Genomic DNA, 72,089 nt, shown 5'->3' on the forward strand with positions numbered 1-72,089 from the left:
CAACCTTGAGATTGTTTTACAAATTTTGGAAAACTGGTTTAAAAAACTAATTATGGAAATATTCAATTGATTTAGATGCAGTATATATCTGGAGTTATTTTGGGAAGTAAAACCATTCTCAGTATTTCAATATAAATAATTTATTACTTCCATAGGTAGCTGCGTGGTCATAAAAACTGTCATTTCATGTTATGCTATAATTTTCAAATTATCCAAGTTTTTAACTCAGCATATACAAACTATAGCCACATAATTTATGTTAGGAAGTCCCACATTGCCTGCCTCATTCTCGAGATACAGCTTATATATTTATTGAACTTCACTTAGTGTCAATTGGTTTTAAGCTGAAATCTAACATGGTATCCGAGCCTATAATTCATCTTGGTTCTCGCCTATTCTAGTAGACTCGCCTGTTCTAGCATCTGTGGAGGGGGGGGGGGGGGGGGGGGTGTTAGGAAGTCCCACATTGCTTACCTCAACTCTCAGGGTGCAGTTTATATATCTGTTGGGCAACTTCACTTAGTACCAATTGGTTTTAAGCTGAAATCTAATAATTTAAACTTGTCCTTTGCTCTCAAAATTGCATAACCAATGGAAGAATGGAAAGAGGGGTGGCGAAGATCCGGAAAGCCCTAAGGTTCCTAAATAACTTATATGAATATATTAGAAAACTTAAATCATTTACTCATCTCCTGCCTTTATAGGCCAAGGGATTAGAGTCCAACAATGTCTGGCCTTTCACCAAGTCCATATCAAAACCTCTTAAAGTCTGCCAGTCCTCCTTTAATTCCATAAGATAAATTCGATAATCAAGATGTCTGACAGGTTTTAGACCTGATAAAATTACTTGTGTGAGTGTGATTGATCAGCTCATGTATGGGGTTAGCAATCTTTTGTCAAGGGAAGCAAACCCATGCTGAAGCAATTAAAGTAGGAGCTTAAGTTTCTCTGTTTCTGTAGTTAGTTCATTGGTTAGTATGTACTCTAGATGTAGACTTTTATCAAAGCTTTTCTGGAATGTAAAGAGCAAGATGTTGAGTTGTGGAACTCAACGATTGCTTCTGCTTATGGATTTCATGGTCAAGGACAAGAAGCAATCAAGCTTTTCAATGAGATGGAACAAGAAAATCTGCCGGAAAGTGAAGTAATATTCTTAAGGTATTTAGCTGGGCATATATGTATTTCTATGGTTTTGTGCAAGGTTGATTGCTATCTGTCTATCTACGTGTTATCAGCTAATACTATAGTGTATATCGTTGTTTATGGTTCAGATGGCTAACCAAAGAGGAAATGGGTTTTGATGACATGTCTTGTGGAGGGACATTTGCTGTATGTGAATTTTGGAAGTCTGTATAGCTGTTGATTCTGGTATTGGGTCTATTGAGTGGGAATTTAGTGTAAAAGGTGTTTTTGGGAAAGTATGCATGACAGCAACACCTTAAGGGGAATGGCATACAACTGGTTTTGGTAGTTGTTAAAGCCTGTTAGCTTCATAAGTGGGGAGTGCGGGTTGTCTTTTAGCAGATTTTTTGGATTTTTCTTATGCTGCCTTGGTTACCCAGTATTTATGCTTCTTTTGAGTCTAAATACAGTGTAACCTCTGGTGGGTTGTGTAAGGAGTTCTTGGAATCTTTCCTTTATTTTGTGTATGGGTTTGGGTACCCCTTGTACCCCTCATTAATCAATTTTGTCTTCTTTGCTGATTAAAAAAAAAAAAAAATATATATATATATAAGGAAAATCATGCATGTAATGTTTAGCTACAATCGGATTATGTGGTACCTTTTGTTTATGCCCCCCCTCCCCCCAGTTAGTGGATGCTTGTTGAACAAATCTCAATATAGAATCCAATTAGTCAATAATGCAGAAGGCACAGGTTCCATAGGAACCTCCATATTTAGAGATATACCTACATATCATTCCACATTATATATCCTTGGCTTGAGATCCATTTCCTTCCACATTTATGACAGCCCATCACTTAACCTTCACACCTCCTACTCAGTTGTATTTCTCACTTCATGCTAGACCTTTGTCCTTGCATACTCTCAAATATTCACTTTTTGATGGTTCTATCCTAAAGAAAACTCAAATTTTCTCATAACATAGTTGTCATGCAAAGAACTACAAGTTAGTGACAGTGTGACATTTAATTTATTTATTTTTGGTTAATATATTGATCATATGCTTCTGTAAATTTAATTGAACAGACATTAGGTTACTCAAGTAAGATCATCAAGGCTGCCAGTTACATTGTCCCTCCTTTATCAGGGCTCTCAAAGGGTAATTCATTTCAGTGGCCTTTTTAATCAATGGGTAGAATATAAAACTGTAATCTCTATTCAGTGAAAGAAAGATGGAAGCAATTGCCTTGTTAATTTGGGTGTAGTTTGGGTGAAGTGGCATGATATGGACAAGAAAGAATTATATTGCTTTCTTTTGGTGAAAAAATTATATTGCTGTGAACGATGTTGAAGTAATTTTTGGATTTGGGTGATGAGGGAGCATTGATGAAATCTAATTTTTTATGCAGTGAGTACTAAATGATTCATATTTTAAGACTGAACTTTTATATCTAATCACAAATAAAGTTAAATAAAATAAATACTCTTAAGGTCCTTAGCTTCAGCTTGCTATTAAATCACCTTGTCTTGTTAGCTACTAATTGCATTTCATATTTTATTAGGCCCATTTTTTATAGCATAGAGACCAATGAAGAAGAATCTATCTTACCACTTGAGCTATTATGTTAAAATTTAAGGTTGTCTTTGTTGATGAAATGCAAAACCTAAATGCTAGTTTTGGGCTGAGCAGATGCATCTCACTTTCTGTCTGTCAATGATTTGAAACCACATTACTTAAAGTTTTATTTCATACTTATTTTGCCTTTTTCAGTCTTACTTTCCATTCAGAGGCGTCAGTTTGAGCAAGTAAAAGTAGCCGTTCCTATAATTCTTAATATATTGAAGGCTGTGTCTTTGGAGTCAGAAGAAGCAGAACTTGAGGATGTATTTGACACAGCTGTTGAGATTGCAAATTCTATATATGAAGTTTGCAATAAGTTGGTCCGTCAATTTTAAAACAATTATCTTTTTCTTTGTTAGAAAAGCTTAAATTACAGATTTGTTTTCAATTATTTTGCTGATGTTTTTTTTCCCTCTTTTACAATAGGAGAGGGACACAAAGGAGAAGCTCCGAGCTCTTCTTGGTCTATATGTCATGCAATGCATGGTAGATGTCTCTGTACTGCATTAAAACTTTATCATTATTCTTGTATTTCTTTGCTAACAATTTTTAGTAAAAATGGATTACTTTGGATATAGTTTTATTTATCCATTTTAATATGATTTAACATGTTACCATGCACTGTCCAGGCTCTTGTTTCAGCTAGCATAAGCTATAAAGCTTCCAGTTGTCCTTCTTCGGTATTACAACTGTCACAAATTTCTTCATATTGTGGTTTATCATATCTCAGTCTAGTAACAACTTATGATGTAGAGATTGTGGCTGAATCTGTGTTTGGAGGAGGTAGTACTCTCAAGTTACTGAGTGTCTTCTGTTAATTTATATCAATGGTAATGTAAGCACTATTTACACTGCTTTATGTTTTTCTTTTACCCCCCCTTCAATTTTCCAGAAGATAAAGATCACTGTACCGGTTGTTTTTCTCATGTCAAACATGGTGCTGCTCTTTCAGGTTTGTCTAACTGGATAATTAAATTACTATTTATTGTAATTGAATCCTTGCCATTTCTTTTATGCATTTCCCTTTCACTGAGCCGTCAAGTTCCATTTTTTTCCAGTGGTTTGGGGGCATGTCTCAAAGGAGGTTGCTCAAACTGCTAAAGAGGATTTGATTGCCATCAGGGATGAACTTCGTAATAACCAAACAAAAAGGTGGCAAGCAATAGGAACATTAAAGCATGTACTTTACTTTGTAAATCTACCATGGGAATTAAAGAAACATGCTATCGACTTCTTGCTTAGCATCACAGATGAAGGTGTCTCCAGAAACTACAACGAGGAACGTTCTGAATGGTCATCTTATGTGCCAAGCCTTTTCTCGGCTTTGCAGGTTGTATTCCCTGCAATTTGTGTCTTCTCTTTGTTTATCATTGCTCAATCTCTCTTTTTCAATGAAGAAGGAAAATGTTGATATATATATATTTCTCTTATGGGTTACACATTAACCTTTCAGGCTGTAAAAATGGTTATCATGTATGCCCCAGAGCCAGAACTTAGAAAAAAATCCTTTACTGTGCTGAAAGGAGTGAGTTTCGAATATTAGCAGCACCTCTTTTATAGTTATATATGCAAATATGTGATGAGCATTTTCTGAAATTGAGATATATGATGTTTGTTAAACAACTTAATATCTTGGTAGTATTTTTCTTAGAGATTTTTGTTGGTACTATGCTGCGTTACTCAAACTAGGTACTTGCTGATATTCCAAATTCTCAAAGATTTGACATTATGAAAGCATTGATTACAAATACCGACTCTTCCTCGATGGTAATACCCTAAGTTACAATTTTTTTAGCTTTGTTCTTTATTTTTCTGTCAAAAATTAAATCGTCTAATGGGTGGTCTTGCATCTTTTTGAAGATCGCCATTTTCATCGATCTTGTCAGGAAGGAAATGCATACAGCAATCTGCAGTAGTAGATCAATAGTAAAAGATGCCCCACAGATAGATAACAAAGCATTTCCGGATACCTCCTTTTGGAATCCCGGGATCCTTGAGTTGGTGGAGTTGGTTCTAAGACCTCCACAGGGCGGACCTCCTTCCCTTCCTGAGCAGAGTGATGCGGTATTTTTCCTATTTCATGTCTTCTTTATAAATTTATGTAATCCTGGTTTCTTGAAATGCATCTATTTGATGAAGCATTTGGCAATATTGTCATTTCCTTTTGGGTTATGAACTAATATGAAAAAAGTAACAGTATTATGTATTATGATCCATAGGTGTTGTCAGCCCTCAACCTATACAGATTTGTATTGATGACAGAATCTGCAGGTATGTAGCATCAACACCTAAACCGATAAAAAAAAGGGGGGGGGTGGGAATTACACAAAAGTTTTTGATTTCCAATTTCAACAGTGGCTAATGAGTTACAAGTTTTTGAGTTAATGGACCACTTGAATGGTTAAGGGTGTGTTTGTTTTCCCGTTTGGATGGACAGAAACACATTCCAATGCATGTTTTGTGAGAAGCCTCAATTTATTACTTTTGGTTCAACGTCCATTTGGGAATCTCCCAAAGGAAAAACAAACATGTACTAATTATTCCTTAACAGAATTGTTTTTACTTGTAATTTCCATTTTCCAATTTTCCCTGAAATTTTTTAGATTATTTTACATCTTTGTTTGTGGTTGCCAAATATGATCTAAATTGAAGTCTAATTCGGAAGATTTCACAATTTCATTGGTAACAGAAAAGACAAACATCACTGGAGTGCTGTCAAGGAACAATTTACTGAAGGCCTACAATGAATGGTTGCTTCCTTTGCGTACCTTGGTGACAGGTATAATGGCAGAGAGCCATAGTGATTATGATGAGTTTGCAGTTGACACTGTATGCACCCTAAATCCACTTGAGTTGGTGTTGTATCGGTGCATTGAACTCGTAGACGAGAAGCTTAAGCAATCCACATAAGCTGCCCCATTAGCAAAAGGTTTTTTTTAATAAAAGATGGCAAATGTTGTTTTTGAAATATTGATCATCTAAAGCAAGGTTATTGAATTGCAATGCAAATAGTGAGTGAATTGTCCAGCCAGTTTTTGAATGGTGATTTATAAACTGTATTGAATAGTATGATTAGAGATACGATGAAAATAGCTTTTCAGATATAAATAACGTAGTGTTTAATATAATAATTTTTAAACTAGAGAATAACCATGAGTATCATGAAACAAGTTCATAAGGGGCAATGAAATTTGAACTTGATTTTATGCAAACTATTTAGAGGGTGTTTGCTTTCACATTCTAAACGTGCATTAACATTAAAACCCATGTCAAAGAGGATGAAACTACGCGCGGAAGCAACTTTCAGACGTGGATCAAGTTGGACGCGATCAGTTAACAAACACTTAAATTTCTCTCCACTAGGGATGAATTCTATAAAATATTTTTGTAAACCGGTCCGAGCAAGAATATTTTAACCTATAGTCTATAAAAAGTAGATTGCCCACTTCATTCTTATGCATATTTTGACATTATGATTGTGTATTACATCACTTCTAATTTTATGCATTCCTTTTAGTGTTTCTCAATGGTTGAATCATCTTGATCGTTTAACTTTTTGTAATTTTACTGATTCTAATATTTTTTTCGGACATTTTAATTTGTTGATCAATTTAAGTTGTAGAATCTGTGTTCTTTTCATTACTCCCTAATATACCAGTTTTATTCTAATAGTATTATTATTTATCGAGGTGATGTGGATTTCTACAATGATATTGATCGATTTTGAAAATTGTTCCCCTTTTATTGACTCGAGAAGTATAGAGATGGGAATGGATACTTGTAAAAGCTGCCTACTATTACCTAATACTTAAGGTGGTATCCCTACAGATAATAATGTATTAAATATGGGAACTCAGAATATTCAACAAGGTATGACTCAACATCTTTTTGTCGGATCTTGGCTATAGAACTAATCAACTTAACCTATTAAGGGTGTTGAAACCTATAAACACTTTGGAACAATCATTCATGTTGAATTTATTTCTTCAATGTAATCCGTAGTAAATTTAGTCTAATCTTTTGCTTCTAAGCTAATTTGTAATACTAAACAAATTTTGTTTACCAAATAAATTTAAAGTCTTAAAGGATGAGATTCTTTTATTAAAATAATAACTTTTTTTTTGTGAGTTATTAAAATAATAACTTGATTCACATTTTATCCATTTTAGTGACAGATTTTTGCAATAAACAAAATGCTATGTGTGTTACTTGTCCAATCTTTAAGTGTCAACTATAAGCATGCCCCGCGTTGGACATCTTTCACAAAATGGCATTCTTATAAAAAAAAATATCTAAAATTATATTTTTCCCACACTAACTTTTGTCTCTGCCTTTCATTATTTATCTTATCCCACACTTTATTTTTCCCAGGAATTTTAATGCTACTAGGCCCGTTCATAGATTTGTTTAACACCTAACAAAAAAGTTAATTCATTAATTCAAATGCAACTTTTTTTCTAGCTTTTTAAATGCTTAGATGAATAATAAAAAAAATATCTCGATTAACTTGTTAGAGTCCTTAAACTTTTAAAATGTCCTTTTTTATATTTATTTTGATATCTTTTAAAATGTCCTTTAACTTTCCGTATTTGAGGAGTATTTTACAAGAAATATGAATAGATTTTTTTTTTGACAGTAAATATGTATAGAATGTTAAAAACAAATTGCAATACAAACATTTTTTCTGTAACAAATTATCAACTGTTATTGGTGCGAAGCAGTTACATTAAATGATTTTTTATAACAAATTATTCAATGATTCATTATTCAAAAAATTTAAGATTATGATGCTCATTAAATGCTTTTAGGCAATGTTGAAAGCATGATAATATGGGTGAACGTTGCATCCCCAAATTTATGTCCTACATGTCTAACTGGAATGCATATTTCTTGTTAAAATTTCAATATTTTTGTCCTTGCTTTAATTACTTTGCCTTTCTTATCATTTGTCTTTTTCTGTTATAAAGATGACAAGCTGATCCATCTTAAAGATTTATTAAGTGATATGAAAACATGAGTAAAAAGATACATTAAATATATACAACCCGGATATGAAAACATGAGTAAAAAGATCCATCTTTTTATATATTTCTTTTCATCATATCTTATTATATTATACTTATACTTTTTTTTCCTTTTTTGTCTAGTTGTTGTCTGTTAGGTGTTCATAAATTATTTTCTTAACTAATAATTAATAAAGTTATTTTTTATGCGAGGGTAGGAAGAGTAAATCTAAATCAAACATAAATGTTTAAAATTAAAATTTTCTTAAAATCATATAATTACTTTAAAAATCACGTGATAAAAAAATATTTTTTAAAATGTATGATAATTAAGCAATAAGTAGCATTCCATTGAAAAAAGTTTGCAATACCTTCATATAAGAGTCTGGAATCGATGAATTCTTTTTGTTGACTAGAATAGCTAGGACAAACCGATCAATGGGCGAACTAAATAATTTTTTTTTAGTGGCTACTAAATAAATTTTAAATGTTAGTAATTTAAACGAAATTCTATTAATAAATAATGTGCTAAAAGTAAAAACATGTTAGAGTCGAATGTTATCAGCCATTAATATTCGTCATTTTCGTAAATGATATATATTCTTCGAAAGAATCTTTTGCTTTTTTGAGTGATTCTTTCCTTTTTATATTTAGCTGTTCCTTGGTTGGTCGTTGAGGCTTGGTTTGTTCTTCAAGTACTTATTTGGAGTTTGGTTTATTTGAGCTTTTTAGCAACAAAGTAATGAGTGAGTGCTTGTTTCTCCCTTCCTTTATTCTTATGCTATTGGATCCTTACAAACATTAGAGACAATTTTTCTGATTAGCTTAGTATCCGAGTCTCTTGTCACTAAGAATTAATTTGCTTATATACGCTACCTATTGGACCATAACATAACATTCATAAATCATTTTGTTTTATTAACAAAAAGAGAAACGGACACACATATGATATATATGATCTTATATAATAGTATGAGTAACGTGCATCTTCCCCAAAATTCAAACCCATAATCGACCTAACACGTGACGAGTATTATTTTTCTACTAATATATATTCAAAGCTCAAAGCTGTTGTCCCTTATTTATGTGGATCCGTTAACCTTCCAAGTCAGATAATTCTTAATGTCTTGTTTACTACCATTGCCCTTACATGAAATAAACCTATTGACCTTTTCCTATTCATAGCAATATTTTAAACACAAACAAATAAAAATATAAATAAATATACAAAAGGGGAATGAAAGCACAAGTTTATAGAACACTTTGATGAATACATTTTTTTCTTGTTTAATTTCTAACATGAGATGTTTTAATTTAACCAATAGTCTTAAATTTAAGTTTTGAATATGTTATTACACTAAATATTTATAGAAAAAGTTATCACTCTTAATGGTTTTACTCGATTCAATCATCATTATATCCTATTCAAGAATTATCTTTTTTTAAGATATGTAGTTTCACACCAATAAAATTAATAAGTTCTTAGGTGGGACAATATGCTTTAATTTGGGTTAGCAATTATTTTTCACCAATTATCTTCCTATTAGCTAACAATGATTCGATGTAGCATGTTGCCTTTAAGACTGTTTGGTGGCTTTGCTTATCCATGAGCTGTGACAATGACGTTTGCGATTGAGTATTAACAGTTAGAGCTTCAATTCCTACCAAATGAAAAAAAGGAAAATATAAACCACAAATTAAATAGAAAGATTAACACGCAATTGACTTAATTGTATTGGAGATATCATTGTTATATTTTTATTCTTTGATTATGGTCACTACGTTTTCAAACGGCCCCGTGAAGAAAGATTTTCGCAATAAACCCTCTAAAAACAATTCGTGTATACACAGAGAAAGGATACGAATCAAATATAATTCACACATGTTTCAAAATTCATAAGCGTCATAAACTTCAAAAGATATATAACATATAGTTGAGATAAGTAGGAGTCTTGGAGAGTGTTTCATAAAATTTATTTAGTGAGTTTGATGTTTGCATAGTATAATACATTATATATGGGCTCCACCTTTCTACGTGGCTTGATTAGCGTTCGCCATAGTGGGGTTGGATTAAAAAGTAAAATTCAAATTGATTGATTTAGATTTGTCTTTCTAATTTTGTCAAAAATAAAGTTCATCTTCCTAAACCTATTTTAGATAGTTTTTAATTTTTTTTATTAGTTAAAATTTTATTTGATTATTTGATAAATAAGTTTTTTTTAGTAACTTTTTAATAGTTTCTAATATTTTTTGAAATGTTAGTTTGATTATATTGGACGATACGAGTTAAAAAGTTAGTTAATTGGTAGCTAATAGCTCGAAATTGACAAACTAATTTATAACTTATTAAATTATAAGTGTTTGATAAGATTAGTTGTTGAAGTAACTGAAAGATATACCATGACATAAAAGTAATAAAACATGATTGATTTAAAAAGGTAATTAAAAAATTTGATAAATATATTATGAAAATGGAAGAAAATATAAAAAGTTAGAAGTTAGCATTTTAAAAAACACTAAAAATTATTAAAAAAAGATTTTTTTTATCAAATAGTCGAACAAGCTTTTCAGCTAGTAAAAAAAACTAGAAGCTAGTTTAAATGAGGCGAACATAACCGTGAAGTATCGTTTTTCAAAACACTAATTTTTATTTTTTATATTTTCTTCCTTTTTTATCATTAATATATTTATCAAATTTCTTGATTATCATTTTTTGAAACACGGTTTGAAGTGACATTTTTTAAAATGCTGGCTTCTAACTTTTAACTTTTTATATTTTCTTCCATTTTATCTTTAATATATTTATCAAATTTTCTGATTACCATTTTTAAATAAATCATAATTTTATTATTTTTCTATCATTTTACAGTTTTCAATTACTTTAACAACTAATTTTATTAAACACTTGTAATTTATTAAGCTAGTTTTTTAGCTACCAGCTAGTTTTGTCGAATATAGACTATGTTCAACAAGTCATTTCAACTAGTTCCTAGCTTTTTTTACTAGTTGAAAAGTTTGTTTGGTAGTTGGTAAACAATTTTTTTTAAGAAGCTTATAATATTTTTTTAGTAGCTTCTTAAGTAGAGTTTTTAAAAATGTTAGTTTCTAGCTTCTAACTTTTTATATTTTATTCCCTTTTTATCCTTAAAATATTTATTCAATTTTCTCATTACCATTTTTAAAATGTCATTTTACATTTTCCAGTTACTTTAACAACTAGTTTTACTAAACACTTATGATTAATAAGCTAGCTTAAAAATTTCTAGCTACCAACTTTCAGCTTTCCAAGCTAGTTTTTTCAAACATAGCCCAACTAGCGTTTCAAAAAATACTATAAATTATTTTAAAAAATTTGTTTACCAAATAGTCAAAACAAGTTTTTCACGTAGTAAAAAAAGTTAGAAGCTAGATTAAATGACTTGTCGAACATAGTCTTAATAGCGTCTATTGTTTTTTGAGACGCTACTTGAAATAACGTTTTTCAAAACGCTAGCTTTTATCTTTTTATATTTATTCCCCTTTTGTCGAACATCCTCTTTGTAGTTTTACATTCTCGAGCTACTTCAGTAGATAATGTTAACAAACAATTATGATTCAATAAGGTAGCTTTCAGCTTCCAACTAGTTTTGTCAAACACAACCTTAATAAGTTAGTTTTCAAGTAACTTTTAAGCTTTCAACTAGATTTTTAACTAGTTTTGTCGAACATAACCAAATATTCAACTTAAGTTATGTTATGTCAAATTAGTCAAGATCATCTAATATGTGAAATGACTTAAGCAAAGTTATTTTAACTAGTTTAATTAGTGATCTTGAATTCGATTTTGATATGCAATTACATTAAATGTGCAAGATTATGACCAATAAAAAATATATGTAATCTTTAAACATAAAATGGCCCAAATTAGTAAGGTTTATAAACTCCTATCTAAAAGTTGAAAAATTATTAGTTTACTGAATTAATTAGAAATATTTGACAAAATTACTTATTAAAGTATTTTTGTAGACAAAAATATATTTAAACTAATTATAGTTTTATATTTTTCTATTAATTTTATTAAAAATAAAATATTTATTAAAAATAAAAAATATTATTGTATGAAACAATAGCCCCGACATAACAAATAGCAAAAATAGAATCAAATTGAAAAAAAAAATAGTTGAAGTCAAAGGTAGAACCTAAGAGACCAAAAGAGAAGAAATGATAATGAGAAAATTATTTTGAAAGAGATCACTAAAAAGTGTAAGAAAATAGTAAAAAAAACACTATAAAAATATAAGTTATCAAACTCATATATAACTCACATATACTACTCAACTAAATCTGTTAGACCCCTTAATAAACTAGCTAGTAGTTTATAAGATGTAAGCATAATATATAAAATCTTTTTATTAAACATCTTAATTTGATCAAATATGTTTAAGGGTGTGTTTGATATACATCAAGGAACAAACCAAGTAGAACAACACATGAGAAATTATTGAATTACAATAATTTTTTGTTTTGTATATTGTTTGGTGGATAATGGACAATACAAGCAAAAGAAGGTATACTTTACTATATATAGTATTGTTTTGAATATTAATAAAATTTATATTGATTATTTAACACAAAGGCAATTTCTAGCTACTGAGTTAGTGACAGATCTAGAAATTTTAGATAATGGAGACAATACTCATACATAAATTTTCAAGCTAGACTGTTTTCTAATCTTCACAAGCTTAACTAGAAGATCACTAATCCCTCTTAATTTTGAAAATGTACTCATAGAACATACATCTATGAAATAATTTTCAACCTAATTAGATCTAAAAGTTCAATAAGAGAAAATTCTAAAGGATCCTAACTTGATTGACTATCGTTTGAAAATAATATAATTGGGGTACTTTAATATGTAATAATGTTATATATATTTGATATTTTATTGAATTCCATTTTAAAACAATATTATAGAGGAACACTTTAATATATTGTATGATATACTATATAAAGGAACTTAGAAAGTTAGTGGGGGCATTTGCCCCCTCACTCTTGAACCTACATTTGTCCCTAGTGTGAGTTTTGAACTAAGGAGAAAGGACTAATTAATGATAAAAGAACTAGAAGCACAACATATTCTTTCTCTTAAGTAAGCTTATTCAGCTACATATTATTTAGTGTTGTGCTTGCTTTTACCTTCTTTATGATAAGTTCATTCAAGAAACTTGATTCACCTTTAGAAGTCTAAGAAGAGCTTTGAGGATTAACAAAAACTTTATAAGGCGAGGAAGACCCTAAATGACACATAACACAAAACTAATGTTAGCTTCAGAAGAGTCCAAGATCAATTTCAACCTTTCATGCTTAACATGTTTGTTATGTGTCATTTAATCATCATGAGTTGACCTTGCTCTAAATGTTAAGGAGGGTGAGAATGAATTCAAGATCGATAATTCATTAAGAAATAGATGAGTGACATGAAATATATATGCAAATGCTAGCATGCATTTTTTTTATTACACAATGTTGTTAATTTTGTTAGAATGTTATTGGAAAGGATTTGAACCCACAATCTTTTTCCCTAGTTCTCCCTTCAGAGTACATATCTTCTCCATTTCTTCCATTACTAAGCTTTTGAGAAAATATATATCACTTTCCATGAAGTCTGTATCATCTCCATTTCATTTATTTTCTTAAAAATTTGTGAAATGGAGGAGATTGAGGAAAAAAGAAATATAAAGGATCCATTCTCCTCCCTTCAACCGTTAAGCAAACTCTCATTCTCAACCACCAAGCTAACTTTATAACCCATGCATGTTTACACTTTGATCAAGTACCAACATTTTTCCTATACTTAGTTGTTATTTGTTACTAACACCAATTTGTGTACTCTAATAAGTTTTTCACTAGTAAAAAAAAAGTTAGCTAAAAATGCTTGTCAAACATATTTCATTTTTATTTATTTATTAACTTATACTAGTAATATTTATTGTTTATTGACTAAAAAATATAAAAACAATAACAAAAATTATAAAAAAAATTAATACAAGAAATAATTTGAAAATAGTGTTATGAAAAGAAACAAAAGATATTTTATAATAATAATAATAATAATAATAATAATAATAATAATAATAATAATAATAATAATAATAATAATAGGAGAATGACCAATATTATGTTAGTCTAAGTGAAATTGAATTGATATTTTATAAGTAAAATTTTGAGTTCAAGTTCTATAAATAAAAAATATGATAAGGAGAGAAGATTTCAGATAGTTTTTGCTAAAAATTAATTATTAATAAAATTATAAATTTTTTGTATTAATAACTGGATAAATAAAAGATAGTCATAGTAATACATTTATTTATTTATTTATTCCTTTTCTATCTCCTGATGCCTCACATGTTTTTCTTTGCTTCTTTAAATTGTTTTCCCCCTTTTGATTTTGGGTGAAATTGTGACACCTCTACCCCACACATATATGTACTTGTAATAAAATGAATAAGAAATTAAAATAAAAGTTTTTAAAACACATTAAAATAAAAGCATTTCAAAAAGCTAAAAGACTCACATTCACTTTTCTAACATCATAATAAAAATTGTTCAAATAAATAATAAAATCATCTCAGCTCAAAACAAGGTTGTCCAAGACTTCATGCAATTAATATAGAAACCTATACTCCAATGTTGCATCCTACCAGAGCATTGTGTTCCCGTGTCCTCTAGCATGAGGTTCTTCATAGCCATCCACCTACCATCTGCTCTCACGAACACAAAGTTCAAAATTATCACAAGATCTAAACACAAATAGCACACGGGGTGTGAGTTACCACATTCCTAGCTAATAGAGAGAAACAGGACAACATAGATATACATATCATATAAATGAGATACAACTTACTTAAACATAGCTCACGTTATTCCACTACTTTGTCGCGTAACATCACATCACTACACAACACGTCTCATTCATTTTCACCTCATTCATATACTCAAGGATCAAAACACAATATCACTAAATCAATCAATATCGACAAATACACAAGCATTATGCAACAGATACACTAAGACTCAATCCTATATGTAATGTGGTACCATATCAGTGAAAAATCTCGTCGGACGCTTAGAAGTACATGACAAGACAAACCACACACTAGTAAGTCAGGTCACTCTCACTAGGTAAAATTATAGGGAGACCAGTCAAGATCACACTGTTTTGCGAGAATGCTCCAACCATGTGGGCTCGACACAGGCTTAAAGGAGCACTCAAACCGAGTGCATTTACCCCTAAGGCCTATACTCCGAAGAGTCCGTCAAGGCCTCTCCCTCCTGATTCAGGTCCAACCTAAAAAACATTTTAGCACACAGATTTTATCTATGAACTGTACAAAATACACAACTCCTTAACTGTTCTCAAAATAATTTTATCTCGTCGCGCTTATGATTAAACTCGTCGGGTTGCCACAGTGGTTCCCATCCCAATACTCATCGCGCATTAACTCATCGCCCTTAAATGGTCTTATAGTCGTATGATTGTATGATTCATAGCTCACTACTCAATGCATACAACGTTTCAATGCACACATATATATTGCAAGTCAATGCATACTCAATTTATCACATACACTCGGTCTCAATCACAATGGTATAATCTCAAAGTAGCATGTTATCACACCTCATGAATCATATACATTTTACCTATGAACTATGCAATACACACAACTACTCAATTATTTTTAAAATCGTTTTAAGTTGTCACGCCTCAAAGTGATTCAACTCGTCGAGTTCCCACAGTGGATCCATCACAATACTCGTTGTGCAAAAACTCGTCACCCTTAAAGGGTCTTATACTTGTGTGATTGCACAGTTCATAACTCACAACTCAATACATGCAACATCTCAATACACATGTATCTCACCATTCATCACAGGTTCAATTTGTCACTTAATCACAATTTGAATTACCATCTCATAATCTCAATATAACAATTTATACAAAATGATTCTCACAACATGGGGAGTAAAACCCTCAAACAATTCCACACAATCATATTAAAATCAATGAATCAAAATCATAAGTCAAACATACGAAAACACCAAGAGCACTCATGTTTATCTACCAATTCACATCAGAACATCAATTGGTCCGTCAAACACAATAATATTGTATTTATAATCATAAAGGAAAATTATAATTCAATAAACATATCAAAATAAACCCCAATTTATTCCTTTAAGGATCCCTACACATATTCATTTTAACCTTAATTGCGATAAACTCATCCCTTACCTCTAAGCGAGCTCACGTGTGTAGTCCAGCAGTGATAGAGGTGTCTCTAACAGTTCCCTAAGACTCCTCAGCTTTTTCCCTATTTTCTCTGTTAGGGTTTCCAAGCGTTAGAGAGAAGGGGAAGAGATTGTAGCCTCCATATCACTATCAACGTGCGAGACTAATTTCTCTTTGCAAGAACATTACTTTCACAAATCCCAATGGTAAGACTGTGCGAAAATAAGTTATGAATGTGGTGTTCAATTTTCACAACAATTCATCGGTTAACGAGTCCGAGATCGTAGTTTTACTTGGACATGTTTGGGTGTATGCGGGAAAAGAGAAAACTCAGTGCGATGGACATTTCTTCCACCACAGACATTATCTCAAAAATCCCAACGGTGGGAGTGTGTGGAAATAAGTTCCGAAACTCTTGTTCAAATTTCACGATGATCCAACAGTTAACGAGTCTGAAATTATCGTTTTACTGAGATGGTTTGAGTGTATGCGAAAAAAGAGAGGGTGTTGGGAGGGGAGAAGAGAAAACGAATTTGAGAGGTAGAAAAAAAATAGAGATTATTATAAAACGACTTAATATGTCTCTATTTATAACTAGGATAATCAGTCTATTATTTACTTTATTTATTTATTTGTTTGTTTTATAAAAAAAGAACTCTATTTTATTTATTATCAAATGAATTAATAAAGTATTTTTTTCTTTCAAATTATTATTTTAATTGATAAATTTATTTCTTCTTATTTATTTAATTATAAAAAAATTATTATTTTTTTAAAACTTTATTTTATTTATAAAAAATCTTTTTAATTTATTTTACCAAAGATAAGAGGTTACATAAATGCTTAAACTGAAACAATGCACGAGTGCACATGATTGTCGTGCAGTGCCCCCACTCCAAAATTAAGTATCATCGGTCCATTGTTGTCTCCTCCCTTTTCCTTCTGCTGAGAAAGCTGAGAGAAAGAGAAAAACAGGGAAAACAGTTAAAACAGAGAAGAAAAAAGAAATAAAAAAAGAAGAAAAAACAGAAAAGGAAAATGAGACAGAGAATGCTCAAATAAAAGGTTCTGAAAAAGAAAACAAAAGCAAATAGTGTTTTTTCGAAGTTTAAAAAAAGGAGGTCAAGCCTCAAAGAAGATCCAAAAAAACACACATTTCACTTTCTCTCTCACTCAGTGGCTAACAAAACCTCAGTGAGAGAGTGTGTGTGTGTGTGTTTGTAGTGAGTGTGTGCTCCTTCTCAGGCACAAGTCTTTCCTTCACACATCTACTATTTTTATATCTTTATCTTCATGTTTTCTTAGAAAGAAACAATGAAAACGAAGCTTCTTCTTCTTATGCTTCTCATGCTCCTCCTTATTCTCCACAAACCAACTTGGTTTCTTGCCTCTGCATACCCTCTTGCTCCCTCTCCTCAAGTTCCTCCCTTTTCTCCATTTCCCACTTCAATGTCTGCTTCCTCTCCAGGTTCTAGGAAAATTCTTACTTTTTTTCTTTTTTTTTTGGTTTTTCACTTTTTTTTTCCCGAGACAATCATGTTCGAGATACTGTGAGATACTAAATGTAGATACTTTTCTCAACAAGAATGTGTGTGTCTGTTTCATTTCCTATGTGTTCCTGTTCCATTTGCTGTCTATGTCACACTATTTGTTTCTTTCTTTTCTTATGATGAAGTTGGTATTCAACAGTTTCAAATTTAAATTTGAAAATTCAATAAAAGCACTTAATGCAGATAATATATAGTAACCGATATTTTTTTAATTCATTTCTGGTATTGGTCTAATGTGTTTTATTGTGTGGATTTGGATCCTACCCTTTTGCTTAAACTCTATTAACTTGTCATAAATGGTTTGAAATTTGAATGAATAATACATATTTTGATGCTCACTGCCATATACTGCATATTGATCAGGAATTGTGATGGGGGCTGAACAGCAACACATGGATTCGCACAAGAAAATGGTAATTGCTGTTGCTGTTGCCAGCACTTCACTTGGTGCAGTCATTTTGTGTGTGTTGTGCATCTGGATTTACTACACCAAATACCCTTCAAAATCCAAAGGGAAAAACGTTCAAAGATCAGGTTTTTATTTTCTCCCTTTTGTCACAATTCCATTTCTTAGAATCTTCTGAAATTTGATTTGAGAAAACATTTTTTATTTTACATGTTCTTTTTTCACTTTGTTTCCCATTTTCCTGAAGTTTGTATAGGAAAAAATGAAAACAGAAAACCATAAAGTTGTTTTTTGTTTTCATTGTTTCCAATACAGACTTTTTAAAATCAGGAAACAAAGTATATAGAAAAGAGATATTTCAAGACAATCAATCATTAGATTCCTGTTTTTTGCTTCACAGATCACAATTTTGGGATGTCAAGAAAGTTTGACATTTAATTTGCTTCCTTAGTATTGTCTGAGATTTGTATTTTTTTTCTTCTTCTTTGCCTTCTTTTGTAATTTGAATCCCAAGATGCTGAGAAAGGGCTAGCTTCATCACCATTTTTGAGTAAATTCAGCTCTATAAAGCTGGTTGGTAAGAAAGGGTGTGTTCCAATAATTGACTATAAGCAAATAGAAAAAGCCACCGGAAATTTCAAGGAAATTAACATCTTGGGCAAGGGAGGTTTTGGATGCGTTTACAAGGCTCATTTGGATGATAATTTGGATGTTGCGGTTAAAAAATTGCACTGTGAAAATCAGTATGCTGAGCAAGAATTTGAGGTAATCCTTGCAAATAGTTTATTCATTTTTTTTGTTTTTTTTTAAATATTATATTGAATAGTTGGACTTCTATGAATTTGCAGAACGAGGTGGATTTGTTAAGTAAAATTCAACATCCAAATGTGATTTCTCTGCTGGGTTGTAGCAGTAATGAGGATACAAGGATTATTGTCTATGAGTTGATGCATAATGGATCATTGGAAACTCAATTACATGGTAAAACATTGTTTTATATGCTTTATTACCTTGGATAAGACCAAGATTAAGAGTTAATAAAGTGAATTATAAAATTATTATTTGAAGGACCTTCTCATGGCTCAGCATTGACTTGGCATTTGAGGATCAAAATTGCTCTTGACACAGCAAGGTGACCTTCCCTAATCAGTTCTCTATCTATCTTTATATTTTCCTAGAAGAAATTCTAGCAATACTCTTTTCAACATATTCTTTATTATTAATTGAAACTTATTCAGAATCACAAAATAATATGTTGTACTTCTTATTTAACGAGTCTTACTTATAATTCAGCGTCATTTAATAATTTTCCATCAATAATAGTGTGTTAAAGAGTACGTATTATTAGCATTTTTTATTTGGTTTATTGTCTATTTGCTAACATGGTATTTGATTAATGTCAACCAGGGGATTAAAATATCTACATGAGCACTGTTACCCTCCGGTGATCCATAGAGATCTGAAATCTTCTAATATTCTTTTAGATACAAAGTTCAATGCCAAGGTAAAACAGAAAGGCCAAGCTCAATTTGCTGCATATAGTATAGGGTCTTGCTAACCAGTGCCTTGGGGCATTGGTTGAAGAACTAAAAGAGGAAATTATTTATTATGAAAAACATAGGAGAACACAAAAATATCATGGACAATGCTATTTTTTGCCTTTCAATAAAAATATTTCTACTTTAAATTTCTTAGTTAATATCCTAAGAACACTTGCCTATAATATATTATTTCCTTTTTGTACCATACATTTATTTATTGTGTTCTTACCAAAGCTTCTTTTCTGTGTGCTGCTGGATTCAGCTTTCTGATTTTGGTCTTGCCATAACCAATGGGTCCCAGAACAAGAACAACCTCAAGCTTTCAGGAACGTTGGGTTACGTTGCCCCGGAGTATCTTTTAGATGGTATGTATGCCAACTGAACTTCACACATAATTTCATGGCATATGCAATGGTCTGACAAGTTGCTATATGTTTAATGTGTCCTTAAGCTTTCAACAAACCAGATCCAAGATAATGGTCTTTTTGAACCCTTGATGCATTAATTATGAAAAGGGTGGGTTTGAAATTGTGATCTATGCGAGAAATTATTACATTGTCGTAAGTAATTTCCATTTGACACAATTGAGTTTTTTTTTATTCATAAGAATCGAACTTAAGTACTAGAGAATTTACAACCACTCACGCACACTACTCAACTAATTGAAGTATACTCCTTAGTGCACATAATTGAGTTTTATTAATTCTTTTTCCTAAATTGAAAATTTTGATTACATTGTCATGCAAAGATTAATCAGAACCATGAATATGTGGTAGTCCTGATCATGAACCATGTAATAATTTTTTTGATCTGTGCACCTTGTGCTCCTATTAGGAATGTACCTGCCCAAATGACCTGGCAAGTTACATAGATTATTTATTAAATTAATGTGTTGTCAGTTACACGTTACAATCTCATATGCCTAGTTTGCTCCAGTTGCTTCTTGTCAGTGATAAAAAAAAAATAATGATAATAATAAATGTCCTGAGGGTGAGAACTGAAATTTGTTCTCAGCTAGTTGAATTGATTCTTGTCTGAAAGATGGGAAACATTGGAAGCATAGTTTTGTATTATTCAGTTGAAAACTTTGATCATTTGGTAAGGATTGCTATTTTATTATTATTATTATTATTATTATTATTATTATTAAGGTACCGTGAATCGAAGTACTAGTAGTAGATATTAATAATGAGATATAAATTAAATGGATCACTTCTCCAAGGATTTTCTTGGAACATGGAGAAAACAGCTGTAGCAAAACTTGAATTATTAGCTGAGGAAATTACTTGCATTTTTAATTTATTAATTTTTTGCAGGTAAATTGACTGATAAAAGTGATGTATATGCTTTTGGAGTTGTGCTTCTGGAGCTTCTATTGGGAAAGAAGCCTGTGGAAAAACTAGCACAAGCTCAATGCCAATCTATTGTCACATTGGTACTGTTTTTGCTTTGCTTGATGATAGAATTTGATTGGGTTGGTGTTGGAAATGACGTGTAAACTATTTATGATGTTTGCAGGCCATGCCACAGCTCACAGACAGATCTAAGCTTCCAAACATTGTGGATCCTGTAATTAAGAATACAATGGACCCCAAGCACTTATACCAGGTTTTAGTGCCTCAGAGTCAGAAAAAACTCAGACTTTTTTTCCTGTTTATTACTACTTACCCTTTTTGGCAATGATAATAGTCATAAGAGTTAACTATATTTTTTTTATTAATCCTCCTGATAATTTTTGAAGAATATATTAAGTGAAAACTAAATATGTTTAATATCTTGAAAACATAAAAAAATTGATATTTTTATTTTCTTAATTTTAAAAATAAGAAGATTAATAGAAAGAAATGATAGTAACACAGTCTCTTTTAGAGCACATTCTTTTCAACAATATTTAGTATTAGTTGAAATTAGTATAACTCCTACTAAATGAGGGTGGTTTGGAACCCGAATCCTCTCTAGCATCTACATTTACAAGGAGGAGAGAAAAAACACAGGGTTCACATGGAACTCACTTGACAGATGAATTCCACGTGAATTTTCTATTTTTTGCTCTCCTCATTACATGATGCAATTTGAATCTTGGGTTTTTCTCTCTCCTCGCTAGACGATAAGGCAGGCTAGAAATGAGTTCTATAGTCTATACTTATTTTCCAATTAGTATGATCCACGTGAATTTTAAAGAAACAACAGTCTGTGAGTTAAGTTATTAGTAGCATTTTTCTCTTTTGTATTATCATAATCTACTTAAATTTAACCTTGACTTTGTACTTTGTAGGTTGCTGCTGTGGCTGTGCTATGTGTGCAACCAGAGCCAAGTTACCGTCCACTGATTGCAGATGTTCTTCACTCACTGATCCCTCTTGTGCCAGTAGAGCTTGGAGGAACACTCAAAGTTTCACAACTGCCAAAACAAGTCTTACCTGCTGACCCACCTGAGGATTCTAGTCAATGATCAGTTTGAGACAACATAAATGACATGTTTTGTGATGCTCTACCCAACTAGTGAGGCTTGAAATTACAGAAAGATCCTTAACAACTACACTGATTCTGTAATAAATGCTTGCAGCCCGGGAGTGTTAAGTTAGAAACAGAGAAATTGAGAAAAAAGTAGGCCTAAATGGTGTAGAAGAGCATTGGGATGTTAATGATAAATGGGAGGAAATTGATTTCACTTGTGTGAAAATGTGTGTATAGAGTGGTGATATTGCGGAACATTGAAACTGTTCAGAGAGGATCTCATTGTCTTTCATTCCCACTTTTGGCATATGAAATTCAGCAAACCAGACAACAAATAATTCGTACATATATTTCAGAGGAATTCTTGCAACACGTTCCAATACACTCTACCTTGGTGATTGAAATTTACTGAAACTCACAAAAATAATGTGACTTTCACCGATTATATATTAGTCTCACTTATTTTGAATTTCCTAATAAACCTCAGTTAATGATATTGAGTAAATTTAAAAGAATATGTTAGAAAATGCATTATTTGCATTCTAAATTTGATACTGCCAAATCAAGAGAAATATAAATGTAGTTCCCTAACTTTCCTCCTTCCATTTCCTTCCAACTAAACTTTGTATAAAGGAATTTCAACATGGTGACTCATTCAGATTCCATGCAGATGACGAGCCATGCTTGCCTTTATTTATTTGGTTCGAGTTGGCAAACAGTATATATGTGTATATTATAGTCAAATATTTTACTTTTTTGGTTCTTAAGTTCCTCATTACCAATTACAATAAATGACATGGGTGAACTGAAACTCTGAAAGTTGATATCAACATAAATATTGAAAGCAGGATTTAACATAAGAAAAAGATACGTACTAACCACTGAAGCACATACGACTAACGAAACTATTGTTACCATGATTTATCCAATCTCACCCATATGAAATGATAAACATCCTCACTATGCATCAGTACTTCGATTCAACTAGCTTTAAGTCTGAGAACCTGACTCATTACGCATCAATACTTTGAGTCAACTTGTTTCAAAGTTAAAAAATTTCCTAGGGTACTTTGAGGTACATATGTACACACATAATGCATACATAAATTATTCTAAATTATTTTCATGTATGCCAATCGCTCCGATTGGGTATAACACTCACCAAAAATATCTAATTGAGTTTCAGCTGACATTATGATATGAATCAATAATAGCATCCGCAAGGTATTCGCATTTAGCCAACGACAATCCTGCCAGGGAAATCCTTCCATCCTTTGTCATGTATACGTGCCACTTGTTTGTCATGTTGTCACTCTGATGAGATATCATTTAAGAACAACATAGTCAATATGTTGATATAGTCAATGAAATAGGACTCAACATAGTGTATAAAAGCCACAAGTTGATAACATGCAAGAAGTCATAATAACATGAATCAATTACCTGGTTCTTGTTCAAGCCAGTGAATGAGAACATGCCTATCTGCTTAAGTATGAATGACCAATCCTTTCCACTTTTGTCTTTTGAAGTAATACTATCATATAGCTGCTGTCTAACATTCTTTATCCTTCCAGCCATCATTTCCATCTCTGCTTTCCATTCATTAAAGAGAACTGGGTTTCCAACAACATCGGCAACTATCCTAGCCCCGTGTACCGGTGGATTAGAGTACATTGGTCGGGCAATCCTTTTCAGTTGGCTCTTTACCCTGAAACGCATCGTTACCACATTGTTGATCAACACAGAACTTCTACTGAGGCATACATTGCCACAATCAAGTTGAATCTAAGATGTCATCTTTCTAGTTAAAACAGAAATAGTCAACTACAGCTTTTTGTCATGATGTGTTGGTTAAGACAATATTAGTGCATTGTAAACAACCTAATTAAGCACTTGCTGAATGAACACTTACCATGTAAACGCTTATGAATAAGCTGTTTCTATAATTGAAAGAAATAAAAAAGAGTTTGTTGAATGTTGAATATTTCTTCTGTATTTTAGCTTTGTTTGGTAGCTTAATCTGTAAGCCTTATTCAGAAGGCAGCAGTGAGATGTCACTGTCATCTCTCCTCTCTCTTTTTTGTATCCTATATATATGTAACATTTTGAATCTAATAAAGAAGTGAGAGAAAGTGAGGTTTTGATTCCTCCTCACCTTCATTTCAAGTTGGCATCAGAACAGGTGTCATCCGCCGTCGCCGCCGCCACTTTCCGGCGGCCATTTCTCTGGCGAAGCCAGGGTTAGGCTCGCCTTGGGAAGCGCGAGCCAGCCGGCCAACTCGCGTCGGCAACGGAGCAGCGACGCGCCGCCACGCGCTGCCACCGTCCCGCGCGTCCTCCGGCGCGTGCAGTCCACGCGTCGCCGTCCCGGCGCCGAAATCGCGCCGCGTCTCCGCCGTTCCCTTCGTCGGCTTCTCCTGAATCCGTTCCAGCCCTCAGTTTCCAGTTTCGTTACCTGGAATGCTACAGCCCTATTCTCTCCACCTTTTTGCTCCCTTAGGGTTTCACCTTGTGGGTCAAAATGGCTTCCCCTGGACCTGTTTTCTCCTTCTCCGAGACTCCAACCATCACAGCTGCTAAACTCAACTGAAAAAATTACCCCTCATGGTCTGCTTCCGTAGAACTTTGGTTTCTCGGTCAAGGACATGACCACTTGGAGAAAGCTTCCGATTCTGTTTCAAGTGACAAAAGAGCCGAATGGGAGAAGTTTGATTATCAACTGTGTGTTGTGTTATGGCAATCAGTTGAGCCGGATATTTTGGATATCCTTAGATCATTTAAAACGTGTCGTTCTTTTTGGAAGAAGGCTCAAGAAATTTTTGCCAATGATATTCAAAGCTTATTTGATGCAACCATGAAGGTTACAGCCCTCAAGCAAACCAGCCATGACATGATTGCTCATGTGGGTAAGGCTCGAGCTGTCGTGGAAGAGCTGAGAAAGTTTCTTGTGGCTGATTCATTAGAAGAAGTGAACAGGAAACTGGACAAGTTTTACATGGTCCTTATCCTGAGAAGCTTACACTCAGACTTTGATCATGTTCGTGATCAAGTACTCGCTGGGGATCAGGTTCCATCCATGGATTCTCTCATCACTAGGCTTCTCCGTGTGCCTCACTTATCGAAGGATGAAAATCCTACTGATAGTGTGGAGACGTCAACAATGGTTGCATCACATGGTAGAGGAGGCGATCGCAACAGCAGAGGAGGCCGCAATGGAAGGGGTGGACGTCCTCATTGCACCTACTGCAAGAGGATGGGTCACACTCAAGAGAATTGTTATTTGTTGCATGGGTTTCCTGACAAGGTTGCACAGGTTTCTAAATCAGAGAAAGCAGAGTCTAAGTTCTCTGATGAGGAGTATCAGGAGTATTTGAAGCTCAAATCCGAGAGACCCAGCAACCAAGCTCAATCCTCATCTGTACCATGTTTTTCAACAGCTTGTATCTCTCAATTAATTGAAGGTCCTAGTCCTTGGATACTCGACTCAGGTGCCTCTGACCATATTTCCGGTAATAAGTCTTCCTTTTCATCCTTTTCCTTACCAAAAATTCCTCACCTCGTCACTGTAGCTAATGGCTCCAAGGTTGCATCTCAAGGAAGTGGTCAAGTTTCATTGTCTCCTTCCTTGAAATTAAACTTTGTTTTATTCCTTCCTCAGTGTCCCTATAATTTAATCTCACTAAGTCAGTTAACTCGTTCATTAAATTGTTCAGTAACCTTTACTGCTAATTCTATTGTTATTCAGGAACATGGGACGGGGCGACTGATTGGAGAAGGACACGAATCACGAGGACTTTACTATTTGGAATCCAGTCCACCTGGGTCTTGTTTGGCAATCTCAAAACCCAAACTTTTGCATGATCGTCTAGAACACCCAAGTTTATCAAAATTGAAGATGATGGTCCCTAGTCTTAAGAATCTTCGAGTCTTAGATTGTGAGTCTTGTCAACTAGGAAAACATGTCAGGTCGTCATTTCCTCAAACTGTACAAAGATGTAACTCGACTTTCTCTACCATTCATTTTGATATTTGGGGACCAAGTCGTGTTACATCTTTTGGTTTTCGATATTTTGTAACCTTCATTGATGAATTCTCCAGATGTACTTGAGTTTATTTAATGAAAGGCAGATCTGAACTTTTGCATATATTTGTGAGTCTTGTCAACTAGGAAAACATGTCAGGTCGTCATTTCCTCAAACTGTACAAAGATGTAACTCGACTTTCTCTACCATTCATTCTGATATTTGGGGACCAAGTCGTGTTACATCTTTTGGTTTTCGATATTTTGTAACCTTCATTGATGAATTCTCCAGATGTACTTGAGTTTATTTAATGAAAGGCAGATCTGAACTTTTGCCTATATTTGTGTCATTCTACAATGAAATTGAGAATCAATTTGGAAAAACAATTAAAATTTTCAGAAGTGATAATGTTAAAGAGTATTTCTCTCATGATCTTTCTTATTTTTTGTCTTCCAAAGGTATTCTACATCAACCCACATGTCCTCACACACCACAACAAAATGGTATTGCAGAAAGAAAGAATCGTCATCTTCTTGAAAATGCACGCTCCCTAATGCTAAATTCGAATGTTCTGATACATCATTGGGGAGATGCGGTGCTTACTGCTTATTTCCTAATCAATCGGACGCCTTTTTCTTCTCTTGAAAACCAAATTCCTCACTCACTTGTCTTTCCTCATGATCCTCTATTTCATGTCTCTCCTAAAGTGTTTGGTTGTACCTGTTTTGTTCATGATTTGTCTCCTAGTTTAGATAAACTCTCTGCTAGGTCAGTCAAATGTGTCTTCCTGGGTTATTCTCGTCTTCAAAAGGGTTACAAATGTTACTCTCCAACCATGAGACGATACTACATGTCTGCAGATGTAACCTTCTTTGAAGACACACCCTTCTTTTCACCCTCCGTGGACCATTCTTCGTCTCTTCAGGAAGTTCTCCCTATTCCTTCTCCTTATCCCCTAGATAACTCAGGCCAAAGTGTCAGTATTATTCCATCTTCCTCACCAAATTCACCTGAAGTCGTCTTACCACCTCTGACTACAGATCAACACAGGACAAGGCAGATTGGATCTCCAGTACCTGAAGCCTCTCCTCGTGATTCTCGTCCTTCTTCGACCAGTCCTCCACTCATGGATCCGGCCTCTCCTTCCACTTCTTCTCCTCCTTCTGATTCACATTGGCCCATTGCCATCAGAAAAGGTACTCGTTCTACCCGTAATCCTCATCCTATTTATAATTTCTTAAGCTATCACCGTTTGTCTCCTTCATACAGTTCCTTTGTTTGTTCATTGTCTTCCCTTGCCATTCCTTCCACTGTCCATGAGGCACTTGATCATCCTGGCTGGAGACAGGCTATGATTGATGAAATGCAGGCCTTTGAAAATAATGGTACTTGGGAGCTTGTTCCTCTTCCCCCTGGTAAGACCCCTGTTGGTTGTAGGTGGGTCTACACTGTTAAAGTTGGGCCCACTGGTAAGGTTGATCGGCTTAAGGCTCGTTTGGTAGCTAAAGGCTACACACAGGTATATGGCATTGATTACTGTGATACTTTCTCTCCTGTCGCCAAACTCACCACTGTTCGTCTGTTTCTTGCTATGGCTGTTATTCGTCACTGGTCCCTCCATCAGCTTGATATTAAGAATGCCTTCCTCCACGGTGATCTTGAGGAGGATATTTATATGGAGCAACCACCTGGGTTTGTTGCTTAAGGGGAGTATGGCCTTGTGTGTAAGCTTCACCGATCTCTCTATGGGTTGAAGCAATCTCCTCGTGCTTGGTTTGGTAAATTTAGTCATGTTGTTCAAATGTTTGGACTGAAACGAAGTGAAGCTGATCACTCTGTATTTTATTGTCATACATCTCATGGAAAATGTGTTTATCTAATGGTCTATGTTGATGATATAGTGATTACAGGGAATGATGCTACTAAGATCAGACAGCTAAAAGAGCATTTATTCAGTCATTTTCAGACCAAAGATTTGGGATCTTTGAAGTATTTCCTTGATATTGAAGTGGCTCAATCAGGAGATGGTGTTGTGATCTCTCAGAGGAAGTATGCTCTTGATATTTTAGAAGAAACAGGTATGCAAAATTGTAGACCTGTTGAAAGTCCTATGGATCCTAATTTGAAGCTCATGGCAGATCAAAGTGAAGTTTATCTTGATCCCGAGAGATATAGGAGGCTTGTGGGAAAACTCATTTACCTTACCATTACTAGACCTGATATCTCCTTTGCTGTGGGAGTGGTTAGCCAATTTATGCAGAATCCTCATTTGGACCATTGGAATGCTGTCATGCGTATTTTGAGGTATATTAAGAGAGCTCTTGGACAAGGGTTGTTGTATGAAGACAAGGGTAATACACAATTATCAGGATATTGTGATGCTGATTGAGCTGGCTGTCCCATGGATAGGAGGTCTACATCAGGCTATTGTGTCTTCATTGGAGGAAATCTTATTTCTTGGAAAAGCAAGAAACAGACGGTTGTAGCTCGGTCCAGTGCAGAAGCTGAATATCGATCAATGGCTATGGTTACTTGTGAACTCATGTGGATTAAACAATTTCTGCAAGAATTGAGGTTTTGTGAAGAGTTGCAAATGAAGTTGTATTGTGATAATCAGGCTGCTCTTCATATTGCCTCAAACCCAGTCTTTCATGAAAGGACTAAGCATATAGAGATTGATTGTCATTTCATTCGAGAGAAGCTTCTGTCCAAGGAGATTGTCACTGAGTTCATTGGTTCTAATGACCAGCCAGCGGATATTTTGACTAAGTCCCTAAGAGGACCCAGAATTCAGACTATATGTTCGAAGCTTGGTGCATATGATTTATATGCTCCAGCTTGAGGGGGAGTGTTGAATGTTGAATATTTCTTTTGTATTTTAGCTTTGTTTGGTAGCTTAATCTGTAAGCCTTATTCAGAAGGCAGCAGTGAGATGTCACTGTCATCTCTCCTCTCTCTCTTTTTTGTATCCTATATATATGTAACATTTTGAATCTAATAAAGAAGTGAGAGAAAGTGAGGTTTTGATTCCTCCTCACCTTCATTTCAAGTGGGTTAAACTGTTTTCATACGAGTTGTAAGCTATTTTTATAAGCTACCTTGAAAAGTTTATTGAAATAAACTAAAAGCCACTTATGGACATATCATGAACTAGTTTCGTAAGCTCTCCCAAACACTTACAGTGGTTGTATCATATGTGCAAATAAAATGTAAATAAGCTCTTCCAAACACAGAATTAGATTGCAACTGCTTCATTTTCTTTTTTTTTTTATCAAAACACAAATGTTATGTGTGTACATATAGAGAGAGGGAGGAGGATCAACTTACACCAACAGTAAAGAGTTACTCTTCATCCTCACCATTCAATTTTTTAAAATCTAATGGTTGTAATAAGTCACTAATCTTATACGTTAGATTTCAAGAAAATGAATGGTAAGGATGGAGAATAACTCTAAAAGAGTTACTCTTGGTATAAGTTGATCCCTCCTCACATATATAGGGATTTGTTAATGTACACCCCCTTGTTTTTTATTATGAGTGTGTTAGCAAGCTACACCTTAGTGTATTTTAAGATATTCTCTCATTATAGCTTGCTAACACACTCATTCATACTAAAAAACTAGAGTGTGTACGTTAGCAAACCCCACAAGCATTTGTTAATGTACACACTCTTATTTTCTAGTATGAGAACGTTATCACACTACACCACTGTGTATTTTAAAATAGGCTTAAATACATTTTTTGTCCTTGCAGTTTAGCTTTTTATCATTGTCGTTCCTGTAATTTTTTTTTTGTTTTAGTCCTTGCAAAATGTTTGTTTTGTTTTTTTGTTCTTAAAGTGTTTTAGATAGTGCTTTGAACAATAAAAAAATACTTTGAACAGTGAAAAAAACATTATCTAAAACACTTTAAGAACGAAAAACAAAACACACATTTTGCAAGGACTAAAACGAATTTTTTTTGCAGGGACAAAAATGAAAAAAGCGTTAAATTGCATGGACCAAAAATATATTTAAGTCTTTAAAATAAACTCTAGTTACTAACGCACTCATACTAAAAAATAAGGGTGTCTACATTAGCAAAACACACACACATATATATATATATATATACACACACAAATGGTACAAGGGGTATCGAACCATTTACACCTGAATCAACCAAAAAACCCACCACCAAAAACAGTTCCTACATGGTTATGATCTATTAATGTTCTGACATTCAACATAAATATAAGATAACCATATGTTGATCCCTACACTATTTCATACTACCTGTACTTAATTGATAAATTGATCCCATAACCTTTCTAGAAAAGGAATAAAAATGCATGCTTGCATGGGAATGAAGTAGACAGATTCTATCTTTTTCTTAGACATGCCCATCAGATATCAGAAAGAATGGAAGATCTAATTTACCATACCTTGCTGCAGATTCTGGTGACGATGAAATCACATTGATTGCTCCAATCCTTTCAGCATAGAGACCGAGATTTTTACTGTAAGATTGAGCTACAAGAACCTCGATGCCACGTGCCACAAACAGTCTCACAGAAGCTGCATCTTCATCAAGGCTTCCACTAGCAAACCCCTAAAATTAATGAGGAGTTCAGCATGTTGCAAAATAGGTTCTAGGTCTCTATAAAGATTAATAGTGTGTGTTTGGATTAGATTTAATTTTTCTAGAATCAATTCCAATTCCACGTTGAAACTCAAAGCAACAAATAGTTGCTTCCACTTTTTCAATTTTTCACCATGATTTTAGATGCCAGAATCAATTCTGGTAGCTATCCAAACACACTTTAAGTCATAATTCTTAATATGCTAATGGTTTATAATATATGCTATCCAGAAATTTCTCCTTTACCCAAAGATTGGTACCTGGTAAGCAACATCAAAAAAGGGAATGTGGTTCTTTTCTTCAATTAAATCAGCTATTTTTTCCCACTGTTCAGGTGTTGGATCAATACCAGTAGGATTATGAGCACATCCATGAAGTAAGATAAAAGATCCTTCCGGAGCTGACTGAAAAAATGTAGAAATGTACAATTAGGCACTGTTCAATTTTATATTAGATTGAAGGAATCTTTAAATTAAATGAAAATTTATGATTCTATATGTAGGCCTTCATATAACAAGACGTTAAGTACTACATCAATTAAGCATCAAATACCATTACACCGCAACGGCATGTTAATCATAACAATTACATCAGTTGTATTTCAAGTGAAAGATATTTTTGGAAACATGCATTTTGAGAAAAGATGACAAGTGTTGGGACCTACAATGAAAGATCAAGAGGAAAAAAATTCAAATAGAACATTCGTGTATATTGATTTCTAGGTCAAACAAAGCAGTTAACTACAAAACTGTTCATAGACCATTTCACTTTCTAAATTCTAGATCACAACCTAACCTTTATATCTTCAATCATGCCCTCAAAATCCAACCCAACTGTCTTGGGATCATAATATCGGTACTCAGACCATGGGACACTAGCATCATTGAAAATATTCTTGTGATTACCTACAAGACAATAATGTTACCAGGGATGTTTGAACTCCCTAACAAATATCACGACCAAGTTAATCAGGGAAGCAGTAAAATGCATACCCCAGGTAGGAGCTGATATCAAAACTTTTGCCCCAGGAAAATATCGCTCTATCAGAGCTGCACCTAGTCGCAGAGAACCAGTTCCAGAAAGACCTTGGACAGTGGCAACCTGGATGCAACTAAATAATGTAAGTAAGAAATGAAAAAAAATAAATCATAACCAATAAATTGCAATGTGCTTCAAATTCCAAATCATCTATATTTTCTGTATCAACTACTTACTCTTTGCTGTTTGATTGCTGGGTTGTCTGCTCCGAGTAACAACTCTGCAGTTGCCTTATTAAATGCTGCCAAACCCTCAATTGGGAGATACTGCACTTACAAGTTATCATAGTTAACAATCTAAAGGCCAATGGTTCCACACCACACACAAAGACACGTGATGTAAAGAAAATTACCTCTTTGTTATCCCCTCTCTCCAGCATAAGATTCTCTGCCTAAAAAGAATAAGAATTTCATCTAAATCAACATTAACTGAATCCAAAAATAGTCTAGGTTTGTGAACATGAAGCAAAATTAGGAACAAACATGAGACAGGAGAATAATGCAAACTAGGGAAACTCAAATCACAGAAGACACATAAAATACGGAACAAAGACCTTCTTAACAACATTAAGCACATATGGCTGTAGTTCTTCTGTTCTGTATGCCCCAACTCCAAGATTGAGCTTGACATCACTATTGTCTGCCTTAAACGCCTCGGAAACTCCGAGAATTGGATCAGGAGGAGCCATAGGTATGCCTTCAAACCGAGATACATTAACTGCAACAGCCATAGAGATCCGACCTCTAGACTGAAACAAAATTGATAGACATTATATTAGTATGCATGCACAAACACACAAACACAGTTTCTGTGTCCTCACATTCCTTAATTCTCACTAACTACTTTTACTTACAACTGTTCTTCCACCAAGTATGAAATGTGTTAAAGATGTGATTTTATCTTATGTAAATATGGAAATAGGGAAACATTAGGGATTAGATTAGAGATTTCTTTCCTTAATTATATCATTGTTTCTGATTATAAATAATATCATATGTCTGATCTCTTTGACACGCAATTCCTGAAATCTAATTATGATCCAAATTGTTTTTTATCTTAAAAAGAAGTTTAATTCATATACACTCTCGGTATAAAACATCTTTACACAGACACACATCCACATCCGGTAGGAATTTACCTTATCACAACAACCACACATATTAGTGAACAAGATGACATGGTAAAGTAGTCAAATCTTATTGAATGCCAATGTAAAGATGTTTTATACTAATTTTTTTTTTGGTACTAATGGTGTATATACATTAAACTCCCCCAAAAATTACTGTAGTGTGAGGTTAATTTAACAAAACAATTAAAAGTAGTTAGCGAAGAACAAGAATAAATAACACTTAGTGTGCCAATAGTCCTACCCAATAGATCACAAAGTAATATGAAAGCATAATAATCAACAAAAGCAATAAAAAAAATTGAGGACAAAATTTAGATATTGTTCCTTAAGTGCTTTTTTTTTTTTGATCGGCAAAGGTTCCTTAAGTGCTTTTAGTGTTGTTCTCCAAACAAAATTGAAGGGTTTTTCTTTATCCATAGAAATCAAACTCAGGTAGCAGAGGATTTACAACAATTCACACACACACGTTGTTCAACCAAAATTAAAGTTTAATCCGCATAAATTAAAACTTGCATTAAATGTCAACATAAAATGTCGAAGTAAAACTCTAATTCTAATTATATAAAATCTCCAAAATCACTTATAAAACCGTATCTAAAGTTGAAGCAAGAAATTTAGTTATTATTACTATATAGTACATACCCTTGAACTAGAGAAGGAATTGGGTCCTTTGTGAAATCTCAAAGTGTTGCCTCCAAGCATGGGCTTTCCCTATTGGACCCCAACGTTAAAATCACAAAAAGGGTAATCATTAAAATTCACGAAGCAATGTCGGAAGAAGCAGAAAGAGGGTACCTTGTGCGTGGTGGACAGAGAACAAGAGGGTGAGACAGCGTGCGAAGCTGCGGATAGAAACGAAGAAGCCATCTGCAACAGAAAACGGTTAAGAAGTTGTAAACGATTCACGAGATGTAACAGAACAGAACAGAACACAAAAGGTTCCTAATTTAAACTATGAATAATGGATCTATCTATGACTATGATTCATTTAATAGGAATAGCGTAGAGAATACGATGAGATCAAGTAGTAGTACGTTTCTGCGAACGAATCACTTAAAAAAGTGTGTTGTAGAGAGATAGAAGAAGAAGAAGAAGATGAAGGAAACAGTGGGCGGAAGAGGAGAACCAAGTGAAACTGTCAAAGTAAAAGTGCCCACCTTATTCATTTATCAAACGACAAATTTGTCACGGGCTCGCACATCACATATTTTCTTCACTTTAATTTTATTAGCGTTTATATATAAGTATGATTTTAAAATGCTAATTATTATAAAAATTAATTGATTAATAATAATAAAAGAAGGTTTTTACGTGACATTTTCCTGTTCATTTCCTCCAAAAAAAATATATTAAATGAAATTAAATAATATACATTTATCTTTTAAAAATATGTAATTGAATTGAATGATTAGATTTATAATAATGGATATAGTAGATATTTCTAATGTAGAAATGATTCTATTGTAAATAGGAAGGATAATAGATTGGATCTTCTAGTACCGGTCCTCAAATTCATGTTAAAAAAATAATCTTATCCGACCTCATATTCGTACTGATAGAAATTTTAATTATCATATATACATACATGTACTTGTATAAAATTAATAAATGAAAATATATATTAATTAAAAAATTACTACAGATAAATTGAAAATTCACTCTTAAAAAATCCAAATATAACATTAAAAATATTAACATATAATATTAAAAATAACCAAACACAACATTATTCTTTCAAAATTAAGTCAAAAATAAACAATATTAAAAAGATAATCCTTCAACATAACGATTATTAAAGTTAATATTGTAATCATTTAACAAAAACTCTAATTAAACTTGAGCATCATGTGATGACAATACTTTCTAAGACCTATCAACAAAGTTAGAAATTTATACATAAAAATAAATAATAATTTAATATTTTTAAATTGAATGAAACAAATATAATATAATATATGCTAAATCTAATATCATCGTTCTACATAAAATAATATTTGAGATTTACAACTCAATCCAAAACCAAAATGATATTTGAAAGCATATGGATAATATTAGCCTCAATATAAAAGTGATAGCATAAAATTTACAAATCAAAATCATGATTGTATTCCCGCGTCCTAACATAAAAATACTTACATAAAATAAAATCAATATAACACATCCTTATTAGTTCAATAACCTCAATTGTAACATCAACACTTGGATTGAGAAGCATAAACTGTGACTTTAAAATACTAATTAAATTAGAAAAATATAATTATTTTTTTACATAAAAGCATATGTATAATATGAATTATTTACCTAAGTAATATATTTTAGTTATATTAATATATAATATATATAAGTGATGTGCAAGCCAGGGTGGGTGAGTACTATAGTACCTATACCCGCACCCATCCTGGTAAAAATTTGTTGGTAAATATCCATCCACATACTCAACGTCAATAAGTAAATATTTTTGTGGGCACCCATAAGATTTGGGTCCATTTTTGTCATTCCTAATGGTAAGTCAATTGCAATAAATAAATATTTAATCAACCAAAAGTTTAATTATTTTATCAACTAAATCACAATAAATATTTACATATGTAATTTGCTTTATAATTAGTGATTAATAGAAAATTTACAAATTCTAAGAAATATTATTATAATTATACATATTTATAGACGAAATGAATGAATTTTTTAATTTAATATATTATTATTTTATGATACATTTAGATCCAAAGAATTATAATGATAGCTTCATTTGAACAAATAATTAATGGATATTATTCTACCCAATTCCGAATATCACTTATCAGCATGAGATTTTGAAAATTTTATGAAATAATTTTTATAATTATGACAATTTTTTACACTACTGAGTGCTGAATCAATTATTTTATGGAATAATTTTCTAAATTTTTAATATATTAATTTATGGAAAGTATGTATTATAAGGATATAGTAATAATAATGATAATCATAGTAATTTATTGGTGAGTGTTGTCCTATGTTCTCTTTTGACTTATTTAAAAAAATATATATGATTTTTTTGTGTGGTTTGTACACTTGATTGAGATAAAAAAAATTGAGTAAAATTATTTAATTACAATAGAATTTTTATTATTATTTAATTTATCTTTTTAAGCTTTAAATGTCATTTAAAAATGTTTTAGGGAATAAATAAATTATAATAATTTTAATTCTTTGAATTGATACTTGAAAATTTGATTAATTTTATATTAAATTATTTTCAAAGTTCAATTCTAGATATATTTTCATCATGATATCTTTCTTGTTAACTTGAATTATTTCAAAAAAATATATAAGTCACTTATCTACATAAATTTCATTTTTAGTTTTATTATAGTCAATTTTATTATAAATTAAATTATTTCCAAAAATAACTTGTTCATTGATATTTTTCATTGATAGATATAATAAGAAGTGAAATTTTATTAAAATAAATAAATATTTTTTATGATTAAATTTCAATTAAATATTTATGTAGGGTAAAAATGTTAACTAAATAGTTTTGTATAATTATTTTATAACAATCATTATAAAGGATACAATAATTTATCATATTATTGTCAAACTAAAATATACCTTAAATAAAAATAAATAAATTCACATAATAATTAGTGTAAAAAATTAGTTGCCAAGCATTTTTTTTATTAATTTTCATTAATCTGGCAACAATAAATACATTATAATTAAGGTAACTATATAAAAGATAGTTATTATTAACGAATAAAAAATAAAAAATGATATTGATTGTATTTATTATTACATATTTATTATTTTTTAGGAAATAAATATGAGACTGTCCCGTGATATCACCCCATAGAACAAAATATTTTTTATATATACTCAATCTCTTGATGCCTTTCTTTGCAAGAACTGGATGAGTCATTTCTTTAAGGGTACTTAAGTTTATTTTTTCTTTCTCTTATGCTATCAACTAATGATGTATAAAACTTATTTTTCAGTGAAAACCTTGTGCGCATGATGTATCAATAATGGACTTTGAAATACTTTGATAAGCTAAAGAAGAGTAGTAAAAATACTTTGTTTTATATTGGTTCACTCAACCTGAGCTACGTACACTTCTCCTTTACCAACTAGTAAAGGGTTCCCCTAATCAAACTTGATTACAACAAGTATTCTTTTCTGTCACTCTTGGCTTACAAGTATTTTCAAGACCACTACTGACACAAACCTTAGACTCCCCTTGAGTCTAAAAATACCTAAGTATTATTTTGTCACCAAACCACTCCTGACTTTCGCAAACAAAAGTTTGATATAGAATTACAGATTCTTTGCAACACTCAAAGAGTGAATTTACAATGAAATTATAATCTCTCACAAATACTTTGTATATTACAAAGGATGGACTCTCATAAGCTCATTGTGTTTCTCAATAGATGATTTTCTTTTCTCTTGTTTCTTGATTCATGACTTTTGTTTTTTTCTGTACGTGTTTGTCGTCGTTCTTCAACCCTTGATGTTGTATTTATAAAGAGAGACTCGTAATTGTGGAGAGTATCTTTCAAGATTAAATAATATGACTATTGTGCAGCTTGATCTTGTTTCCTAGAATAAGCAAATATTGCGCGTCTTTACTTGACAGGATCAGGACTTTCCATATCTGTCATTCATAACTCAATATGACCGTTATACATATAAAAGGAAATATAAGATAGATTCACAAATATGTTCCTTTTAAACAGAATCATATAAATAGGAATAAACTGATAAATTCAAATAAGCGGTCATATTCCAACTGGTGTTTGAATAAATTAAACGAGTATTTCCTTTTTCCAGTAGACAAGATATCCACTAATGCATAAGTCTCACCTAGTGTTGCTTTCAGTCATCAAACTTGTTAACTTACATGCAAAAAATTGGTTAGCATAAATTTATGTCTTTATTTTCATTAAAACCCTAAGAAATGTATGGATCATTCAATGTCTAACACTAAGTTCATTCTTGATCAAAATGGAAGAAAATAACAAAAGAGTTGTCAAGGTTGATGACAAAAAGTCTGTGTCAAAAAATATATCCAAACATGATATGTATCATCTCAACTAAATATTGTTATTTGCAATCTACTCAGACCTAATAAATATTATAGTTGAAAGTGTGATTTGATTATGATGAAGGGACTACTCACGTGCCCTGTATTCATGTTATACTTGTTTGATACATATATGACATATGCCAACTCCATATGATCATGTGTATCAAAGGAGGCCATTCTCCAATCTTTATCCTATGGTTGAGGAATTAGAGTTACCCCCACTGCTGCCATAGGATAACTCTAATTCTTTAGCCATAGGATAAAGATTGGCGAATGACCTCCTTTGATCCACAAAATCATAAGATAACTATAATTCTTTAGCCATAGGATAAAGATTGGCGAATGAACTCCTTTGATCCACAAAATCATATGGAGTTGACATATGCCATATATGTATCAAACAAGTATAACATGAATACAAGGCGCGTGAGTAATCCCTTCATCATTATCAAATCACTCCTTCAACTATAATATTTATCACGTCCAAGTAGATTGCAGATAAAAATATTTAGTTGAGATGGTACATATCATGTTTGGTTAAATTTTTTTGCATATACTTTTTGTCATCTGGCTTTACAACTCTTTTGTGGTTTTCCTCCATCTTGCTCAGGAATGAAACTTAATACCTGCTTTGATGAATAAACTTCTTTTATATCAAATACCCCAGGAGTAAGAGATGAATAACAGAAAGAAACCAATCCATAGGAAGAAAAAGGTGAATGTTTAGTTGAAACTATGACTTGTTTTTGCAATAGATAGATACATATATTGTTTCAACATAAAATCATTTCCCTTCTTTGCATTTGTTTTTCTAGGAAAAAGGTTTTAGAATTAAGGAGACTGGTTTAAAAATTGCATATGGGTTCCTTAATCACATGATCATTTTCACCCACAAACCAATGAAGTGCTCTGTTACAAGCAAACAAGTACATATTCATAAACAAAGACCATTCGAGAAGAAAACAACAGGAGTTCCAAAGTTCCAAACTTTTGGAACTCAACAATGACAATATCAACGAAATTTGATTAAAAGAAAAAAACCAATACTTTACCACACTAAAATAGGGAGTAATTGGGAGCATGGTTATCGAACTTGCAAGTTAACTCACCTACTCGTTCTAGTTTACGAGTCTAGATGCAAGGGGTGTGTTAACTCGAATTCAAACTCATATTTGGCCAGACTTGCAGAAGACTAAGAATGACTTGGGCAAACTCAAACTACTCGTGAGTTTTTAACTAAGTCGACGAGCTTTCTCATTTTAAAAAATTTGCCCAAAACACACATCTTTCTTCTCTTTGATTGAGGGTTTTTGATCTCCCATGTCCCAATTACAAATCATGTCGCTTATCTCCCCACTCCATTATGATTTGATTTTTCCTCTAAATCGTGAGTCCATTTGAAGGGGGCACCACCATTTTTGTTAGAAAGAAGAGGGAGGAAGGTGATAGCTGATGAATGGAAGAAGAGAACGAATTAGGGTTGTTTTAGGTAAGTGGGTTTGGGCCTTACTCAAAATTGGCCCATTCTCTATAAGTAAGTAGATAATGTATAATTAAATAAAAATATAATTACTATAATAAGATTTGCTAGGTTGTAGTTATTAATATTTGTCAAACCCCCATTCGTAATCTTTGGTCCACAAATGTGTGGCCATAGGATTTGCTAGGCTATAGTTGTTTCTTTCCTTTCGCAAAAAAAGTATAATAAGAATAAAATGCATAATTATATATTAGAAATAATAAAGTATTACATAATAGAGATAAAATATATAACAAATAACGATATATAAATATGTTTTACGCCATTACTTTAACACTTTGTCTTAGATTTTGACATGTGTATGAAAGATTTTGTTCTTGTATTTTTTTTTCATTTTAGTCTTTACAAAATGTTTTTATTTTATTTTTCGTCCTTAAAGTGTTTTAGATAACTCTTTTTTTACTGTTTAAAGTATTTTTTTTATTGTTCAAAGTGTTATCTAAAACGGTTTAAGGATGAAAAATAAAACAAATACATTTTACAAAGATTAAAACAAAACAAAATTGTTTAAAGGGATTAAAATAAAAAACTAAATTATAAGAAAAAAGTATATATTTAAGCCTTAATTTTAAATTTTGTTTCCTTCCTTTCTTGACCCAGCAAGTTATCACACGACAATGAAATCAATGAATAAATAACATTTCAATCCCTAGTTTTGGGAATGAATTTTATGTTTTCTACACAATTTTGTAGAATTTCAATTTTATGTTTTTGTGTTTACTTTTGTAAACATAAACTCAATTACATTACGCTCTTACATTGTTTTATGTCTAAAAGTAATTTAATTGAATTGTCCCTAGAGTTTTGCTTCTACTATTTCTCAAGTTCATTATACTTTCTCTCGTTGGTTTACAGGTAAATCAGGTTTGTGACTTCTAACTACCTTACTCTTCCTAACTACATGTTTTGGTTATTATTATAATGAAGTATAGTTTTTAATCTGTCATTTGGTTTAACATTTGTGTATAAGGAACACCCAGACACACTTTACATGTGAAAGTCACAAAGTAGTAGCAAAACTTGATCATACTTTCTTCTTTTTTGTTTGTTCTTGACCTGTTGTTTTATATGAGAAAGAAGTTTTGACTAATCTGGAGTTTGACCAAAAAATAAATAAAGTCTAATCAAGAATTATTTTCACCAATAATCAAACTCAACTTAGTTGTCATTATACAACATTATCATGTTAATCACAAATAAAGAATAATTCTAGTATTGTATCTACATTGATTCTAATATAAAAAATTTCTACATCCAAATTGGCCTTGTAACAAAAAAACATATACACAATATTCTATAATCTAAATGTACAAACAATCTATTCCAACAATCTATTGACGAATAATTGACCAACCAAGTTTGACCCCATTAGAACCAAACAAATTTTGATGGAGACTCCCTTTATGATCAAAGCGCAGATGACAATTATTCTCTATAACCTTCTAAATGAGTAGTAATTAACACAACAATAATCAAACAAGGATTCAGTGAGTGCAATCATTCTTTATTTTAGTGAAATCCTTAGGGCAACTGTTGTCAAGAGAGGATAATGAAACTTAATAATGCAAGACATAGAATTAATTATTTTTAATTTTCCAAGTAATTGGGTTAGATAATACATGTAACTTAAAATATCACATAGAATGCAAAAAAAAAAAAAAACAACAATAGTTTTTATATGTATAGAAGTTATATTGCAATATAATAGATGAAATTATTGACATTTATGAAAAAAAGTATTTAATGAAATATAAATTTTATAATAATATAATGTTAATGTTATTAATAAGATTAAATTTGCACTAAAAAAATAAGATTAACTTTTTAATAATGTAATGCGAAGAGAACACATTTTGGTAACCATTTAATTGATATAAAATATTCACTGACTTTGTTAGACTACTCTCCTTTTGTAAACATGATTGATTACTTTTAGTGAGATTCTCCCCTCTCAATCTCAATCACGCCTTTTCTATCTAGAAGGTTTGAAACCAAGATCCTACTTAAAGAGAATCAAATCTAATACCACTTGGATTAATGACTTGTTGGTAAGCAAAGAAAGCATATAGGATATCTTTAGTTGGTTATAAATTCATATATACTTGCGCACAAAATAAAAATATATATACTTATCATCCAATCGTTACTAAAAAAAATTGTACCCTTCAATCGTCATTGAATTGACAAATAAAACCATTTTTTATCCTCTTTTATTTTCTTTAGGTCACTTTATGCTTAAGCATTCGAATGAGTTATGTATCCTCGAATCGCCATTGGATTGAGCCCAATAACTAATAAAGCCGATCGGATCCCTATTGGTTTAGCCTATAGGGTTGACGAGCATTTTGTGCCTTACTTAAATTAATATTCGTTCTCATCTAAATAACTACTATATAATAAATTCCACAAGAAATCTATGCATGAACAAAATATTTATAAACTATATATGAAATTTATGATTAAAATTAAAAAATATTTATAAATGATTTTTTACAAAGTCTGTGTGTACATTCTCATTTATTAATTTTAAATTATAGTTGTATTTTGCTATATGATTTTCATTGTTATTAAGAATAATAATGATAAAGGTTCATCACAAAAAAAAAAGAATACTAATGGTAATAAATATAGTAATTATAAAATGAAAATAGAAATTATAGTTATTCTTTTAAAAAATTCCTTTAGTATCCGCCATAGTCTGGACATATATATTTAATTATTTATTAAACAATTATTTATTGAACAAATAACATAATTAAATTAACTATGTGTATCAATAATGTTTTTTGAAACCATTTACTAAAATGTTTAGATTGAAGTTAAAGAAATTACTTAATTTTTTTTTGGTATTTATGTAACTTGTTGGTACAAAATTTAACTAAGTTAAACATTTTATTAACTAATTAAGCTTTTTATAAGACTAATATAATTTCAATAAAAAAAATATTTTAAGTAAAATTACTTAACCTTCAAAATTCTTATGTGTTTATTAAATATTTTTTATTCACAAATAACATAATCAAATTAGCTAATTGTATCATGAAAAAATTGAAATCATTTCACTCAGATAAATAATACTAAAACATATTTTCAAAAATTTAAGAATCGTGAAAATATAAAATTTTAGCCATTAACAAATAATTATTTCAATTTAAACATAAAAGATGAAAATACAATGGGATAAATATGTTTTTAGTCCCTATGCATTTTTTTCTCTTGTTTTTAGTCCCTGAAGTTTCATATCATTTAATTTAGTCCTTGTAATTTATTAAAAACATCTTTTTAGTTTCTCTCTACGCATATTTTTCACAGACAACGTTAATTCTTAGGAAGTGAGTTATTGTTGGTTTTTGCTTTTAACAATAATTTTTCCTCACACATGCATTCCTTTCATCCTAGTTGCGAAGGATAAGATGTGGATTTCGAACCACAACTCCTATGTACAGATATTGACAAGGAACCGTCACTACTAAATAATAGATTTTTTACATAAGTTATTAAGGACTTTTAATATTGGTTATTCACCGATGTTAAAGTATCAATGTTAACATCGATTGTTTAAAAACCATCTAAATCCATTAACTGATTCATGTTGTTTAAAAATCGATGTTGTTTTAGCAAAAAATAACATCGGTTTTGATAAGAACTGATGTTGTTTTCTTCTCACCAACATCGTTTTTTTTATTCTTCTCACCAACATCATTTTTTTGAAAAACTGATGCTGTCAATAAACAACAACATCGATTTTTCATAAAACACATGTTGTTTTTTGTTTTTTTTACTATTCTATTTATTTTTTTAATTACCAACCTGTAATTAATTCATATAACAACTTATCAATGTTGTAAAAAACACATAAAATAAGTCATACACCAAAAGTTATAAACAAAGTATGTCATGCATCAAGAGTAGTTATAAACATTTATAAATAAAATATAACATAAATGTGTTTAGGATGTTCTAATATTTCTCATAAAATATATCACGAAGACTTATAAACAAAAAATTACAAATTGATAATAATAGAGTAATAATGTACTTTAATTACAAACAAATCCAAAATAAAATAAAGTTAGAAGTTGCATCCGGTAACTCAAATATAATTTGAGTTCCACTAAGCAAATTTTGTGATTGTGCAAAATTTCTCCATCCATTTCAAATTTTTGCAGTCTTCCTATAATGATTATAAACTATCCTACACTCCGTAGTCCATTCCAAGTTCAAATGGGTGAATCTTTTAGCTCTCATAAATGAGTACATGGTACTCAAAACATCCTAAAATTAGCATGAAATTCATATTATATATATATATATATATATATATATATATATATATATATATATGATTTTAAAATTTGACATACAGAGGGGTGTTTAATTACTCACTAAACTGGTGCAAGTTACTTTGTACTCAGTCAGTAGGACTTTAAAAGTGACTGAGTTAGGAACTTGGTGGTACAATGAGTGTCATTTAGGGTAAACTTTTGGTTCAGAGCTGCTTTTAAAGATGGTGAGGAGGAAAACACTCTTTCCAAAGTGGGTTAAGGTCACCTGATGATTTCAAGTGAACCCATAAAACTCTCTGAGTTCTGTCCATCCAACTAGTAGAGCCGGGCTAACCAGATCTTGGTTATATATAACAGAGTACATGTTGCTACTTGAGTGTAGCAGATTCCAAGTAGGGTCTTGTTCATCTTTCCATCTTATAACAAATGATCTACTGACTTCACCATAAGACTACATTTAACCAACAAATTAATATAAGCAAATGTGTTATATCATGTCATATTTCTTTGAGAATAACGTTGAAATTTCTAACTTGATCCATAACATGAACAATGCTGAACATTTCCTCTGTTTTATTGTTAATCTTCACCATTGTGTTAGTCATTTCCATCCAGTTCTATTGATCTTCATCCATCGTTTATAAGCTCCATTTACAATATAAACATTACATTAAGTAGATTTTGTCAAACCATCTAAATCCATTAACTGATTCATGCACAAAGTGACTATGCACCATGCTTATCTAAGAGCTTATTCCATGCAACAAATATAATGAGGAACCAGAACCATGCAAAACATAACCTAAGTAAATTTGCAACCCAAACAGAACCTAAGTAAACTAGAACCTAAGTAAAATTTCACTGATTTCACTATAAAAAAAAGACCTACATTTTCGAAAACAACCAGAACCATGAACAACCAAAACAATGTCGAAAACACTATTGAATCCAACCAAAACATTGTCGAAAACAACTAAAACAACCAAAACAATGAACAAGAAGAACAACCAAAACAATGTCAAAAACACTGTCAAATCCAACCAAAACACTGTCGAAAACAACCAAAACAACAAAAAAAAAAACCAGAACCATGATTTCACTATCAAAAAAAGCTTCAAGAGAAAAACATATTGTCAGAGCGAGAGTGGTAGTGACACCTACACCGTGAGCAAGAGTGAGATCGTGAGAGAGAGTGAGACTGACAGTGATGACACCGTGATCGACAAGATAGTGGTTTCACTGTGAGCGAAGGGTGGTTTCAGCACTGCGAGAGTGAGAGTGAGACTGACAAATGGTTCGTGAGGGAGATGAGTCATGAGGGAGACGAAGCGTGAGAGAGAAGAGTGAACTGCTAGAAGCGCAAAAAAAATTATAAATAGGACAATACAACATTGGTTTTTTTTCTTCCAAAAACCGATGTTAACGTGAGTTTGTTAACATCAGTTTTTTCAAAAAGAAACTCAAGTTAACATCGGTTTTTGGAAAACTGATGTTAACACACTCATGTTAACATCAATTTTTCGGAAAAACCGATGTTGACGAAGTCACATTATTTACGATTATGCTACCACATTTTGGTTTACATTGTTTTTCTATAAAATCGATGTTATTCTAATTATGCTAAAAGTAAATTTTGTAGTATTCCATGTGAATTTATAGATCTGCAACATGAATTGTTGAAGAATGAAGGTGAAAACAAAGACATAAATGGAGTAGTTGAAAATTAGGGCTTGATGTGTTTTTGGGAGATATAAATAATTTTTTTTAAAAAAATCCATGTCATTGTAATTATTTTATTTAAATCTCATAGTCAATTCTAACAAACAAAATTAACGTCGTCAATGAAGAATATGTGCAAAAGGACTAAAAATACGTTTTTAATAAAGTACAATGACTAAATTGAATGCTATGAAACTTTAGGGACTAAAAACAAGAAAAAAATGAAATTATAGGCACTAAAAACATATTTTTCTAAATATAAATTATTGTAAAAATAATAGGACAAAAGGGTCACAAAGTGTTTATAGAAAAGTTAAATAGATCTTTTTTTTTGTCTCCAGCCTATTGTGGATATTTGCAACAAGTTTCTATTTGTAATAAAAAAATCAAGTAATCATAGAATTTCATTAGAATATATTCAAGAAAGAAATTCATATAAAAAAGTGTAAAATTTTTAAAAAGGGAAAGATTAACAAAAAGTAAGTGGACCTATCTGGTTCATCGTGAGAAAGAGACTCTAATCAATCCGGAGTTCGGTCAGGAGGCAAGTAAAGTTTGACCAAAAATTGTTTCCGCCAATGATCAAACTCAAGTAATACCTAAATGATTCAACTTTAACTAGAGCATATTAATTATTTATACTCAATAACTTGGTTAAGTTAAATAGCTCTAAAAAATCATTAATTGTTGGAAATTCACTAGTATTTAAACAGTAAAAATACACTTGCCAAGCTATTCTTGGTTGTTGAAGTGTCGATAGATTTTTATGTTATCATGAGGAGGAATCAAATTACACCGGTTTAACTCCGTAAGAGTTACAGCAAATCCAATCCATTAATATAGAATGATTCTACAATACATATACTTTAATTTATTATGTGGCATTCAATCAATTAATTAGTGTTAATCAATCAATTTATTTTATTTGATTTGTTTTGATTTTTTGTTTGATTTACTTAACTAACTACTTTAATTATTTATGAAAATTATTAACTCAAAAAACTCTTACAATTTTTACCAATACTAAATAGTAAAATACATTTACAATAATTTCAAAATATTTTATTTTAATTAATTGTTTTTTTCAAAGTATCTTAATTTATTAAATAATTTGAAATACTAAAATAAATCAAGAAAGGGGAGGTTATCCTTTGGTGAGGATGAGAGCCAATAGTTTCAAAACACACGGATCGATGACATGGCCAAAGAGTTTATTTGTGTTTAATATATAGTTACTTTACATCCCAACCCTATGTATCCCTCTTTGCCGAAACACAACCCACGCTCGGCCTCCATTGATGGCGTTGCACAATAGGAAGGATTCCTCACTGGTCGTAGGAGGTGTCGCACAATAGGAAGTAAGGGTTCCAATTGTAACGAACAAGAGACCTTTTCTTCGTCCCCCCTCCCTCCTTGTTGTAAGTCCGGTTCCAACCATCATCGATGAAATCCATTGCGGCAACTCATCTTCAACAAAAAAGACACCACCAATAGCTTTGCTAGAGGTTCTTTTCTCCCACTCACACTCAAATTTTCTCGATTTCAATTTCAATTTCTCTGACCTAATTTTCATTTTTCCCAATTTCAATCGGTAAAGAAATCATAAATTTGTGCCTCGATTGTGTATGGAAGCTCAACGACAACTACATAAACCTCGAGGGCTTCCTTGTCTTCAAAGTCGTTGGCGGCGGCATAGGTTTCTTGTGGTGATATATTAAAATATCTATAAATAACATAATAATTCAACATTTCATTCTATATGTTTAGATAATTATATAATGTAATATGTTTTATTTAGTTTTTATTACTACTTGTATTTACTTTATTATATTTTTTATTGCTATTATTTTAATATATCATATCATATGGTATGCTTTGTTTAAATTATTATTATTATTATTTAGTCACTGCATTTTTTTACTATTATACTAATTCTATTTCATTATTACATTTTTATTATTTATATGTAGTATTTATTATGTTTACATATTTAATATTATTATTTGTTATATATTTTAACACTATTATATAATGCTTTATTATTTCTAATATATAATTATGCATTTTATTCTTATTACACTTTTTTATGCATAAAAAAGGAAAGAAACAACTAAAACCTAGCAAATCCGGGCCATCACTATAAACTCGAACGAGTGAGCAAGTTAACTTGTGAGTTCGATAACCATACTCCCAATTACTCTCTATTTTAGTGTGGTCAAGTATTGTCTTTATTCCTTTTGACATGATTATGTCATTATTGCCATTGTTGAGTTCCAAAAGTTTGGAACTTTGGAACTCCTGATGTTTTCTTCTCAAATAGTCTTTGTCTCATGAATATGTCATTCTTTGCTTGTAGCAAAACACTTCATTGGTTTATGGTTGGAAATGATCTTGTGATTTAAATTTGTTTCCTTAATCCTAAAACTTTTTCCTAGAGAAATAAAGGCAAAGAAAGACAATGATTTTATGTTGAAACAATATTTGTATTTATTTGTTGCAAAATCAAGCCGTAGTTTCAAATAAACATTCACCTTTTTTGTTCTTATACATTGGTTTCTTTCTACAATTTATTTCTTAGTCATGGGATATTTGATATAAAAGAAGTTTGTTCATCAAAGTAGGTACTAAGTTCATTCTTGAACAAGATGGAGGAAAAGAACAAAAAAGTTGTCAAGCCTGATGACAAAATGTATGTGCCAAAAAATGTAACCAAACATAGTGTGTACCATCTCAACTAAATATTTTTATAAGCAATCTACTTGGACGAGATAAATATTATAGTTGAAGGTGTGATTTGATTATGATGAAGGAATTACTCATGTATCTTGTTTTCATGTTATATCTTGTTTGATACAGATATGACATATGTTAATTCCATATGATTTTGTGGATCAAAGGAGGTCATTCTTCAATCTTTATCCTATGACTAGGGAATAAGAGTTATCCTATGGCAGCGGTGGGGGTAACTCTAATTCCTAGGTCATAAGATAAATATTGGAGAATGACCTCCTTTGATCCACATAATCATATGGAATTGACATATGCCATATCTGTATCAAACAAGATATAACATGAAAACAAGACACGTGAGTAGTCCCTTCCTCATAATCAAGGCACACAATCAACTATAATATTTATTAGGTCCGAGTAGATTGCAAATAGAAATATTTAGTTGAGATGATACATATAATGTTTGGTTACATTTTTCGGCACAAACCTTTTGTCATCGAGCTTGACAACTCTTTTGTTCCTTTCTTCCATTTTGCTCAAGAATGAACTCAGTACCTGCTTTGATGAACAAACTTCTTTTAGATCAAATACCCTAGGAATGAGAGATAAATAGTAGAAAGAAACCAATGCATAGGAAAAAAAGGGTGAATGTTTATTTGAAACTATGACAAGCTTTTGCAACTGATAAATATAGATATTATTTCGGCTTAAATCATTGTCTTTCTTTGCATTTTTTTCTCCAAGGAAAAGTTTTAGGATTAAGGAGACTAGTTTAAAAAAGTTACAGATGGAGTTTATCAATCAGATGATCATTTCCACCCAAAACCAATGAAGTGCTCTGCTACAAGCAAACAAGAATAGATTTACAAGACAAAGACCATTGGAAAAGAGAACAATAGGAGTTCCAAACTTTTGGAAGTCATCAATGGCAAACATAATGCCTAATCACTAGCTAACAATAAGAAATTGTAATTATCATTGACCATACATTCTAACATGAGATGATTATGTTAGAATATATGTTAGAAGTCAACAATGGTCTTTGATAAATATAGATATTATTTCAACATAAATCATTGTCTTTCTTTGCATTTTTTTTTTCTCCAGGGAAAAGTTTTAGGATTAAGAAGACTAGTTTAAAAAAGTTACAGATGGGGTTTATCAATCAGATGATCATTTCCACCCACAAGCCAATGAAGTGCTCTGATACAAGCAAACAAGAATAGTTTCACAAGACAAAGACCATTGGAGAAGAGAACATTAGGAGTTCCAAACTTTTGGAAGTCATCAATGGCAAACATAATGCCTAATTACTAGCTAACAATAAGAAATTGTAATTATCATTGACCATTCATTCTAACATGAGATGATTATGTTAGAATATATGTTAGAAGTCAACAATGGTCTTTGATAAATATAGATATTATTTCAGCATAAATCATTGTCTTTCTTTGCATTTTTTTTCCAGGGAAAAGTTTTAGGATTAAGGAGACTAGTTTAAAAAAGTTACAGATGGGGTTTATCAATTAGATGATCATTTCCACCCACAAGCCAATGAAGTGCTCTGATACAAGCAAACAAGAATAGTTTCACAAGACAAAGACCATTGGAGAAGAGAACAATAGGAGTTCCAAACGTTTGGAATTCAACAATGGCAAACATAATGCCTAATTACTAGCTAACAATAAGAAATTGTAATTATCATTGACTCATATATTCTAACATGAGATGATTATGTTGATGAATCTAGATTTGTATTATGACAAAGGCTAAGAAGAATAAAAATTGAATCTTCTAGAGGAACAAAGCTGCCACAATCGAGAGCAACCTTCTTCCATTCTTAGCATATATATTAAAAAAAGATAAAAAGGAATACAAACATATGAACCCTTAAGTAAAAGTGACCAAATATAATGTTAGAATAAATATTGTCGGTAAATGTTGAGTGGTTGTGACTTGTGATAGTGAAGTAATTTACAACTTCATTCCCTTTCAAATCCATATAATGGTTCATGAAAACTCAGTTACTCATGCATTTTGGTTTCAAATATAAACCACATACTCAATTATACAAGTTAATAGGAAAGTCAACTTGCAATTAGGTATGTTAAAGAAATATATTGTTAACATTCACAAACAAGAATGAGGAAAATCAACTACAAACTAACATTGATATCTGCATACATTTTAAATATGTAATTTCAGAGTCCAAGATGCATACCCTAAAGAAGATAACCAATTAAACCCATGAAAGATAAGAGTCAATATTCAAACAAGATTTAATGTTATTGTTAAGAGAAATATTAATTATATAATAAGTCTAATAAAACACAATAATACAAAAGTCAAACTTAAAATTGACTAGAAAATTTAAGTTTAGTTAACTTGTCAAGAACAATTATCAAAACAAGTGTGATGGAGCCTTGTGGCTAACGAAGCTAGCATCTAGGTCTTTGATGAAACAAAAATCTAGATGTGAAAAGAATTATGAGACTACAACAAAAGTCTCATAAATTAATTATTATAATTTAAAATTCAAATTTCAATATATAATAAATGTCCATTAATCATGTGACAATTTATCTAGCAATTAAAGTTGGAGCGAAGGACGCATATTTATCCATGTTACAAGTCACATGGCCATATCCTATAAGCATTTTTGGAACGTTGTCAAGGCTTGGCCTTGCTAAATTATCGCAATTAGTCCTAATTTCAAACATTTTCCCCTTATGCAAAGTCATTTACAAGCTGTAATCCTCGTCGAATGTGTCATTCGAGCGTGAATAATTGTTTGTTTCTAATGCCAAAAATCTACTCAGGGATAACAATATTGAATACTAATAGACGGTTTCCATGGGCAATTCAAAAGTCTTGATGAATATTGATTAATTTACGTGCCAAAAATATAGCTGGTTAATCTTATGTATTTATATACTTCGTAAATAACTAATCTCGATAAGAAATTTGGATAACCATTTTTATGTAGTTCAGCGAATTATGTTTGGCTTGTGCAGTTTGCATAGTTCTATCACCAAGCACATACTTCACCTTGACTGCGATCTACTAGTAATTGTGGGTATAAAACTAAGTCTATGCATTGTATAGTTCAATAGTTCATGTATGAAATGCAACAATGTCGGCTGCTTTCAAAATTATGATATGATTATTGTGAATCAATAAATTAAATAATAAACATTATTTATTGAACGTGCCTTATTAATTGGCCACTTGAAGAGAGGGCAAAGACTACTCGGTACTCATGAGTGGATCTACGTTTACAGTCGTGTTACATGCCATATTAAATCTTAGAAAGTTTTTGTTATCATAATAACTATTTTTTATATTTAAGAGTTTAAATTTGATATATAATCACCCAAAGCTTTATATTATCACTATCAATCAATTAGAAATAATCCTAGATATAAATTTTAAAAGTGAAAATTTTATTTTTAATCCTATATTTTTGTGAAATCTTATTTTTAATTGTCAAAGTTTAACATCATCCAATTTAATTCATGTATTTTACAAAAAACTTGTTTTAGTCCCTCCTTACAAATGACATTGGCTTCTATCGGATGTGACAAACAAAGTTCGTTTTTTTTAATTGATTAAAATGATGTGAAAAATTATTTTTTTAAAGAAGTTATTAAGATGTCTTCACCAAAAACATCAAACCCTAACTTTCAAATGCTTCATTTTATATTTGTTTCTACCATCATTTTTCAACTGTTGTTGCAAATTTATTTTTGTGTCTTTTTCTGATTTTGTTTGTTTCTTCAACATTGTTTCTATGAATTCACACAGTAAATAAACAATGTAATTTATTTGTCATGTAGGAAATGATGTTATTACGTCAACATCATTTGTGAGGAGTGACTAAAAATAAGTTTTTTTTTTTGTAAAGTACAAGGACTATATTGGATGATATGAAATTACAGGGACTAAAAATAAGATCTCATGAAAGTATAAGGACTAAAAATATATTTTTCTCATTTTAAAATGACTTAGTCTCTCTATATAAATTAGAATACACAACTTAGATCAATGGGGTCTAACTCAATTGATTGAACAAGGTGTGTGAGTGTTGTAAACTCCCTGGTATCGTTTCAATTCTTATGGATACAAAAAAAGAATACACAACTTAGACTAGAGCTAATAAAATAGACTGGGTCGGCGGGCTAGCCTATTGGCCCATTAGCTTGTTGAGCCAAGTTGGCCAGAGAAAATGTTAACCCAAATTGAATTGGGTCTTTTTGAGCCGGCCCAATAGGCCCACTAGGCTAGATTGGAATAAAAAATATAGCCCAAATTTGGTTGAGCTTATTTTGGCCCAATATTTTTTTCTTTTGAATTTGTATTGACTTAGACAAAAAAAGAAAAATGACCTAATATGGGTTGTCCTGATGGGCCGCTGGGCCTAACTAGATTTAAAAGAGTGAGACACATATAGATATGGACTAGCCCAACCCAACCTATTTTTCATGTTTGGCACAATAGATTGGGCTAGGTCAAGTCGTCCATTTTGTCTGTCCTAAGTGATACTTTCATTCTTCCCTTTCTTTCTTTTTTTTTTAATCTTTTTTCCTATCTTGAGATTAAACATTTGCAATATTCCTTTTCTTTGTTTATTTTAATTTCAAACACCTATAACTAACTAAAAAAAATCAACAAGTCGTCTAAGTAATACTAGGTTTGATCCCTCTTAAGTAAGGTTTTTGATTTGAGCATTGTGAATGAAAAATGTAGTTGGAAGAGAAGATCCCACTAATTAGCCAAAAAATCAACTAAAAGAATCTCTAAATCTTCTTAGAATTATTATTTTTTATCTATAACTCAAAATTGAATTTCCATAAATTTTTTAAAATTGTAAATAAAGTAAATTTATATAATTTTTTATTCCTCACGTGTATTCTTCTTTAGAGAGTTTTGGTGGAGACATTGTCAGACCTTGGTTTTATTACAAATCTTTTGTTTCAATCTAGTGAATATTTTATTGTAATATTTTTTTTCCAAGGTGTCTTATTTGACACCCAATTAATTATCCTCCCATTGGATTAACCATTTTAGCATAAAATGATATTTTTAGTTGCGACTCCATGTCCAAGTTGAAAATCGAATCAAAACCTTGGTTAAGGGAGAAAGAAAAGAAGAAATTTATTTCATGTTAAAAATTTTCATTCTCAAATGTAAGCTTTAATCACTTTTATTTTTTTATCTCAAATTTTAAATACCTAATCCTTGAAATATTTTTTTTTCAAGTTTTTTTTTAAATGTTCTCTTCCTGCTAAATCTATGATATTTACAATTTTCTACTTTATATTACAAAATACGAACACAAGATATGGAATACTTTTTTTTTTTTTTACTGAAAGTACTAGTTAGTTGACTAATATGTTTTTAATTAATTAATTAATTCAGCTCCATTCTCTAGCTGTCTGGTCATATGAATAACTTATGTGACCTTTCTTTTTTGAACTTTAGATCCTTAGATCCTCAATATCTAAAAGTCACTTTCAATCCTTTACAAATTTAAATTGAGCTGGGTGAACTCATTTAAAAGGACACAATTCTCCTTTTAAACAGTAAATTGTACAATAAATTTTATAACTAAGAGAGAGAAAGAGATAAAAAGTAAGAGAAGTATAAAGTGTAATAAATAAATGATGATGAGATAAAAAGATATTGACATAAAAAATGTTAAATATTGTACAAAATTGTTGTATGAATTATTGTATGAATAAGAACCTCTATCAACAAATACATGTCACTTATAAAGACAATAGAAACAAGCAGATGGTAGTTGCAATATTTATGTTTTTTCATGGCAGTCCAACGATTTTAAGCTGTTTGGCTAGTCAACAGTATTAGCTAGACTTTATAATTCAAAAATTGGCTGGCCAGACTGGGTTGGGAGCAGTCTTTTCATATACTCCTGGAGATAGAAAAAGACTTTTCCTCCGGAAACATATGCAGTAATTTCTTCTTCAAAATATAACGTTTAGACAATTTATATGTATCTTACATGAAAATACAATGCTGAATTAATTTAAGAAAAATATAATGTTGAATAAAAGAATTTTGATAATATATAATAGGATGTGTTTAATGACCCTCAAACTATTTCAGTTTATTTCTGACTAAATGTAACATTAATTTGTGTGTTAGCATGATTTATTTAAATAAGAAAAACAGATGAAATGTACTTGTTGTTATCAACTTATACTCTTATAGTTCATTATAAATTATTTGTTATAAATGTGTGTGTGAATGTATCCGTGTGTGGGTGTTTGTTATCCTACATGGTATACCAATAAAAATCAACACTATAAATAGTAGATAATTGAATTTTTTAAACATATTCTCATATTTGATTATGTGGATGAACTTTTTTTGGGATGAACAAGTTAAACTCACTCTATAATGATAATCTCTATCGTGATTTTGTATATATATCTTTCTAGCTCCAATGTAAATATTGGTAATTATGCTTCAAGAGGGTAAAAGATTGGCAAAATCCCATGCACTACGGTCTAGAGGGAGTTACAACATATATATCTATCACTATCACATCTTTTCATGATTCACTATTCAAGATCAATTAATTATGTTTTGCATATCTATCAACTTGACGATGGAATTCGTTCCTTCAGTTGACTGTTAAGTTGTTGACAGGAAACAAATTAAGTTGTATTGTCAGCTTGCACGTCAACTTGTGAATCTCATTTCCATGTTTCGTTATTCATAAATGAATGAGAATAGTTAATTTCATTTTATTAATTGACGGGCATGAAGTAGTAGTCAATATAACCTCTTATAAAAAAATGTTATGTATACTAATGGTTAGAAATGATGACTTTAACTTTGCATTGTCCAAGAAAAGAATTTTAGGGGCGGCTTATAGTTATAGTATAGGTAAACGTTGTCGATCAAATTCATATTCATTGAACAATACTTAGGAAAGAAGATAAAAACAAATTAAAGAAAAAAATCCCGGGAATGAATGTATCTTCTACATGTCCATGCAGGGAGCCATGTGTCATGTGTGTGTATTTAATGGAGTTAGGATCCGAACAAAAGAATTGGGAAAAAGACCTAAGGGCTTTTGTCACTAGGTTTATAGAAAATTCCCATGTTATATTTGTCTGACCCCTCTTATTTTCTTAGTTGAATTCAATGGATGTTATTCATGTGGACAAGTTTGCGTGTGAGGCATGTGTGATATGTGAGGAGAATAGAGTGCACGACATGGACTGGATATGGAGATCATGAACTTAAGATTTGGACAAAATATACTACTATATATTAAATTGAAGGAATAAGTTATTAAATAAAAGATTGAAATCACATATCACCTTCAAAAATGAAGAAGACAAAAGGTTTATTTTTTATATAAAAATAAAGAAAAAATATATTTTTAGTTCCCAAACTTTGAATCAAATTTGATTAAATTGATTTTCATCCTTGTACTTACTTTTAAAAATATGTGAATTTTATTTTAATTTTTCATGCTTAAACTTAATATTATTTAGTGACAGTTTTTTACTTACACAAAATTGGATGATGACTTAAATTCACATATTTTTAAATTTTGGTAGAATAAATTAATCGATTTTAAAATATAAGGACTAAATTCAAGTTTGACAGAAAGTTCAAAAGACTAAAAATATATATATTTTTTTCAAAAATAAAAGATTGAAATCACCTTTTTCTCTTTCTCCAATTTAAATGTGTTAAGTGATTAATAAAAAATAGAGCAATGTTTGATTCTTTTTCACTTTTTGATTTTATAGTTTGTTTACTAAAAGAATTTCACACTACTTACAAATCCAAATCTCATTTTAAAAATTATTTCCAAACAAGTGTATAAAAAAAACAATTAGAAGTTTTTTCAATTTTTTTTCCTATTTTCATCTTGTTCAGTATCTCCCTCACTCTACTTTGTGCCTCACACCACACTTTATTAGTTGTTCGAACAATTTTGTTCAGTTGCATTTTAAAAACTAAAACCAGTTGTTGAAAATAGAAATCAAATATATCCTATCACTCATTTTAGTTTTTATTTTATATTTTTTCTCACGATGTGTTATTTTTTTAATTAAGGAGACATGAAAAGGGACAAATTAAAATATTGAAGCAAGATACTTATTGGTTTTATTGTATAAACAGGCATGGAGAGAAATATGTGACATACATAACTTTTTTCTTTTATAAAGTGGCATACAATTTTTTGTTTTCATCAACCATGCATGCCCATGCTATATATGATTCTGGACCCACTTCACGCGTATGTATGTATGGGTTGTTCCTAATTAAGTAGTTTTAATTAATCTCATCTTCTAGACATTTAATGCATATAAGTTAATTTGATCTTAGCTTGAAGCCAAAAAAAAAAAAAAAATTTAAAAGAAAGATTGAGAAACTTAGATTGGAATGTTGATAAAGTTCCAACTCTTTCAATCCATGACATACATCTTACATGCTGCTTGTCCTCTTGTCCCCTCATTTTCTTGTCTTTTTTGAACTTTCCCTTGTTACTGGCTGGTAACTTATTCTTCTCTCAGCAAAGAAAGAAACAAAAAGAAAAATACACCAAAAAGTAAAAAGTAAAGCAGTTTAACATTTCAAGTTTCAACCTAGTAGAAATTATTAGGTGGTAAAAAATTACTACATCATTTATGGTCTCATTAATAATCATGTGTGACACGTGAATGATAAAAAATATATTTATTAAATTAAAGATATTTTTAATAAGAATTAATTATGTTATTTTTTAATTTAAAATATAAAATTATTTATATATCATATGATTATTAATTGAAATTATGAATGATGTGATAATTTTTAACACACCTAATAATTTATCCCCAGGTACATGGATAGCTTTGTAAACCAACACAAACCGAGCTAATTATTTTATTTCGATATAAAAAAAGTGCTATTCTGCTTTCTTCATTAGTAAATAAACGGCACATCATTAACCACCATTCTTTTGTTTGGCTAATCGTGGCACAAAGACAGCCAAACTTCTTCCCCTGCAGTCAGCATGCATAATGGACCCCCCATATTGTTTTACTCAAACAAGAATTCTAAGGTGGTAGTTAAGTTCAGCACATGATACAGATGAGATGAAGTGACCAACAACTAATCTTCCCAATCAATGAATGACCCAACTATTATTTTAATACTATTACTTAATTTAAATTCTCATATTGCAAAAATAGTCTAGCGGCCATGTATTATTAAAATCAATAAATTTATCGTTTAATAATAATTTGATTCATAATAATTTGTAACTGAATAGCAAGATATAATCTCTTCACACTATCGTTCCACATCCTATTGTCATTACCATATTAGTTTATTTATTCTCTAAATTTGATGATTATTTTCATCTGGTTTTAGTTTTTGATCAAAGATCAAATTGGCATATTTTAATATTAAAGAATGAAATAGCAAGATCAGTTTGACAGCCCAAATATCAAAAATGAAATATCAGACAATTAATTATAAGAAGTAGATTTTTTTTTTCTATAATATTAAAATTAAAACAAGTCATAATCATACTGCTATGATGCATGTTTTACTTTTTTATGTGATTAACCTTGTAATTTTTTTCTATAAAAAAACCTTGTCAATTTTATTATTGAACTTAAAAATTTATTTTATGATTTAAGTTTTTCTTAATGTGTTCAGCAGAATCTGTAGAATATTGAATGAATTATCTGGGCACGTGGGTGACCAGTAGCTCCAAGAAGTACATGGGCCATAATATACCAACCAAATTCCTAAAATTCTACTGATGTACTCTCACATCCTAAGCAGCAGCATAAGAGTTTGTTTCCTTTTAATCAGTAGTGTATGTTGCTCAACAAATCAATCAATATAAAACAAAACTCTCAATTTCATGCCAATTAATTGCTCATCAATTAAATGTATTGTATTCTACAATTTGCATGCTTGAGGGTGCCTAAAAAGCTCTATGGCTGGCATCACTTGTAAAATTCAGCTCCCTTGATTACTATAATTGTTTATTTAATTTCTTCTCCCATGCAAGTACCAATACTTTATCTCCATAACTAGCACACTTCATCATATGCCCCCATCCCCACAGATAATTATAAAGAATAGAGGAAAGGGTTTTGTTGCTTTGATGGGTTAGTGATGTGATAATATTGACAAAAAAATTGATTAAACTACTTGACATGTTAGGGTAATTATGATGGTCAAAGAATCTTTGATTTTAACCCAAAGGGTGTTCCAACTTGGGATCGACCCAATCATAAAATAAACACATTGATAAGTGATGACATGTACATCCAGAAAATGCAATGGTAAAAGATATTTGTTGATATCTGTTGCACATGTGTTACTACCGATCACTCCAACAATTTGCAATGTATGATCGCTATCTTGGTCTCCATATGGTCCAGTCCAAGGTATAATGCAGAAGCTCCAACTAAAGTGCCTCTTGTTTTTTATTAAGGCAATATGTGTGTTTCGCATATTTGGTCAAATGTATTTTTATTCAAACTTTCCCCAATAGGAGACTACAGAACCGTCATTATCCACAATTTGCTCACTACTCACATGAGAAGAATATATGACTATATTTTATATTCTGTAGACTAAAAGGGAAGTAATTTTCTTAAAAAATTAGATTTAATTATACTTTTACTTTCTTATTTTCTCAAAAAGTATAATTAACCTAAAAATATATTATGGACCTTTTTCTATTTATAAAGCGGTGGAACTAGAAAACACCCCAATATCGATTAAGGTGCCAATGAAATATTGGGACGGTTAGCAAAGACTCGCCTAAAGGATTACCATACAAGACCCACAATTTCATTAAGTTATAGCGGCTAAACTAGTCCTTAGGCACCAAAAAATTTACCAATAGAAGATTACTTACAAAATGAAAAAAATGGTATTAGAAAAATTCAAATAAGGCACACCTATAAAAAAAGATGGGAAGTCATACTTTAATTTTAACTATTTGTGTCAATCATTAAGAGAGTTTAATTCAATTGATTAAATAAAATGTGTTTACCTGTCATAAATCTTCTTCTAGTATATTCAATTCTTAGTATAAAAAAATTACTTATACCCGCAATTACTATAACATGTAAATATATGTATGTTTGTGCGCATAACTAAAAATAAAGAGTAGCTAGCATCTTGTGAGACATGGGAATTGTGTATTCTATTGAAATACCTATGCAATATATATGCAGTAATCATGCTATCAATTTGCTATATAGCCAAGTTACAGCTGATAGTGAAAGAAAAAGAAGGTATATTAGACCTGAAAATCCCCTGTGGGACCCGCGTTCTTAACTGGGTTCCAATTAGAAAAAATAGTATCATGTCTGCTCACAATCTCAACTACAAAAACCCACCCCCCATTCTCTTCCATTCCTCCTTCAGTTGCTACCACTCAAACATTTTTCACTAAAACACACACTTTCTGAAAAGAACAAGGATCCATTTTCTTTCCCCCAACATGGCCAGACCACAACAGCGTTACCGAGGTGTCCGACAAAGGCATTGGGGCTCTTGGGTCTCCGAAATTCGCCACCCCATATTGTAAGTTTTTCCACTCCCATGCAAGTTTTCACACCTCTTCAAAAAATTAACCACATTCATTTCCAGAAAAAAAAATAATGTTAGTGTATATGCTTGCAAATCGTAATGCTCAACAACTAATAAGAAAATGATCGCATTTTCTTAATTTTAATTTTTTTCCACAATCCAGTAATTCTTTAATTACTTTTTAAAATATTTCTGAAAAGTTATTTTTAATCAAACTGAATGATGCTCTGTAATTCATGTAACCAAAGCTTAGCAGATGGAGAAAAGGTGGTTGTTTTTGCTATTGTTGTTTAATTGAATCAAACCAAACATGAAATAAAAATTAATGATTTGTTTTTTTGTGCAGGAAGACTAGGATATGGCTTGGTACATTTGAAACAGCTGAGGATGCTGCTAGGGCCTATGATGAAGCAGCTAGGCTAATGTGTGGTGCAAGGGCAAGAACAAACTTCCCTTTCAATCCAAATGTGTCACACTCATCATCTTCTAGTTCAAAGCTTCTCTCAGCAACTTTGACTGCAAAACTTCACAGGTGCTACATGGCTTCTTTGCAAGTGACAAGACAAGCTTTGGCATCTGAGTCTCAGAGAACACCACCCTCAGTGCAAAATGCAACAACCTCCACAACCACACCAATTAGCAACAACTTCAGTGTGAAGAGTGAGCAAACTCATGCAGTGTTGCCACATAAGAGACCAGAGGAGGAGCAAGAGTCAGAGGCAAATAGGGGTGTGAAAAGGGTTAAGGCTGTGGAAAATGTTCCTCTGCAATTCAAGCCTCTTGAGGAAGATCACATAGAGCAAATGATTGAGGAGCTTCTTGATTATGGATCTATTGAACTCTGCTCTGTCATTTCACCCCAGGCCCTCTAATTGAATGTGCATGTTTTTGAGCTGAATTTAAAGTCACAATTGTAGGTTGCCTTGTGATTAACAAAATTATGGGTAAAATTTGACTGAAATTGCTGCTGTGGTTGTGAAGAGCACAGAAAGAGTGGCCACAATTGCAATTACATAATGCAATTTAAATCGGACAAAATTTAAATGCAGCTCTTTAGGTATTGTTGATATTGATCTTCGATCATAATTAAAGTTTTATCTCGGTGATTTACATTACAAGTCGACATAGATTAATGAGGTAAAATTTCAATTCTAATAAGATAATAACACCAAAATCATCTATAAAACTATAGTCAAGTTTTGTGGTTTAAGAATATGCCAATGTCACATCTAAGATATTGTCAGACAAAACATTTGAGCATTATTGTTGTGGTTCACATTATTCATAATTATTCTCATAATTTAACCCATTTTTCTCAACCTTCTCAGGCACTTGGCTAGCTGTTCTCGAGGACCAAGATTTCTTCCTCGTGACCCTTTTAGCGACTGCTTTATGCACAGCCAATCACGTTGAAATCTTTGAAAAATTGTTTGTGTTATCTGGCTTCGTTGCTGTATGGTCATGACCTCTTGAGTTTGCCATTGTTCAATGGGTATGGTTAATTAGTATTAGGTTATTGATTAATGAGTTAAAAGGAAAAAATATTTTATAAAAATCATATAATAACATAAAAAATTGTGGATGATATAATTTTACACATCATAATAATTTTTTTTTTAATTCTTCAACTAATACCAAAATACTAATTAGCTTTTGCTTTATTAAAAAATAAAAAATATAAGGAAAGATTTGTCAAAGAGCGCAGCTTTTAAGAAAACGGGCTAGAACCCTCTATTTCAAAGATTGTAGAATTTTATGCACTGATATTGCTCTTGTTTCTGACGCAAGCATTTGGGGGTGGGAAGAAAAGAAGTTTTGAAATTCGTTAAAATAAAAGAACGCAACTCATCCTGCGTTGTCATACAAATAGCAGATACCACTTGGAGCGTGATTGATTCTAATGACTCAGACCAATCCAAATACACACACTTCCCAACTTTAGGAACAGAGTGAATAGAGATATTTTGATTTCTGTCTTTATATTTATTTTGTAAATTAGTTTCTATTTTTTTGAAATATAAAAAATAATCTTTATTTTTGTATAAGTGTTGTAAAATAGTTTTTGTCGTTAAATTTGAAAGTAGCATCGTTAATGAGATATATTGTTGACTATTTTAGTATCAAGTAGACTATCCAATGTGACACTGAAGTGTGTATTTATAAAGCTTCTTCTGATCACTTGACCAACTCTCAAGAATCTTCTCAAGAATCTCCTGCAAACAAGAAGGCAAAAGCATACAAGTGATGAGCCAAAATGCCAAGGCAAAAATAACTAGAACAAGCGAAATTAACACAACATGGACATAGATTCAACAAAGAAACACACCTCAAGAATGTCTTCACTATAGGACCACCCAATTCAAATTTCAAAGCCTTCAATATTTCAGCCTCCATGTTCACAACCTTCATTACCAAAAAAAAAAAAAGTTACAAAAATCAGCAAAATCCAAATCCAAACCATGCATTAACATTAACAACAAATGAAACACAAGAATCACCTCTTCCTTAGAGTATGTGTTATCCGTAATGTAACAAAAATCCTCCACCTCGGGCGGCTTAATCTCTTCGTATTTCCTATTTCCCAAAAACAACAAAGCAAGATTACTTAAATAATTCACACATTACACATTCACACATATAAAATAAAACTTGCACCCAGATTTCAAGAATTTGGAAACTCACGAAGCAATGAGCATTGAAGCAACCCCAACAATTGCAACCTCTGCCTCGACAAAATATTCAACGACAAAAACCTATCAATATAAGCAACACAGAAATAAAACGTGTCCGAAACAAGTTTGTATTCTTCTGCAACTTCCACCAACCAATCCACAAGAACATCGCGCATGTTAGCATTAACATCCCTCTGAATCTTCTGAACATAATCCATCAATGGTCTCTTACTAGGATCTACCTAAGTCACACAACACACATTTCATTCCCAAAACGACGCCAAGTATAAGAAAACCTAATACAAAATTGAAATTAGATTTGCCACATAATCATGGAGAAATTGCCATAAAAAAGGGTTTTAGTCACTCAAAAGGGTTTTATGTGCCACTTGCAGACATGGAGAAATCAAGTGAAGAAGAAGAAGCAAAGGGGAGAACCTTTACAGACTAGAGAAGCATGGTTGTTGAACTCGCGTTTTAAATCGTGAAATCGTACGATTTTATGATTCCACTAAGGTTGACGAGTTAAATCGAAAGTAGAATCGAAATCGGAGTAGACTCGTTCGATTTAGCATAGACTCGAGCGAGTTTAGGGAGACTCACAAGTCTGCTACGAGTCCACGAGTTTACGAAAATTACGAAACGACGTTGTTTTGAAGCTGAGCTACTCACTTACTCGCGACTCCGTGTTGTGCTGAAGTTGAGCTACTCACCTTGTTCGAGTTTTGCTTTGAAAGCCCTCACTCGCGATCCTCGTCGTCGCTGGTCCTCCATCCTCCGTTATCGTCGCTGGTCCTCAGTCGCGCTCCAAACTTTGCTCCACGACATTAAGATAATTTCTCCTCTCCTTTCATGACCTAACTCGTGTCGTGGTGTTTGCTTTATAGTCATACAAGCGAAGTTGATTCACAGAATTTTTTCAAATGTATCAGACCCCTCTCTTACTGATGGAACCATCATAGAAATGATAGAATATTCATTCTGGCTGCTAGAACTCTAGATCTAATTTTCTTTTTAAATGTGATCTGTCAGCACTGTAGAACAAAGAGAAGAAATTAATTAAACAACATTTACAAGTAGAAATTAAAAGACAACAAAAATTTGGCACACAATAAAAAAGATGAAGTTATATGCTATATTTCCCTTCCCCTACAACTGCAAGGCTTCTCATGAGACTTGATGAATTCCATAGAAAATAAGCATATTAAACACCACAATTAAACTAATAGCAAGTTAGGTGTAAATTGCCACATAAGCAATCTAGCACTGAAGGTACACTATCTAAGATCATTGTTGCTTTTGCATAGCTCCACCATTTAAATTTAGCATAATTTTATACTAAACCTGTAGGATCCAATTCATACCCAGTTCACAAAGTTAGTCATGATTCATGAATTTAACATAGATAAAAGCACACAATATAGAACCTTGATTATCTTCTTTCAACCTCTAATATTTTTCAAAGGTTAATGGGTCAATATGCAAGCCAAAGTGTAATGCTACTATCTACTTTCTTAAGTTGAAAGAGTCAAAATTACAAACTATTAATATATTTTTTTATTTGAGTAAACTCTTACGAGTTTACGATTCGATTCTACGAGTCGAGTTTATGGAACCTCCACGATTCTACGTAGAATCGCGAGTCTGATAACCTTGGAGACAAGCTTTACAAACCCTAATTTGAGGAACACACACTTAAGAACAAGGAGAGAATTTAGAGGAGATAAGCTCTTATAAACCCTAATTTGAGGAAAAAGAAGCAAGTGACCTGAAGAAGCTTTATAAACACACACTTTAGTGCCACATTGGATAGTCTACGTGACACTAAAATTGTCAACAATGCACCTTACTAACGGTGTTACTTTCGAATTTAACGGCAAGGACTATTTTGCAACACTTTGCAAAGATAGGGATTATTTTTTACATTTCAAAAGGATAGGGACTAATTTACAAAATGACTACAAAGACAGGGACCAAAATGCCTATTCACTCTTTAGGAATATGAATTTTTCCATTAGAATAGTATCATTTCACACTCTCCCTTTTTTATATTTGAAATTTTTTGGTTTACATGTATGTTATCAGTGAAGTTATGAAATGGCCGTTAAATATTTAATAACGCGATTTATGACAGTTCAAAAACTGTCCTTGTTTGTTTAAAAAAATTGTTAGAATCAATTAAAGTAAAATATAAATAAATCAAAACAATCCAACGACCCATGATCTCAACGAAAGGGAACTTACACTATCTATTTATTTTTCAACTAAAAACTTGTAGTATTATACCTCTCTTTCAGGATGGAAGGGAACTTCAGGTCTACCAGTTACCTCAATCGCAACAATGCCAGGCAACTACGTTCAACACAAACACATAATAAGCGCATAAACACCAAAGACAACTAACAACAAATTCTCATATCTAAAAAAAACTAAAAAATCGGAAAAAAATCATCACTTGGTAGAAATCGGCGTAGCTCAAAATAGGAAACTCCGCATTGAGTGGCTCCAAAAGCCTAAACGTCGTCGCGACCACCTCCTCTTCTGTGCAGTCACCTTCAACCAGTCATGCGCCCTTTGCATCTCTGTTGGCGCCGATTCACGATGGGCCCCCACTTTGCAACCACCGTGGGCTTCCACCACCACAACCGCGTGTCCCAAATCTCCACGCCAGATTCTCGCACAAGTGTCGAGAGTTACGAGGCAACATTGCACTCCACGAGAAGGTGGTCAAAGAAGAATGAGAAGAGTGAGAAGGTGGTTAGACCTCTTTGATCCGCTCTCCATGACATCGTCCTCTGCTTACTCGTGATGTCACATGGTTGTACCCGTCGTCCTTGGCATCATTATTTGAGTCTCTTCCCTCGCTCTCCTCTTCCCTCTCCACAACCTCCACCTCTTGCAAGCTCTGCTCCTTCTTGCCCTCGTTCTCATGGTCAGGCTCGGCATCTTCGTCGCTCTCGATTTCCACCTCTCCTTGCCCCTCCACCTCGCCCTCACCCTTCTGCTCCCCCATCCCTCCCCCTCGTCCCGAAAAATTGAAAAGAATAAAAAAACACGAAAAATGTTAGGAAACGGTTCAGGATCCAAGTGTGGTGTAAAGAAAAGGTTAGGGTTAATGGAATTGGGGTGTATGGAGGGGTAATTGAGTTGAAACAAATACTGGCAGTTTTTTACCGCCAGAAATATTAAATTTGATTTTGAAACAAATATTGGTAGTTGTTGAGCCGGCACAAATCGTGTTATCAAATATTTAATGGACACATCATTATTTAACTAATGACAGGATCTAAAACAAAAATTTTCAAATATGAGGGAGCAGATACAAAATTTAAGAATATCAGAGATAAAAAATATATTTAAGTCTTTTTATGACTAAATGAGTTAGATAATAAGAATTCATTAAGGTCATGACATACTTCAAAGAATGATTAAAAATATTTATAAATTATCCATCAACAAAATATTTATTTCAACAGTAAAAATTAAACTTATGTTCTTTTAGGATGAGTTCGTGAGTTCGTTCAGAATATTGTAATAATTACTCATTTCTTAGAATCAATCAACATGCAATTTGGTTAATAATTTTTAGGAATGAAATTTTAAGAATGGAACTCTTGGAAAAGGTTATAAAACATGTTTAATTTTCTTAAAAATAGTGCATTTACAGTCAATTATTGTGAAAATATTTAATAATTTTATAATATATTATTGCCAAAAGAAATATTTCCAATTATTCATAATTTGGTATATTTAAAAATATTCTATATTTAAGAAATAAATTTATTCTCTTCTATAATTTGATACTATATATGCATATTTTAATGTCTTCCCTAGTTTAATTGACTCTGTGACGCCGGTAAAACCCATACTATATACTTTTATTTTGATTCATTGAAAAGTATTACCATTACCAAAACACGAATTTTAATAATTTTTTTATCAGGATTCTTGCTTGCGTCAATTATACTTTTCTTTTTATACACTTCAATGGAACTTTTAGTGTTTGTACTTCAAGTGTTTACTCGGTAACCAAAAATGCTAATTCTACAGCTCTCCACGACTTTTCAAGTTTATGACTTTAACCAAACATACGAGTGGTTAATTTTGATACTCTAGCAACATTATTGTAGGGTAAAATATATTATTTATTTCTCTAAAATTTTCTAAATTTTGTTTTTAGTTTTCTAGATACATTGTGTCCTATTTTTGTCTTTTTTTAAATTAGTATAAAATTGTTTTCACGGAAAATAATGACAATTTTATGGGAGATCTTGAAGTATTTATCTTTCAATACGATTCATTTTATATCCAAGAGTTAACTAAAATTCAAACTCTGGATCGTTTGGTTAAGAGATGCATGCCCGCTAACCATTGTTGGTCCTATCTTTGTCTCTTTAATTTGGAAACACTTCACTTTTAGTACAAAAAGTGATTATAATTTAATGACAATATAAATGCTAAAAAACTAGAGGTAAAATGAGTCAAATTAGCCTAGCTGACTTAAATGTTCCTGATGAAATGTATGACCCAAGCATTATATGTTGGTTAGGCCGAAAAAACTGGCTAAAAACCCAAAAAAATTGGAGTTTTACGAGGCTTGGGTTTCAGTTAGAGACTTCAATTGAATCTGGATTTTATTTTAAGCAGTTTGCTGCTGCACCTTGCAACCACCATTGGCTGATAGTCCGTCCGTTTTGTCATTTTTATGAAAAATACACTTTCAAGAATAAAAGTTAAACACTGAATTTGATTTATTTTTAGAGATAACAACATATTTAATCATTTTATTATTATTATTGAATCACAGATATATGCTTTTTTCTATAGGAATGAGGTTATGTTTTTGGAAAAATTATAAAAAGGAATGCTTTTTAAATTTATCATGAAAAATCGACAAGTCGTGTTTTAAAACAATTTTATTTTTACAATTTTTTAAATGAAAACTATTGACATCGTGTTTCACATTATGACTTTCTCAATTTTTTTTTATTATTATCTTTTTAAATAATTTGTGACGACTTTTGCTTCACCAAGGAAAAAACATACGAACTTCCAATTTCATAAACCCAGACTTAATATAGCATGAGGGTGGTGTTGTTGGAGGTGACCGATAATCACCACTCCCAGAGGCAGATTTTTGCACTCTTGCTCCATTCTCTCACCTTACTCCTGCTCTTCCATAAGCATTTCATCATAGTAATAAATCTTGAGGTCAGTTTCTTTTCCCTTATCCAACTGAGGACGTTCCTCTTCCCCACCATGGGTTTGAGCTTCTTCTCCTCTTATGGGAGACATGGAGATAGCTAGTGTTGAAGCTTGGGTTGGCTTGTTTCCACCCTGATCCTTAAGGGAGACTCACCATGAAGGAAGTCATTGCGCTTCTCCTCTGAGACGACCCATTTGAGGCGCTCGTATAAGTCTTGTCCGATTTGGTTTGCGACGACGTTGATTTGGATGGGACTGCGTCTTTTGCTTATTAAAGAAATTTGTGGCGGCTTTTAGCCATCACCAATTATTTAAAAAATGAAAATAAAAATTTAAAAAGTCGTGATGGGACTCATCACTTCCGTAGTTTTCCTTAAAAAATTAATAAAATCAACTTTGTGATTTAAACCACTACTTATCTATACTCCCTAATAAATTTTAAAAATACCTTTTTTCTGTAAAAAAAATCAAAAAATATCTCATTCCTATTTTAAAAAGCCCACGGATATATAACCCCCCTAAAAAAATTGTATGCTCGATAAATCATTTTATCTAGTTTTTAGTTTTTTAGTAGTGGAAAAATTTACTTGATTGTTTAATAAATAATATTTACATGATTTTTTTGTCTAAAATACCCTTAATTTCTTTATAATAAATGCTATAATAAAAAAAATGAATTCTTTCTCTTGTAAGGATCGATTGAAAAACAAGACTAGCACACATGTTAACATGATTAGGTTGAAAGTAATTAATTGAAAAGAAAAAATGATAAATTTGAATAATTTAAAAGGTAATTTTAAAAAATAATATAAATTACTAAAGAATTTAATGTTACTAACTAAACTAATTAATTTTCTTGAAGGATATGAATTTTGTAACACTTGAAGTAATATTTTTTAAAATGTTAACTTCTAATTTTTTATATTTTATTTTTTTTACCCTCAAAATATAAATTATATTTCCTTATTATCCTTTTACAATAATTAAATCAATGTTTCTTTTTTTTTTTACTTATTCACAAATATGAAGTATCACCGTGTTTATCCCTCACTATTTTTTTTCTCCAACGTTCTTACTCATTCTCCTTTTATTATTTATTTTATTTTTGTTAAGGTATATTGTGCATAGTTTTGATATTCTTGGTTATCCACAATCACATAATGTAGATTGTACAAAACAAACCCAAGTTCAACAGATATCTTATGTTGGTACTGTTGGAGACTTGAAGCGTTAGTTGATACCTGTAGAAAACAAAGTCAAGCTCTATTGAGATCCTATGAGAGAGGCATAACATATATATAGCCACATAGGATTTCCAATAATTTTCCAAAGGAATGTACATGAAACAATAAAGTTTTGACTTGCTGCAAATAGGATATGCATGATTATTGTTGCAGTGTGTGTAGATGACATTTTGGAAAATTTTAAAAAATGTTAAAATACCTTTATATATATATTATTGGCCTTTTGTTTGGGACTGTGAATGACACTGAATGAGATTGAGTGTTTGTTCTAATGATTTATTCAAGGGCCCATTTCCACCTTAAAAGGCTTGCAAGATTCATCTTTGTAGCAACTTTTCCCCTCCTTTTCTTCATCTTACGAAGTGCTACCTCTATCTGGCTCCCACCATACAAATTATTATTAGAAATTCAGAGATTCTTACACTTAAGTTCCATGTTTAGCATATCAACATGTCATGGTTACACATTAATTAATAGCTAGTCACCAATTTCACTATGTACGATCACACAAATTAAGAAAATGACAGCGTATAATTAATGAAGAAGTGGAAGAGTAAAAGAGTTATTTTGGAGTTTCCTTTTTTTCTCTCCCTTTTTGTTAAAGCACCTATGAAAGAGAGTGAAGTTTAAGTTCCTGCAACAGTGCTTCTTTAGATAAATGGATTCGTTATTCTAAATAAAATATGCTTTAATTTATCAAAATATCTGGAAATTCAGTTTTTGTTTTTTTGCTGAGTTATATCTCGAAATTCAGTTTTAATAACTATAATCTTGAAATTAACAAGAGAGTATTTAAAGTTAGTTTCTGATAATATAGAAAGTTACATAGAAGAAAAATTTTGTGAGATAAAAGATTGGATGAATTAAATATAACAAATTTTATCTCCTTTTTTTAAAAAAATTAATACTACTATATTTTTAGTACATACATTTATTAAAAGTAATATAATTTTAGGTTCTTATCAATTATCTAGGACTAAAACCACTTTCTGTTAAAATTATAGAGGGACTACCAATTTATTAAGGGTTGACTTTTTCTAATAAATATTTTTTTCATTTACAAAAATCATGGATCAAATTCATGACCATATGTTTAAGGGACAAGATTATCTACCAATTATGTCAAATCATGGATCAAATTCATGATCATATTTTTAAGGGACAAGGTTTGATTTCCATTGTCCTGCCTCTAATGAGTTCTAAGACCCAACTCAACTAAAATTTAAAAAAAGATAATGAAAATCAATAGTGTGTCATTGAAATCACCAAAATCATGTTGGATATATTAGAGACGTAGATAATGTGACTATATAAACCACACCAAATACTATTGTAACTTGATTTTACTCATTTGAGTAATATCTTAATAATACACACTTTTTCCTTTTCTTAATTTTCTCTCTTCCACTATTTGCTTACCATGTATTGTATCATGGTATCAGAGCAATGTCATTTTTTCTCTGCTGTCACCTCATTTCCTTATTTTCTATTCTTCTTCTTCTTCTTCCTTTTTTCGCTTTCCATCTAATTTCTCAATTTCTCCATCCTTGTTTCTTCATTATGTTTCTTGGTCCCATTTTCAATTTCACATCGATCTCCCTTTTTCTTCCACCGTTTGCATCTTAGGTCTACAACATATCTTGTTTATCTGCTTCTTCCTTTGTCAGATCCATCATTTTTTTTGAACCCTAACCATCACTTTCACTTCTGATTTCCGACCACCACCGGTTGAATTTGGAAAAACGAAACCAACAAACAGATTCTCCTAACAATCCGCAACAAAATCCCTATAAATGTTGTGATCTCCATCGTGCGTCGCCTTGAGACGATTTCCAGCCGTGGTGCGCCATTGTCACAACCACCAATCAACTCACCTTTACGTCCGCAAAAAAATTGAGAAGAAGATTGAGCTTCTTGTTTATCTTTTGCTCTTGATGGTTAAGCTTTGATGATTTGAGCTTCTACCAAATGGTCTTATTGTTGTCTTTGTTTGGTGATTAAGCTTTGATTTTCTTATTTTGACATTTGATGTTTGCTTTGGATTTTTGAAAGAAGATTGAGAATACTGATGTTGGTCAAAAACTTCTAGGAGTTATGCGCCATGGTCGCACCTATATTTTAATTTTTTTCTATATTTTTGTTTTGGCCGGTGTATTTCTGGCATATTTAGCTATATTCTAGTTTTTTTAATGATTGATTTGGAATCTTATTTCTATTGGAGTGAGTGTGGTGGAGACACCGGAAGAAGTTTCAAGGGCCTTGTAGTTGGTTGAAGACTTCTAGGAGTTATGCGCATCGGCCGCACCATTTCTCTTGTTTGTTTTCTTAATTAGCAACCTTGTATATTCTGGTTTCGTTATCATTTGATATTTTGATGTAACTTTGTATTGTCCTTTTCAAGCTGGTGTTGTGAATATACTCAACGACTTGCAGGAGGATATTAGAAATGTAGATAGTGTGATCATATAAATCACACCACATACTATTGTAACTTGATTTTACTCATTTGAGTAATATCTTAATAATACAGACCTTTTCTTTTTTTTCCATTTTCACTCTTTCACTATCTGCTTACCGTGTATTGTATCAGGATAATCCGGATGGGGAGACAAGTGTGCAAAGCAGGTGATTATATTCATTTGATTTTGCATATATCGATATGAAAGCGAATGTGTGATTTCATGTCACAGCTGTTGCAATTGCTAGTTTAATCAGAATCGTGACTCTTCACCCCTTTTTTTTTTACCACTTAGTTTCTTTTTAATTCAAATTAATTTCCCTTATAGAGGTCTTTTTCTTTGGTTTTTGACCGGTTGGTGATGCTTTAGACTCAGTCACATTAGTTAAACATCGTTTTCTAGTCATCTTTGCCAGGTTCATTAGCTCCAGATCTTATTGGGTTCAGTTAAGCACAATAATTAGGATCACTCATTGATTCTTGTCACAGCTGTAGTTCTTATCCACTTAATAATCATAACCTTAACTATAAATTCTTTAATTACCTAACTGCTGCTATATACTCTTCTAATCAAGTTTCATTAATTCCTTTGTTTTCTTATGCAATTTAAACATAGCATACAAGTTAAAGTTCTAGAATAATTTGGTTATTAAGATTGCAGTAAAGTTCTTTTTTAGACCACAAATATCCTTTTCCTAAAAATAATTATGTTTAACTCAAATATGATTATTATAGACCATAAAGTTTTCTCTTTAAGTATTTAATATAGTTATATATTCAAGAAGAAATCTCAAA

General features: G+C 31.5%; 4 protein-coding genes and 1 long non-coding RNA gene across 6 annotated transcripts in view; 3 read left to right on the plus strand and 2 right to left on the minus strand.

The window, feature by feature from the left end:
• LOC114394019 (aberrant root formation protein 4) overlaps window positions 1-5,873 on the plus strand; it is a 7,878-nt gene extending 2,005 nt beyond the window's left edge. Inside the window, exons 5-15 of the mRNA XM_028355557.1 lie at window positions 2,211-2,283; window positions 2,896-3,065; window positions 3,172-3,231; window positions 3,375-3,528; window positions 3,638-3,697; window positions 3,804-4,075; window positions 4,199-4,270; window positions 4,435-4,512; window positions 4,606-4,809; window positions 4,965-5,016; window positions 5,435-5,873. Of these exons, the coding sequence (XP_028211358.1) occupies window positions 2,211-2,283; window positions 2,896-3,065; window positions 3,172-3,231; window positions 3,375-3,528; window positions 3,638-3,697; window positions 3,804-4,075; window positions 4,199-4,270; window positions 4,435-4,512; window positions 4,606-4,809; window positions 4,965-5,016; window positions 5,435-5,655 (1,416 nt within the window). The 3' untranslated portion in view covers window positions 5,656-5,873. The remainder of the gene's footprint in view (window positions 1-2,210; window positions 2,284-2,895; window positions 3,066-3,171; window positions 3,232-3,374; window positions 3,529-3,637; window positions 3,698-3,803; window positions 4,076-4,198; window positions 4,271-4,434; window positions 4,513-4,605; window positions 4,810-4,964; window positions 5,017-5,434) is intronic.
• An 11,200-nt stretch (window positions 5,874-17,073) lies between these two features.
• On the plus strand, window positions 17,074-22,351 carry LOC114392209 (probable receptor-like protein kinase At1g80640). Its single transcript, XM_028353263.1, has 10 exons — window positions 17,074-17,485; window positions 17,931-18,101; window positions 18,488-18,738; window positions 18,822-18,954; window positions 19,042-19,105; window positions 19,381-19,477; window positions 19,777-19,879; window positions 20,831-20,949; window positions 21,033-21,122; window positions 21,790-22,351. The coding sequence occupies exons 1-10, from the start codon at window positions 17,332-17,334 to the stop codon at window positions 21,964-21,966; spliced, it is 1,359 nt and encodes a 452-aa protein (XP_028209064.1). The 5' UTR covers window positions 17,074-17,331; the 3' UTR covers window positions 21,967-22,351.
• Window positions 22,352-22,821: 470 nt separating this feature from the next.
• LOC114392208 (aspartate aminotransferase P2, mitochondrial) lies at window positions 22,822-33,959 on the minus strand. Of its 2 annotated transcripts, none has more exons than XM_028353261.1 (12): window positions 33,815-33,959; window positions 33,576-33,647; window positions 33,423-33,491; window positions 32,205-32,399; window positions 32,004-32,042; window positions 31,828-31,917; window positions 31,606-31,714; window positions 31,409-31,518; window positions 30,874-31,017; window positions 30,417-30,583; window positions 23,415-23,679; window positions 22,822-23,285 (listed from the first exon to the last, which is right to left on the minus strand). In XM_028353261.1, exons 2-12 carry the CDS (start codon window positions 33,645-33,647, stop codon window positions 23,154-23,156), a joined length of 1,392 nt encoding a protein of 463 aa, XP_028209062.1. In that variant the 5' UTR covers window positions 33,815-33,959; the 3' UTR covers window positions 22,822-23,153. The 2 variants fall into 2 exon arrangements, with proteins under 2 accessions (XP_028209062.1, XP_028209063.1); XM_028353262.1 differs by having other exon boundaries at window positions 33,794-33,918.
• Window positions 33,960-59,457: 25,498 nt separating this feature from the next.
• LOC114393213 (protein PPLZ02-like) lies at window positions 59,458-60,763 on the plus strand. Its single transcript, XM_028354475.1, has 2 exons — window positions 59,458-59,709; window positions 60,062-60,763. The coding sequence occupies exons 1-2, from the start codon at window positions 59,627-59,629 to the stop codon at window positions 60,585-60,587; spliced, it is 609 nt and encodes a 202-aa protein (XP_028210276.1). The 5' UTR covers window positions 59,458-59,626; the 3' UTR covers window positions 60,588-60,763.
• A 1,270-nt stretch (window positions 60,764-62,033) lies between these two features.
• Window positions 62,034-62,423, minus strand: LOC114392422. Its single transcript, XR_003662293.1, has 3 exons — window positions 62,398-62,423; window positions 62,214-62,289; window positions 62,034-62,118 (listed from the first exon to the last, which is right to left on the minus strand). It is a non-coding gene; the product is annotated as an uncharacterized LOC114392422 (long non-coding RNA).
• Window positions 62,424-72,089: the final 9,666 nt, after the last annotated feature.

Source organism: Glycine soja, chromosome 17 (assembly GCF_004193775.1).
Source record: "Glycine soja cultivar W05 chromosome 17, ASM419377v2, whole genome shotgun sequence".
NCBI classification, from domain to species: Eukaryota; Viridiplantae; Streptophyta; class Magnoliopsida; order Fabales; family Fabaceae; genus Glycine; species Glycine soja.

What these genes read in the sequence shown, in the direction of transcription:
- LOC114392209 (XM_028353263.1), top strand. Translation starts at nt 17,332, where the DNA reads ATGAAAACGAAGCTTCTTCTTCTTATGCTTCTCATGCTCCTCCTTATT. An exon ending in ATTGCTCTTGACACAGCAAG is followed by an intron (nt 19,106 to 19,380) that starts GTGACCTTCCCT and finishes AATGTCAACCAG; the next exon opens with GGGATTAAAATATCTACATG. An exon ending in ATACAAAGTTCAATGCCAAG is followed by an intron (nt 19,478 to 19,776) that starts GTAAAACAGAAA and finishes TGCTGGATTCAG; the next exon opens with CTTTCTGATTTTGGTCTTGC.
- LOC114392208 (XM_028353261.1), bottom strand. Translation starts at nt 33,647, where the DNA reads ATGGCTTCTTCGTTTCTATCCGCAGCTTCGCACGCTGTCTCACCCTCT. An exon ending in TTTTTGATGTTGCTTACCAG is followed by an intron (nt 30,584 to 30,873) that starts GTACCAATCTTT and finishes CATTAATTTTAG; the next exon opens with GGGTTTGCTAGTGGAAGCCT. An exon ending in CTGGCTTGAACAAGAACCAG is followed by an intron (nt 23,286 to 23,414) that starts GTAATTGATTCA and finishes ATATCTCATCAG; the next exon opens with AGTGACAACATGACAAACAA.
- LOC114393213 (XM_028354475.1), top strand. Translation starts at nt 59,627, where the DNA reads ATGGCCAGACCACAACAGCGTTACCGAGGTGTCCGACAAAGGCATTGG. An exon ending in GAAATTCGCCACCCCATATT is followed by an intron (nt 59,710 to 60,061) that starts GTAAGTTTTTCC and finishes TTTTTTGTGCAG; the next exon opens with GAAGACTAGGATATGGCTTG.